General features: G+C 41.3%; 2 protein-coding genes across 2 annotated transcripts; both read left to right on the top strand.

The window, feature by feature from the left end:
• Positions 1 to 22,338: 22,338 nt before the first annotated feature.
• Positions 22,339 to 26,248, top strand: LOC311179444 (beta-defensin 127-like; the record flags this gene model as incomplete). The annotated part of the gene is made up of 3 exons (XM_084246651.1): positions 22,339 to 22,387; positions 24,420 to 24,641; positions 26,238 to 26,248. 3 exons carry the CDS (start codon positions 22,339 to 22,341, stop codon positions 26,246 to 26,248), a joined length of 282 nt encoding a protein of 93 aa, XP_084102777.1.
• Positions 26,249 to 46,220: 19,972 nt separating this feature from the next.
• Positions 46,221 to 49,232, top strand: DEFB129 (defensin beta 129; the record flags this gene model as incomplete). The annotated part of the gene is made up of 2 exons (XM_084246650.1): positions 46,221 to 46,278; positions 48,796 to 49,232. 2 exons carry the CDS (start codon positions 46,221 to 46,223, stop codon positions 49,230 to 49,232), a joined length of 495 nt encoding a protein of 164 aa, XP_084102776.1.
• Positions 49,233 to 72,089: the final 22,857 nt, after the last annotated feature.

Genomic DNA, 72,089 nt, shown 5'->3' with positions numbered 1-72,089 from the left:
ATGGAAAGACACCTCGTGCTTATAGATTGGAAGAACTGACATGGTTAACTTGGGTATTTACCTAAAACAATATACAGAGTAAATGCAATCCCCATCAAAATTCCAATGACATACTTAACAAATAGAATAAAAAAAATCACAAAGTTTATTTGGAACTATGAAAGATCCCAAACAGCAAAAGAAATCCTGAGACAAAAGAAGACAATGGAGGCTTTCTGGCTTTAAACTGTGTTACAACAGTATTAATACAGCATGGTATTGGAACAAAAATGGACACGTAGATCAATGGAACAGAATTGAAAGCTCAAAAATAAATGGAGGCACATATAGATAACTTAAGAACATAAAATGAAGTAAAGAAAATCTCTTCAATAAATGGTATTGGGAATACTGGATAGGCAAGTGTAAAAAACAAAACAAACCAAAAAACTAGACCACTATCTTATACCATACAAAAAATTAAATCAGGGCCTCCCCGGTGGTGCAGTGGTTGAGCGCTGGGTTGCGAAGCTGCCCGCAGCCTCTACAGCGCCAGTTCGATCCCCGGCTGCTCCCCGGCCACCGGAGGAGGGTCCCGCATGGCGCGCAGACCTCTCCTGCCGCTCGCTGCTCCCCTCAGCAGTGTGCTTTGGTCCTTCTGCCTGCTCTGCTCCCAGCGCTGGCTCTGGTGAGTTCTCTCACCCTCCGGTGCTTCTGACTGTACCTAGTGCTTGTATAAATAAATAAATAAATCTTACCAAAAAAAAAATTAAATCAAAACAGATTAACAATTTGTATTTAAGACCTGAAATTATAAAATATTTAGAAGAAAACAATATCCGTCTTAGTGATGTCTTTGTGGATATGCCTCAGGGAAATAAAAGCAAAAGTGAATAAATGGAACTGCACGAGGCTGAAAACTTCCACAGTGAAAAAGAAAATTATTCAAATGTACAGGCAACCTACTAAGTGGGAGAAGATATTTGTAAATTGCACATCAGACAAAAGGTTAATATCCAAAATATATTAAAGCCTCATTAAATTCAACAACAAAAAGCCAAACAACTTGATTTAAAAGAAGAGGCAAAGGGTCTGAATAGACATTTCTCCAGACAGTCAATTGGCACATGAAATGATGGTCATCATTTTTTTATTACTAGGGAAATGCAAATCCAAACAACAAAAAGATATCCCCTCACCCTGGTGAGAATGGATATTATTCAAAGACAACAAGCAACAAGTGTTGAAGAAGAGGTGGAGACTGTAGTCCTGAACCAGCATTAAAAGAACTTTATAGCAATATATTAAATTTTTATATTTATTTATTATAACAGTAAAGCTAGATAACATCCTAAGCCCTTCACATATATTAACTCTTTCAACAATCACAACATCTTTAAGAAGTATTCTCTTTCATTTTATTGCCATTGTACAAATGAGGGCAGTGGAGGGGCTGAGAGCTGGAGATACACGTGCAAAGCACAGGATTTAGTAAATAACAGAGCCTAAGTTTGAATATAGACTATCTTTATTTCGGTTCCTATGCACTTTACATTCTAAGACTTCCAACGGTTTCACAGAGACTAACTGTAGCTCTATCTTTCCCAGGAAGCTTTAAACCACCACCCCAAAAACAGAAGAAAGAGCCACATGTACTTACATGTAAGGATGGTGAAGGAACGTGCAGAGAGAAATGCAAATCAGATGAAACGGAAATCCATTACTGTCTAAATTTCCAAAGGTGCTGTGTGAACTTAGCATCTCCCATCCTTACTACAGTAACGTTCTATTACTGGCAAATTCCATTTCCCACCTCAGGTACACCTGTGTACTAAAGATTCTCAACATTTTTCCCCTTCTGGAAATCTTCCTGCAAAATTTTTTTCACTATAAAGTTATATTCCAGCATCCTGTGTCTGTGTTTTATTCTATGAAGTCCATGATGGGAGGAGGAAGTTGGGTGGGAACCATAGAATTTGGTAAAAGGCTCCAATCAAGAAAGCAAATAAAATTCTGGTATAGTTTGGTAGATGTAAAGGGCCCAGGGAAGGAAGAGTATGTTTTACCTTGCTTGCTTACCACCGAGAAGAAAAGAGGCACAAATTGGTTATCTAAATGGCCAATTAACATAAGGCAAGGGTGTCAGTACTCATTAGCTATTAAGAGAAGCTCAGTTAAAGCCTCAGTAAGATGTAACTCAGCATACGTCAGAATGGTTGGCCACTTGACCATTCTACATGAGGATGTGGAGGAACCAGAACCCTCTGATACTGCTGGTAGATATATAGATTAAAAATTGGACATATACATTCCATATGCTTCACCGTAACTGCTTTAAGGCTATTCTTAACAGAAATGAGTACATATTTTCATGAAAAAGGCATGTACAAGAATGTTTACAGAATGTTAACTCTAAATTACATCAATGAGAAGAAATAGAATACCTTGCAATGAAAATGAAAAGAATGTTTATCAACACAACAGATATCAAGCTCATATTACAATGATGAATGGAAAAGCTATCATTTCCTTATACATTGGGTTTATTTTTCATTATTCATTCTTTGTATCTGTAAGATTTTTTTTTCATTAAAACTGTTTTAAATTGTAATTTTTTTTATTGAGGTATGTAACATGGTATAAGGTTTAGGGGTATAGGCTCACAAATCTGCAGTTGTATGTTACCACACCATGAACACCAATGAAACATCCATAATCCTCAATTATAGCCCAATGGGTGCCCTCCCCCCAACTTTGCTCCCTACCTCACACTCTCCCACTCTGGTAACCTAATTTCTGCAGTCCAATTTTGAGAGTTTATTTTGGCTTAGTTTTATCTTTTCCTTTATTTTATTTCTTTATATTCCACATGAGTGATAAAATTAAGATCTGAAGGTGTGTGCAGATAAGGATAGAACAAAAAAAGAAAACTATAGACTGATATCTCTGATGAACATAGAAGAAAAAATCCTTAACAAAATCTTAGAAAATCATGGGCCTCCCCGGTGGCGCAGCGGTTGAGCGCTGGGTTGCGAAGCTGCCTGCGCCCGAGGAGCCGGTTCGATCCCCGGCTGCTCCCCGGCCACCAGAGGAGGGTCCCACATGGCGCGCAGACCTTTCCTGCCGCCCGCTGCTCCCCTCAGCAGTGTACTTCGGTCCTTCTGCCTGCTCTGCTCCCCGCTCTGGCTCTGGTGAATTCTCTCACCCTCCCGCGCTTCTGACTGTACCCAGTGCATGTATAAACAAAACAAACAAACAAATAAATAAATAAAATAAAACATGCCTCTATAAAAAAAAATGACTTTAAAAAAAAATCTTAGAAAATCAAATCCAACAATATGAAGAGGCTCAAATCATCATGAGCATGTGGGATTCATTCCAAGGATGCAAATTAATGTATTCTACCACATCAACAAAAGAAAAATAAAAAACCATGTGGTCATATTAATAGATGCTGGAAAAGCATTTGACAAGAGTCAACACCCATTTACGATAAAAATTCTCAATTAACTGGGAGTAGAAGGAATATATCTCAACAAAATAATGACCATATATGATAAGCTCACAGCCAACATCATACTCAATAGTAAAAAACAGAAAGCTTTCCCCCCTCAGATCTGGGATAAAGCAAAGATGTTCACTCTCACCAGTGCTATTCAACATAATATTGGAATAGACTAGCAAGAGAAAATAGGCAAGAAAAGGAAATAAAATGAATCCATATTGGAAAAGATGAAACTGCCAGTACTTGCAGATGACATGACTATATAGAAAATCCAAAAAGACTCTAGCAAAATAACTACCAAGTTAGTACAATAAAATGGCAACAGGGCCTCCCTGGTCGCACAAGCACAGCACTGTGAAGCTGTCCACAGCCTCTGCAATGCAAGTTCAGTCCCTAGCCGGCAAGGATGCTGCCCACATGGCACAGCAGACCTCTCCTGGCTTGCCCGCTGCTCCCTTCAGCAGTGTACTTCAGTCTATCTGTCTGTTCTGTTCCCCTCTCTGTCACTGGTGAATCCTCTCACCTCCTGCACCTCTGGCCTGTACCCCAGTTCTTATATGCGTAAACAAATAAATCTTCAAAATAAAATAAAATGACAACATTACACTAATGTTGAAAAAAGATAAAGTCAGCACACACACACACACACACAAAAAAAAACCTTTAAGTATGTCTATCATCTGTGTCTGTTTTTTTCTTCTTCCTTCTCTCTCCTTCATTTCTTTCCTTCTCTGCTTTCCCTCTCTCTCTTTCTCTCTCTCTCATCCTCATTCTATCACTACCAATTTATTTTATGACTCATGTCACAATTTTTAATGTTCATGTTTACATTTCTTTTGTCTTTCTCAACTGCTTGTGTGTTTGTCATTGTGTTATTATATATGTAAGTAGTAGTTGCTGCAAATTTTTTAAATTAATGGTTCTCATGTTGCTGCTAGAGTTAAAAACTTAATCTATTTGTTTATTCCCTACAGATGTTTGGGATGTCAAAAGATGTTCAAAGAATGAAGTAGGACACTGCAGAAGACGTTGTCTACAAACTGAAGAATATAAATTTCTTTGCAAGAACAAATTATCATGCTGCATTCCCATATTAAATAACTACTGGAAGACCACCACCTCCACTTGATATATAAGATAAGGCTGTTGATTTTATTGTCTAGGGTAGAATCCCCAAATTGCCTGTATCTGGGTCCAATGATGTGATATCAGTTAACATACTTAATGATGATGTGTTACAGTAACTGGGATTAGTGTTCCTAGGACAGAATTTTTACCCCCAACCGTGGCACATATTCTTTTTTTTTTTTTAATAGAGGCATGTTATTTATTTATTTATTTATTTGTTTGTTTTGTTTTGTTTTGTTTTTTGTTTATACAAGCACTGGGTACAGTCAGAAGCACGGGAGGGTGAGAGAATTCACCAGAGCCAGAGAGGGAAGCAGAGCAGGCAGAAGGACCGAAGGACACTGCTGAGGGGAGCAGCGGGTGGCAGGAGAGGTCTGTGTGCCATGTGGGACCCTCCTCCAGTGGCCGGGGAGCAGCCGGGGATCAAACCGGCGCCGCAGAGGCCGCGGGTAGCTTCGCAACCCAGCGCTCAACCGCTGCACCACCAGGGAGGCCCATGTGGCACATATTCTTGAGAGCAACAATAATACTGTTAATTGATGCTGCTTCTAGGGTATGCAGCACTAAGGTAAGCACTGGGAATAATATCCAGGGAGCCAATTCTACTGAAATTGTTTCACTGGAGACAATTCTGTTGGGGATTAGATGACATGGAGGTGGACATGATACTAGTAAGAGAAGAGTTGAGAGATTTATCTTACAATTAGAAATGCATAAAGATAAGTACACAGAAGAAACAGAGATTCTACTCATTGGGCTAAAATTCTTTATCTGTCTGTCTTTAATGCACTAAAATATATGGTTTAATATTTGATGTAAAGTGAATACTTGTGTGTCTGTGTATTTTTCCTTTCAAAAAAAAATTAATAAAGACCACAGTTTGAAGTTACATTTAAAGAGAAAAGGCCTTGCTTTTAGTAATGCCTGAACCATTACTACAATATCATATATTAAAGAACCCATGAAGGCACATATAAAATTAAAAGATAAATCTTCCCTTCCTTGTCCCTCACCTTTTATTGTAAGCTCTGATTTTAAGTTCATGGCTGTCCCAAATTTTTTTTGAGGGGATGCCAGAGAGATGAGAGTATCTGTGTGACAGAGGGAGGTGAAGAGGGGGACACAAAAGCAACAGCCTAATGGGTACACGAAAACATGCAAATTAGGGTTTTATTCTTCTCGTGTGATATAAAGTTAATGGGGCACAGGCAACATCTTCCATACTTTTCACACATCCCTAACATGTGCACTAGCCCCATACTTACAAGATGCCATCAGAATTATGTCCATATTTCATGCATAAGTAAGTGGCAGAGCAAAAAGCAAATGGATCCATGCCACTTGAATCAAATTTCTAATTTCTGTCTTTTAGAGCACTGATGTTTTCCCTCTATTAAGTCTACACTAATTCCATAGCTTTCCATACACTTCTGTTTCCTCACTCAAAATATTCTGCTTAATATCATTGGCTCTTATTGTATCACATTTCACCTCTATGTGTGTGAGATGTCTGGAGTTTTTTCCATGGACATATTGTTGCACCTAAACTATCATTCAGATGCAATATGATGTAGTAAGGAGCAAAGAAATTAATATGTCAGAGCATGCTCCCTTTTCAGCACATACCAAATAGCACAATTGAGTTCTCAAAAAAAGGTGGCATACCCTGCAGGGCCAAAATAAATGATCCCTTTCTTGGAACAGCAAGATCTAATTGTATTAGCAGCATAAAGACATGCCTCAAGCTTTGTGGAATATTACACGGGGTCAGGAGAAGAACTGTATGTTCATACCACCATTTATGAAAAGAACAGACTAGAGGGCCTCCCCTGGTGGTGCAAGTGGTTGAGCACAGCGCTGTGAAGCTGTCCGCAGCCTCTGCAGCGCTGGTTCGATCCCAGCCGGCTGGCGAGAGTCCCACATGGCACCTCAGACCTCTCCTCTCTTGCCCGCCCGCTGCTCCCCTCAGCAGTGTATTTCGTCAGTCTGCCTGTTCTGTTCCCTGCTCTTTCTCTGGTGAATCCTCTCACCCTCCCACGAATCTGGTCTGTACCCTGGCTCTTGTATAAATAAATAAATAAATCTTAAAAAGAAAGAAAGAAAGGGCCTCCCCAGTGGCGCAGCAGTTGAGCCCTGGGCTGCGAAGCTGCCCGCAGCCTCTGTAGCGCCGGTTCGATCCCCGGCTGCTGGATGAGGGTCCCACGTGGCACGCAGACCTCTTCTGCTGCTCGCTGCTCCCCTCAGCAGTGTATCATCAGTCTTCCTGTTCTGTTTCCCGCTCTGGCCCTGGTGAATTCTCTCACCCTCCCACGCTTCTGACTGTACCCAGTGCTTGTATAAATAAATAAAATCTTCAAAAAAAAAATTTTTAAAAATTTAAAAAAGAAAGAAAGAAAAGAACAGACTAGAGATGTGACAGATTGAAGAGCTCTGTTGACAAAAGATCAGTTGCCACTACTGACAAAGTGAGTTAGTTGAGGATTTTGACAACTGATATTAACCTACATCGTTTGGAATTTGCAGGGGCTTCTCAAGAAACCTTCCATACTAGGACACAGTATGTGGCCAGGCAAACTGTGTATTGGTGGGAAAGTGTTCAGTGCTAAAATAATTTCATGCAAGTTACCAACGACTTACCAATCCTGGTTACTTTTTTTTTTTTTAACTTTTTAGATTACAGTGATTACAATACTGTAAATTTTCAGGATTACTGCTTCACACTTCCATAAATGTATATACAACACACTCCTCACAAGAAGTAAAGTTTCCATAAGCACGATCTAATTAATCCCATCTACTTGTTCTTCTCTCCACTCATTGCCCTTCCTTCTGGTAACCACTATTCTCTTGTCAGTCTAAGAGTTTGCATCTGTTTTGTTTGTTCATTTAATAGCTTTGTTCTCTGTGCAGAAGCTTTTTCATTTGATATAGTCCAACTGTTTATATTCTCTTTTGTTTTCTTGCTGTTGCAGACAAATCCACAAAGACATCACCGAAGCCTATGTTGTGAAGTGTTTGGCCTATCTATTCTTCTTGTATTTTATGGTTTCTGGTCTTACATCCTGTTCATTTCGAGTTAAATTTTATATATGGTGTCCGTCATTTGTTTCTTTCTTTTTTCTTTTTCTTTTCTTTTCTTTTCTTTCTTTTTTTTTTTTTTTTTTTTTTTTTGCATGTGTGTGTCCAAATATCCGAACAGCATTTATTGAAGAGGCTTTCCTGTCTCTGGTGTATATTCTTGGCTCTCCTTTGGAAGTTAACTTTCCATATAAGTGTGGACTTATTTCTGGGCTCTCAATTCTATTTTACTGGCCTATGTATCTATTTTTGATCCAGTACCATACTGTTTTTATTATTATAGCTTTGTAGTATAGTTTGAAGTCTGGTTGTGTGATACTAACATTCTTCCTCTTTTTTTATCTGGATTGTTATGGCTATTTTGTGTTTCCATATGAACTTCAGTGATATTTGCTTTAGATCTTTAAAGTCTTTATATTGGAGTCTTTATAGAGATATAATTGAATATATATATTGCTTTTGGGTAAGATGGCCATTTAACAATGTTAATTTTTCCAACCCAAAGTCAGGGTTTTATTTGTGTCTTCTGTTGGTGGAATGTAGATTGGTCCAGCCCCAACAGAAAATAGCATGGAGGTTTCTCAAAATATTTAAAAAAGATCTACCACATGATCTAGCAATGCCACCCCATGGCTTCTGCCCAAAAGATACAAAAAAAAAAAAAAACCTAAAATGAAGGAATATATGTACTACTATGTTCCTATGTTCACTGCAATACTATTTATAACAGCCAAGTTATGGAAACAACCAAGTGCTCAAGGACATATATAAATAGTGGAATACTACTCATCTATAAAAAAGATACTCTTGCATTTTGTGGGTCATGTTAAGAGAAATAAGTCAAAAGGAGAAAGATAAATACCTGGTGGGTGTCACTTATCTGTGGAATGTGGAATATATAGAAACAAAACAAATAGAAAAACTAAACCATAACAAACCCTAGAAATCTTATTGTAGAACTGAAGCAACCAAAAGTGGGAAGATGGAGGGAGATCCATTAAGGGGGAGGGAACACAATAGAATATGGTGGAGGAGGATGGGGGTTTGATGAGGGACATTGTATTGTGATATACTTCTGAAGATGTGTAAACCTTTACTCACAAATTATCTATAATGTTGTAAACCACTGCTACCTCAATAAAATAATAAACAAACCAACTGAAAACATTTCCTTGCCTTCCTAGGTACCTGATGGTATTACACACATCTACAAACTCCTCCAGTGAATGAAATGCTGATCATCACTGCTAGGTAATTTTATTAATTTCTCCTATATCTTTTCCCTATGTCAGGCATCACAATTCTACATTGCATCTCACTCTCTACTTTTTAAAAAATGTTTCCTCTCTCCTATATTTTATTCCTTGTTTATAGCTCTGAATAGGGGTAAAGTGTTGATAGGAAAGTAGAATGAAGTATAAAAAAAAACATCAATAGAACTCTTTTCCTAGTTTTAGTTCATTACTTTCTATTCCAAATATTTTCTATTTCATAGTCAATGGAATCTTACAAACATAACTATTTTTTTAGGAGCCTTCCTTCTTAAGCAGGTATTCATATTGCAGCAATCAGTCGGGTAGAAAGGAAGATATAATAAACTATTGATCTGAAGCAAGTGGGATCTTTACATAGCATTCTGTTGTCACTGGTTCCATGCATGGTGCAGCATACAGAGGAGAAGCATAGGTCCTTGCTATGGAGTTGTTTCTTTCCATACTGCCTTAGGACTATAACTTATTTCATAAGGCCTCAGTTTCCTCCAATAATTTCTAGAACACAGCATTATTTTGACATGCACAATCAATGCTACAAGTTAAGGACCTGGTGTTCTGCATAGCATAGCATTCTCCCTCTCTCTGGTTCATCACCCATGATGGGACAGTAAAAGTGACCACTTAAAGTCCTAGCTGTGCAACCTGGTTGGGATTTCTCAACTTACAGAGCTTCTTTTCTCCCAGAAGCCATGCATCTCCTGGTGTTGACCTTCACTATATGTGGGTTACTAACAGTGACAACCAAAGGTAATGGAACCCTAGAATGTAAGGATGATGTACCTAGAATAAGTTGTTAACTTTGAGTTTCCAGATGTCTTGAGGGGGAAAGAAAGTTCCCAGGAAAATCCCTAGGTCAGTAAAGAACAGCACAATGCTCTTCTGTCATCCTCAGCTCTCTACTTTGTATAGGAACCTAAGTTTGAGGTAGAAGTGGAGATAAGTTAAGACAAAGTAACTCTGTTACTTTGAGTACCAGTGGGGAACTTCTGATATCTAATATATTTTAGAGAGAACACATACATGGGGTGTTTTGGCAGGATGGTTTGTGTACTTGAAATAATACAGCTGTTACTCAAGTTTTTTAATCTTACGATGTTGAGATTTTGGTGATTGAGATCACAAACCCTAACATCACAGTAACTCCAGACGGAGGAGCTTTGGAAAAAATACATTGGTCTTCAATTGCCATTGGAATTACACCAAAGTCTTAGAAATATCTTTGATATTTTAAGCTATGTCTATTGGGAAATCCATTACATCTAGATGCAAGTTACTTCCACAATTGACTATTCTCACCACCTCCACTGCTACCGTTCTGGTTCAAGTCATTGTCACCTCTCGCCTGGCATAGGTTCTCGGGTCTCTGTCTTTCTGCCCCTGCTTCCTGCAGTTTACTGTCAAGATAGACTAGAGCATGATCCACTCACACTGGAAATCAGATGATGCACTTTCTTCTGCTTAAAGTGCTACAATGGCCCCTCACTTCACACAGCAAAATAACCCAGGTCCATATAGCGACTCACTTGGCCCCCCATGATCTTGCTCTCTGATTTCCTCTCACCCCATCTCCTACTATTCCAGTCCTTGCTCATGTCCCCAGAGCCAACTGGTCTCTGTGCTTCCTCAAAGGTGCCAGGCTTGCTCAACCCACAGAATTCTGATTGTTTTCTCTACTTAGAACGCACGTACCCCGATATTAATGTGGCTATTTTTTTTACCTCCTTCAAGTCATTGCTTAATTGTCACCTTCTCTTAAGACCTACTAACTGTTATTTAAGAAACTTCGATCTATTCCCATGACACACCAAACAGATTCTGCTTAAATCTTTTCTCTCTTATTTCTGCAAACTACTTACTGCCTTCTCACATACAAGATATTTTGCCTTTTTTATTGAGAATGTGTAAATGGTGCTCTGCCACAAGGCAGCACTCCTGGGAGCCACAGCACTTAGACTTTTTTAATTAGCTAATCTATGACGGAATAAGCATTCAAGAAAAAGCTTTTTTAGAGATTTTTTTAATAGAGGCATGTATTATTTACTTATTTGTTTGTTTGTTTTTTGTTTATACAAGCACTGGGTACAGTCAGAAGCGCGGGAGGGGGAGAGAATTCACCAGAGCCAGAGCGGGGAGCAGAGCAGGCAGAAGGACCAAAGTACACTGCTGAGGGGAGCAGCGGGCGGCAGGAGAGGTCTGCACGCCTTGTGGGACCCTCCTCTGGTGGCCGGGGAGCAGCCGGGGATAGAACCAGCACCGCAGAGGCTCCGGGCAGCTTCGCAACCCAGCGCTCAACCGCTGCACCACCGGGGAGGCCCAAGAAAAAGCTTTTTTAAACTAGCTTTTAGTGGTTGATTTTCCTTAGTTGTCTTCCCCTGGTAAAAAGTAAACTTCATGTGATTTTTGCCTGCTTAGTTCAGAAATGTATCTCAAGGACCTACAGTAGCTTTTATAACAAGTTAAAGTAAATTGGAGCCAGTAAATAATAAAAGAATGAATCAATGAAGAAGTGGGGGAAAGTCAACATGTCCCAGGAGAGGCAATAGCAGCTAAATTATTGTGAACTTCATCTATGCCATCCATTGAATGGTGCTTTTCATACATTTTGTCCTGACCTTTCTTTCTTTTAAATTCTTCTGCTTCTTCCCTACCTTCTCCCAAGCTTATGACCTGACCCTAAATTTCATTGATTTAAAAAATTCAGAATTTTTTTTTTACCACTGCCAACATTCATGCCCATATGCCTCTAGACTCATCTTCTCTTCCCCTCTTGACATAGTTGAGTAATTGTGCCTTCTCGTCTGCTCCATGGGATTTTGATTCTTGTCCTCTTATCAAGGACTATATCCTTTTGTTGTCTGTTCTCCCTACTCCACATTAATCTCTCCCTTGGCACTTGTTTCTTATTTGCAAACATGCTCTATTATTTCCCATTCTTCAAAATGAGTGAAAATTCCTTCCCTGGTCTCTTATTACCTTCCAAAAATTTCCCCATTTTTCTGCTTTTCCTCACATTTAGACTCCCCATTTCCAAAACAATTTGAGGGGAATTATAACAATTCTACTCAAATTGTTTCCCAAGGTTTATTTTTGGGGAAATCTAATCTAATTTCCCAGTGTCTCATTCTTCTGCTTTGCTCTAACTTATATGGCTCTTTTGAGTCTTTTCCTCCTATCTGAGCGCTCAGTACGGACCCCAGAATTTAACTGTGGTCTCCTTTTATTTCCTATTATTCCAACTCATTATATTTTATCCATTGCTGTAGTTTTGAATACTATACATAAGCAATCATTCCAAAGTTTATATCTACAGTCCAAGCTTGACAACTGAATTTCTACAGTAGTCCACTGACATCTTAGACATGTTACATGCCTCAAATCAAATACTTGAGCCCATCTTTTTCTTTCCCTCCATTTCAGTCATTTCTCGTTAACTATTCTATGAGTGCTATCACTCATCTTCCCTATCACAACTCAGAAACATAGTAATGCACGCTGATTTCTCCATCTTCCACTGACCATGTCCAAACAATCCATACCTTAAATCCATCCTCTCTCCCCACACCTCTCACAGACCCATCCATATCCAGTCACCATTTCATCTTACCTGGACAAAGCCTCAAACATGTTCCCCTGATAATATTCTTTCTTTCTATATGAAATCTCAACTCACCATCTAAAACATACAGGAGGGCCTCCCCGGTGGCGCAGTGGTTGAGCGCTGGGTTGCGAAGATCCCCACGGCTTCTGCGGCGCCGGTTCGATCCCCGGCTGCTCCCCGGCCACCGGAGGAGGGTCCCACATGGCGCACAGACCTCTCCTGCTGCCCGCTGCTCCCCTCAGCAGTGTGCTTCGGTCCTTCTGCCTGCTCTGCTCCCCGCTCTGGCTCTGGTGAATTCTCTCCCCCTCCCACGCTTCTGACTGTACCCAGTGCATGTATAAACAAACAAACAAATAAATAAATAATGCATGCCTCTTTAAAAAAAAAATAAAACATACAGGAAATTAGCTCTAATTATGTTTTGAAATTAACTTGTTTAATAATGGCCAAAAGTGACTAGGAGCTGGAATTGTTTCTTCAAAATGTTTCTTCTTCATTTCATCTGATATCCCTTTGCTACATTACACTTCAGACTCATCAACCTTTTCAAAATAACACACTATGCAATTTCTCAACACTAGGCCTAAGTACTTGCTGGTTCTTTTGTGAAACAATCTTTGCCTCCTATGTGCCCTTATTTTTTTTTCCTCCATGGTTTGGTGCTCACGCATGTGAATGCACGATTTCTCTTTCCTCTCTGTCTCCCTTCCTCCCTCCTTCTCTCTCTTCTTCTCCCTCTCCCTCCCTCTCTATCCTTGATGGTGCATGTCACAATTTTTTTGTGCTTTTTTTAAAGATTTATTTATTTATTTATTTATACAAGCACTGGGTACAGTCAGAAGCACAAGAGGATGAGAGAATTTACCAGAGCCAGAGCAGGGAGCAGAACAGGCAGACTGACAAAGTACACTGATGAGGGGAGCAGCAGGTGCAGCAGGAGAGGTCTACGTGCCATGTGGGACCACTGCCAACGGCTGGGGATCCAACCGGGGATCCAACTGGTGCTGCAGAGGCTGCGGGCAGCTTCACAGCCCAGTGCTCAACTGCTGCGCCACTGGGGAGACCCACATGTCACAATTTTTATTATATACATTAGTTTTCTTTTTGTCTCTCTTGATGGCTTGCAGTATTTGTTACCATATTACTCAAGTAGCAGTAATTGTACTAGTCAAATTTTTGAATTAATGTTTATCATATTGTTGCTAGAGTTTGAAAAAAATTGACCTACTTGTTTATTCCCTGCAGCTGCTTGGGGCCCCAGAAGATGCTGGAAGGATGATATAGGACGTTGCAGAAAACGATGTACATATTCTGAAAGATACAAACTTCTTTGTATAAACAAGTTATCATGCTGCATTCCCAGAGAAGGAGATGAGCAAAGTCTAACGCTACCACCTTTTCTATTTACAGAAAGTTCAGAAGATACTTTTACCACAGTCAAGACCAGTACTAACACAACAGTTGATAGACATGAGTCAAATAGGACTTACTTGCCTCAAATATTATGATTTTCCAAGGATTTGGCACATTCTCTTGACAGTGATGATGGTACATGTAACTAATATTTCTTCTGAGATATGGAACACTAGCAATAACCATTGTTAATAACATTTAGGGAGCCAATTCTGATGTTATATCACAGGGGACAATTATATAAGGGATTGAATGATATGGAGATGGATATAATATTACCAAAACAAGAGTCAAGATATTTACCTTACAACTAGAACTATGCATAAAGAGAAGTATATAGAAGATACAGGAATTTTCTTTTGGGACTTAAATTCTCTGTCTTCTTCTGATGTACTGAAATAGATCACAGTTCAAAGCTATCTTTATTGAGAGGAGGATCTTGATTTTAATAAAGTCTGAATCATTACTATCATACGTTGAAGAGCGTTTAAAGGTCATATAAAATTCAAGATAAATCCTGTCTTTCCTGTCCTTGTCTTCTATTGTAAGCTCTGATTTTAAATCCCTATCTGTATCACAAGGTCAAATTTTGTTTGAGATTTCAACTAGAAACCAACCCAGTTATAGTTAGAAACTACCTCATTCAGCATAAACACTAATTTAATTAGAGATGAAAGTGTGATGACTTGAGAGTACATCATATTGAGTTAAAAAATGCCTCCCATTACTGTATATCTCGCCAATGTTTTTCTATTAATAATCTAGCTTCCAACTGTGGTAGTCCTACTGCACACACCTTCAAATACTAATTTTATCATGAATGCTAATTGTGTGTAGGGTGGCTATGCTTGTATGCCTACAGGCACATCCATGCTATCTGTATGCACCTGGTGAGGTAAATCCACTCTCTAATATTACAGAGAAGCAGCTATCAGAACTCTAAGTTGACTGATTATTTATTAATGTGCTTGGTTAAGGCTAGGGTGTTACTCAAAGCCACAGTCACTAATGCCAAAATGTCTCAGAATCAAGAAAATTCATTACTCTAGCTCTGTTTATCTCATCTAGGTCAAACTGCCAGTGACCGAAGGTATAGTCTGAAGATTGGCCACCAGACAACTGATGTGCTTGAATAGATAGCCAACCTTTAGTTAGAGTGACAAGCCATCCTGGTTTGCCTGACACTATGGGTCTTCCTAGAACATGGCTATTAGAGAGTCAAAATTAAGAACATTTTTAGAAAACTGGAGCTGATCACTTTCTCCCCAGTGTACACCTGCCTAAATTGTTCTTATTCATTTCTTTGCATGACTGTCAACTCATCACACAGGTTACAAGTCAACCCTTCACAAAGGTATTCTTTCACCATAAAGATCTCCCTAGGCAAAAAGCCTGCTTCCACACAGAATACTCTTTTCCCCATATCTTTGCCTGAAATGTCATCCCCATGAGACCACATCCACAATATACTTGGTATTATTTTCTTCCTACCATTTACATTCTTTGAAATCATTTTATGTATTTCTTTGTGTACCTTCTGAATTATTGAGCTATTCACTTATTTATGGTCTTTCATCACCATCCTAATATACACATCATCCTAGTATCTTGATCTTTTTCCTAAGTTCAAGACTCAAGCTGCTAGATCTATACCTTATATATGTTGGAGACACAAAACATAATAGAGAACATGTTCACACAATCATCTAAATAAATATTAGAAGGACGGGTCTCCCCTGGTGTTGCAGTGGTTGAGTGCTGGGCTGAGAAGCTGCCTGCAGCCTTTGCAGCGCTGGTTCGATCCCCAGCCACCGGTGAGGGTCCCACATGGTGTGCAGACCTCTCCTGCCGCGTCCACTGCTCCCCTCAGCAGTGTATTATGTCCGTCTGCCTCTTCTGCTCTGGCTCTGGTGAATTCTCTCACCCTCCCATGCTTCTGACTGTACCCAGTGCTTGTATAAATAAATAAAAATAAATCTTAAATAAATAAATAAATATGAGAAGGTCACACATTATGAATCAGTAATATTCAAACTAGGACAGTGGTTACAAAATGTTTTTCCAAAACAACCCAAATGCCCAAAAATAGGTGACTGGATCAAGAAGATGTTGTATGTATACACAATGGAATATTACTCAGCATTCAAAAAAGATAAACACATGCAATTTGCAGCCACATGGATGGCGCTGGAAGGGATCATGCTCAGCGAAATAAGCCAAAAAGAAAAAGAAAAATACCGATGGTCTCACTCATAGCAGGAATCTAGAAAACTTAAACAAGGGATCAGGAAAAAGAATAACTATAAGAAAGTGAAAATCAAAATCAACAAAAAACTCTGAACCAGAGACACTTTTTGGGGGGTGGGGGCCGGGAGGGGAGGGATTGGGGTCAGAATGGGGCATGTGCAGTTGTATGGGGGAATATAAAAATAAAATTTATTATTTAATAAAAAAAAAATGGGCATATTACCTAAAGCAATTAACAGATTCAAAGCAATACTTAACAAAATTTCTATGACTTTTTGCAAAAAAATAAGAACAAGCAATTAGGAAATTCGTATGGAACAACAATGGGCCATAAATAGTGAAAGAAATTCTGAGAGAAAAGAAGAAAGAGGGAAGAATCATGCTCCCTGACTTCAAACTATACAGCATCCCTTATTATCAGAGAAATGCAAATCTAAACCATAATGAGATATCACCTCACCCATGTGACAATGACCCATATCAAAAAGAATGGAAATAATAAATTTTGGTGAGGATGTGGGGAAAAAGGAACTCTATGCCACTGTTGGTGGGAATGCAATTTGCTTCAAACTCTATGGAAAATTGTATGGAGATACCTTGGAAAAAATAAAAATGGAAATCTTGTATAATCAAAAAAAAAAAGAAAAAGAAAAAGAAAAATACCGGATGGTCTCACTCATAGCAGGAATTTAGAAAACCTAACTAAGGGATCAGGAAAAAGACTAATTAATACAAAGTAAAAATCAAAATCAACAAGCAACTATAAACCAGAGACACACTACGGGGACGGGGGAGCGGGGAGAGGAAGGATTAGGGTCAAAATAAGGGGATGTGCAATTGTATGGGGAATATAACCAAAATGAAAATGCATACATTGTGCAAAAATGAAAAATGATGTAAGAATTATATAAAATAAAATATTTTTAAAAAGTTTTTCCAAGATTTGCATATTGATAAGGGATACAAGTTTAGATCATCAACTTCTGATTTTCTTCTGATGTTCAAAGTATTCTTTTTTTTTTTTTTTTTAAAGATTCATTTATTTATTTGTTTATTTATTTATTTATACAAGCACTGGGTACAGTCAGAAGCGCGGGAGGGGGAGAGAATTCACCAGAGCCAGAGCGGGGAGCAGAGCAGGCAGAAGGACCGAAGTACACTGCTGAGGGGAGCAGCGGGCGGCAGGAGAGGTCTGCGCGCCATGTGGGACCCTCCTCCAGTGGCCGGGGAGCAGCCAGGGATTGAACTGGCGCTGCAGAGACTTCGCAACCCAGCGCTCAACCGCTGCGCCACCAGGGAGGCCCTGATGTTCAAAGTATTCTTAACCCATCTCCTATTTCTACCTCCACTTTATTAATTTTCTTCTCATACTCTGAAAATACACTTACGTCTCACCCATCCCTTAACTGACAATCCTGGAATGCCCAGAGTGGTAAAAGTTCCAGGTGTTACTGGATTACTTGCTACTTGGTGTTGGTATTCAGAAAGTGAGTAATCACAGACTTTGTATAACAAACATTTGGAAATTCAAATGATTTTCAATTTTTGTTTACCAAAGCAATGAGCACAGGGAAAATCAAGCTGGTGATCAACAGACTTCAAAAATAAATTTTGGAGCCTCCCTAGTGGCACAAGGGGTTAAGACACAACCGATGAAGCTATCTGCAGCCACTGCTGCACAAGTTCGATCCCTGGCCAGGTTGCTGCCCATATGGTGCAGCAGAACTCTCCTGTCTTGCCCTCTGCTCCCCTCAGCAGTGTATTTCAGTCGATCTGCCTGTTCTGTTCCCCACTGTCTCTGGTGAATCCTCTCACCCCCCACATTTCTGGCCTGTATCCCAGCTCTTGTATGTATAAATAAATAAATAAACAAACAAACAAATAAATAAATAAATAAACAAACTGTAATGATAGCATACCAAGGAATTTTTTCATGTAGCTTGTAAGGAGTTAAAATAACTGTCATTTATCTATCCATTCATCCATCTATTCATCCATCTACCTACCTATCTATCTGTTCCCTAGTCTTCCAACTTTCACATATGCCTGTTGATGGAAGATCTCTCAGTGACTGCACTTTTAAAATAAAAACTGGGTTCAAAGTTGATGTTGACCACATGGATGGCGCTGGAAGGGATCATGCTCAGCGAAATAAGCCAGAAAGAAAAAGATAAATACCGGATGGTCTCACTCATAGCAGGAATCTAGAAAACTTAAATAAGGGGCCAGGAAAATGAATAACTATAAGAAAGTAAAAATCGGGCCTCCCAGGTGGCGCAGCGGTTGAGCGCTGGCTTGCGAAGCTGCCCGCGGCTGCAGCGCCGGTTTGATCCCCGGCTGCTCCCCGGTCACCAGAGGAGGGTCCCACATGGCGCGCAGACCTCTCCTGCCGCCCGCTGCTCCCCTCAGCAGTGTACTTCGGTCCTTCTGCCTGCTCTGCTCCCTGCTCTGGCTCTGGTGAATTCTCTCCCCCTCCCGCGCTTCTGACTGTACCCAGTGCATGTATAAACAAAACAAACAAACAAACAAAATAAATAAATAAATGAAAAACATGCCTCTATTAAAAAAAAAAAAAGAAAAAAAAGAAAGTAAAAATCAAAATCAACAAAAAACTATGAACCAGAGACACTGGGGGGGGGGGCGGGGAGGGGAGGGATTGGGGTCAAAATTAGGTTGTTGCAATTGTATGGGGAATATAAAAATAAAATTTATTTTAAAAAAAAGTTGATGTTGACTATTTCATTCTAGTACAAAGTATTACTCATCTGATTATACATAAATAAATAGAAAGAAAGCACCACTATTTTAAATTGGATGCATTTATATTCAAACCCCCAAAAAAGATTATTTATTGTTCATGTTTGATAATATATTTATGTAGTTTTAACCAATTTTATCCATGTATTGCAATGTCTTTATTGTGAATGTTGTAAAACATTTATAGCTTGATGTCCACAGAGATTTTGCAATAATAATTCTAAAATATCTTCATGTTTTGTTGCAGAAGATTATGACAGAACAACTAACAATAGACTTTGAAACATAAAAATGTATTATATTAAGATCTAATTTTACATAGAGGATGGAATACAAACTTAAACTGGTGGGATAAATTTTAAAGAGGAAAAATGATGGCTATAGAAGAGCTTCTTTGCCTATTTACTAAATGGATTGTCATTAACAAATTTCAATTCAGATTGAATTGAAAAATTAAATTATAAGCTTTTACATGCTCCATGTCAATTTTGATAAACACCAATGTTCATACTTGTTTGTGATATAAATTTAAAATGACATATTTTATTTCTTAATTTTAAATTGTTAGGAAAAATACACCTTGGAACTAACAGAGGTTTGAAGGACCCTAGACTTTCAAAAGTCATGAAATCAGTGAAGGTTTGAGACATCTTTAGTACATCTTTACTATAAGTCAGGAACACTTATAATAATTAGGTTAAATAATAAATCTATTTTCATTCTATTAAAGAAAAATATTTAGAATGGCATACAACATGTTTCCAGATGTTTTCTTAGTAGCAATGCTGCTATTTCCTTTCTTCTCTTTGACTTTCTATTTCCTGGTTTTTGTAAATAATGCACATGCTACACAATAAAACGACTTTTAAATACTGTTTTTAATTGCATAAAAGGAAAAAGAAAATAGAAATCTTTCAAATAAATCCAACTTTCCTGGGTGACCCATTTAAATAAACAATTTGCTCTCCTAACCCTTCAACTTGATCAAATTTAGTGGGTGAATTATACAGAAATTTATTACACTATGTCCTTTTATAAGTAGCACATTAAAGCAATTTGTATTTTTAAAAGCCACAGTAGACTTTGAGGTCCTTAGATTTAACAATAAATGCTGATTAATGATTTCTTCCTCACTTGGAAACATCATGTTCTTTTTTTTTTTAAAGATTTATTTATTTATGCATACAAGGGATGGGGTACAGGTCAGAGATGCCAGGGGTGAGAGGATTCACCAGAGAAGGAGTGGGGAACAGAACAGGCAGACTGACTGAAATACACTGCTGAGGGGAGCAGCAGGCGAGTCAGGAGAGGTCTGCTTTGCCGTGTGGGTTTCTCTCTGGCCGGCCGGGGATCGAACTCATGCTGCAGAGGCTGCGGTGCTTAACCCCTTGCGCCACCAGAGAGGTCCAGAAACATCATATTCTTTATTCATCCTATCTTGCCCATGAGAACACCTAATATTTAGCCCTACAAGGATTTGGGATAAGACTCTTTATAGGGCCAATTTAGGAGATCTTCCAGGCTCATAGACTCTCTGGCAACAGAGGGGAGAAAGACATAGAAATGCACACATGCATGTACTTGCACAAGCACACACACTGATGATGCAGTCTTAATGTTACTTGTAGAAAAAGGAATGTTTTCTAATCAATGAGATGACGAAGAAGACAGTGCAGGTTAGGTATAGAATGCTCCATCCATTGCACAGGCAATACATTATTATTAACCTCTTTTCACTTCAAAATTCAAAGGTCAGTTTGTCAGTCCCAACCTGTTTATATTTCTTGAGTCCATGATTTACTTCAATGACACTCTAGTCAATAACCAGGACTCCTTTGTTACTCTTCTTTCAGTCATTTAATTCTGCAGGTATATCATAGCCCTGGATTAACCTGACTAACTGTCGTGGGCATTTCTGAATTTAGATGGAGGTGTTGCCAGTGGCATTACACAAAAGCACATAGTGATATAACTACACATTCCTGGTAATCAATCTTGATTAGTTTCACTGACATTGTCCAGAGTTTACTGTACTGAATTGCTTATAGGAAAAGGTATAATACCCAAAAGCTTATTTTATATATATATATCTCAGTGCCCCAGTTGTGATATAAAATGAATCTCTGTGATTCAAAAAGGATCTCTGTTTTGGTCTTAGACTTGAAAATGACTGAACGAAATTCAAATGAAAGTCTATTTTTCTTTTAAGAGTTGGCATGGCATAGATATCAAAGCCTGGGTGACAAAATCATTCATAAAGCTTCCTAACCCTATGTTTAATAGAAAATGTGTTGCTAAAGTCGCAGAGCCTCCAGAATAATTCTCCCTTGGCTTTCTCCAAGATATGACTATTGAGATCAATAGTCAAGGAAGCCTTTCCAGAGAACATAACAGAAAGAAAAAAAACTGAATAAAGTCTGTACACTTGCAAGGAGGAAACCCTGCTACTTCTGTCCATCAGATGATTTTTTTAAAAGATTTATTTATTTATTTATACAAGCACTGGGTACAGTCAGAAGCACAGGAGGGTAAGAGAATTCACCAGAGCCAGAGCTGAGAACAGAACAGGGAGACTGATGAAATACACTGCTGAGGGGAGCAGCGGCGGCAGGAGAGGTCTGCACGCCATGTGGGACCCTTGCCGGCGAGCAGGGATCAAACCAGCGCAGCAGAGGCTGCGGGCAACTTCGCAGCCCAGTGCTCAACTGTTGTGCCACCAGGGGAGGCCCCATCAGGTGATATTTTATGCTGTGATTCTATCTTTTCTGCCCTTTTCAGAAATGAAGAGGGCAGAAATGAAATTTTGCTTGTAGTCATCTTATTATAACTCCACCAGTGTACATTGCTTATCTGTGAGTAATTAAATTTATATCGGACATGGAGATTAAAACTGGTTACCATCTGGACTGACTTGAGTGATCGATACAATACCCAGGGATCCCACAACACCCAGGCTTGGCTGAATGCAGTAAATAAAATAAGTTTCGTTATTTATTGCATATATTGCCTTATTCCTTCTTAGAAGGGATTTCATGTCTTCCCTGGTTTAGCTGGGGCAGACAGCCAAAGCAGAGAAATCACAGATTCTTCTCATCAGCAGTTTACAGTGACAGACTGGCACTAGGTATGATGGGAAGGAACATGTTGGTCTCTGAATTACATGTGAGGCTATAGTGGTTAACCTCAAATTTCCTGTGCCTGCCTACATGAGGCAAAACCCACAGTTCAGAAGTTTTGGGGGCACACTTCATATCATGCCCTCTGTTCTGATTTAGTGCATAAGAACCCAGGTTCCTGAGGAAGGTGGCACAGTGTGCAATTCACTGGACGAACAACATTGGCTACCACCTCCTCTGGCCATGAGGCTACTCTTGATCATTGCAGTTCTGCTGCTCCAGAAGGCCACAGGTAATGCCAAGCTGTCCATTCAAATCAACAATGGGTTGAAGTATTTCTAAGAACCCAGAAGAATTTCATAATTCACAGTAGGAGATAGGGCCCTAAGGATGGCCAACATCCATCCAACATAATCAGAAAGTCTTTCACTGAAGCCTTCTGTCATGGTACTGCTCTTTGAAAGGAGAGTCTAAGTTCCCTCTGGGATGTAAGGAGAGTCATAGTTCCCTCCGGGATGGTCTCACTGTAGAAAGGAATAAGCCCAATGTCTAGGGATGCCCCAATTTTCTTTGAGTACGGTTTTACTCTGGCAACTAGTCATATCTTCTTCTACTCCTGTGTGTGTGTGTGTGTGTGTGTGTGTGTGTGTGTGTGTGTAGTAGAAGTACGGATTTCAGAGTCAGGTTTGAGAACTTTGCCAACTTTGAATAAATGAGAAAGATTCTCTGAGCCTCAGTGTCCTCATTTGTGGAGAGTGGCATGGCTCTTGGGGACTTTATTAAATGATAAAATACTTATTAAACATCCAGCAGAGGGCTTGGCACCTACTAAGAACTTAAAAATTAGCTTTCTCTGCCCATTCAAAACCAGGTCTCTTACATTTGTCCCTTACTTTAGGAATAATAACCTGGGGTTGGAGGCAGCATTTTTTTTTTTTATAGAGGCATGTTTTTTATTTATTTATTTATTTGTTTGTTTTGTTTATACATGCACTGGGTACAGTCAGAAACGTGGGAGGGTGAGAGAATTCACCAGAGCCAGAGCGGGGAGCAGAGCAGGCAGAAGGACCGAAGGACACTGCTGAGGGGAGCAGCGGGCGGCAGGAGAGTCTGCGCGCCATGCGGGACCCTCCTCTGGTGACCGGGGAGCAGCCGGGGATTGAACCGGCGCTGCAGAGGCTGCGGGCAGCTTTGCAACCCAGCGCTCAACCGCTGCGCCACTGGGGAGGCCCGGGAGGCAGCATTTTTATTATTAGTTTTTGTCCTCTGGGGTCCATTTCAGGGTATTGAACAAACCTGGAACATCCTCTTAGATCACTGGAATCCTGGATTACTAACTATCAAAGAAGGAAAGGTCTGAGAGTGAACATGGGAGGAAGCCTCACCTCTGGGGATGGAGGGAGAATGAGGGGCCATGAAGGAATAAAGCAATCCAAGACTTACTGGCTTTGGATGAAGTGACTCTGAAATATTTTGACAAGAAGTCAAAGGAAGATCTGCATTAGCAAAAGTGTACAATGCTAATAATTAATAGGGAAGGGAGGGCCTCCCCGGTGGCGCAGCGGGTTGAGCGCAGCGCTGTGAAGCTGTCCTCAGCTTCTGCAGCACGGATTCGATTCCTGGCCGGCCAGGGAGATACCCATATGGTGCGGCACACCTCTCCTGTCTCGCTCACTGCTCCCCTCAGCAGTGTTTTCGGTCAGTCTGCCTGTTCTGTTTCCGGCTCTGTCTCTGGTGAATCCTCTCACCCTCCCATGCCTCTGGGCTGTACCCCATTTCTTGTATAAGTAAATAAATCTTTTAAAAAATAGGGAATGAAGATTATTCAGAGAAAAAATACCTGACTGGAAAAAGTAGAAAGTCACTTTGACCATAGAGATGAGCCTGAAGTCAGGAGCATAGCTCAACCACACATTGATTCATAGAAACAAATTCTTATTCTCTGCACCTTAGAAGTAGGGCAGTGGTAAAGAAGGGGAGCTCTGGGAGTGTTCAATTAGTGGTAAGTTTGCTGAGGTTTCCAGATGGAGCACAGTGCCTCAACCTGGAAAAAAAGTATCCAACTCCTTCATTTTTCCAAAGAAAATCTGATGCTTTTGACAGAGTCCATCATGTGCTGGAGACCCAAAACTTAGAAGAGAAAATATGAGTGATCAGTTAGACATAAACATTGAGGTTTACCTTCTAGGAGAATCCTCGATAAGATATAGAGGTATATGTCCAGTGGCTCCCCCATATGCCTGATCCCTCTGTCTTCTTCCTGACCAAAGCTGCCTTTCAGTTTCAAACACTGATCTTGGCTTATTGTTCTTTTATGTGCACAGTAACTGAACAACTTAAGAAATGCTGGGGTGAATATATACAAGGACACTGCAGGAAAATTTGCAAAGTAACTGAAATACGTAGAGTACTATGTGAAAATGGGAGATATTGTTGCCTCAATATCATGGAATTGGAAGAACGTAAAAAAATTACGAAGCCACCTCGTCCAAAGCCACCGACATTTGCATACACATTTCCTCAAAATGAGTATATGTACACGGAAAGTAAGTTAAACACCATGACAAATTCTACATAAATCAAGTACAATTTTTTGTTCATTTCTTTTCAACCTCCTTCAAGAAACTAAGGTGAAGAGATTTACATCTTCTTCCTGTTGGTTACTCCATCCCCAGAATGACCTTAAAGCAGATTCTAATAAAGCTCATTGCCAGTCTTCTGATTCATTTGTTGTTTCATCAGAAATTGAACATTCCATATGCCAAGTAATAAACTGATAAGGACAATTCAGGCCCGTTGAGAAGGAAATGTAACCACTGCACTAAAAAATCTATAACAAGGAACGAGAAACTCAGAAAAGTAGGGCCTCCCTGGTGGCGCAAGAGGTTAAGCACAGCACTATGAAGCTATCTGCAGCCTCTGCAGCACGAGTTCGATCCCCGAGCTACCCACATGGCACAGCAGACCTCTCCTGTCTTGCCCGCTGCTCCCCTCAGCAGTGTATTTCAGTCAGTCTGCCTGTTCTGCTCCCCACTCTGTCTCTGGTGAATCGTCTTTCTCACACACACCCCCTCACACCTCTGGCCTGTACCCCAGTTCTTGTATGCATAAATAAATAAATATTTTTTAAAAAAAGTGAAGCCTAGTGTTCAGAGAACATTCATGAAGGCCTTTAGGATTAAAGTGGTGCATTGTCAGATGCGTAAGATTTTAACAGGTGAGAGTTAGAAAAGGCAGTCTGTGTGAGCATAGTGAAATCAACAATGAAAGGAAATTGGGAAAGACAGGACTTTTCAGGAGAATCTACAAATACTTTTGTTTAAGAGTAGAGTTTCAGGGGGGGAGAGGTGGCGGGGAAAGGAGAAATTGGGGTCAAAATAAGGGGGTTGCAATTGTACGGGGAATATAAAAATAAAATAAAAAAAAAAGAAATATTAATTTTTCTAGCTGTCACATTAAAAAGTGAAAAACATAAGAAAAAAAAAAGAGTAAAGCTTCCAAAGTTGAACCATGGGGAAGTCCATTTTTTTTAGTACCTTTGTAAAAGCAGTGAGTTGGGAAAATAAAGAGGAAGAGGAGTAGTACTCCAGTACTGTGGAGCTCATTATATAAGGTGAAGGCAAACATTAATACATGACTCTGAGACAGAGGTTTTTAGTTGCTTCTTTGTTGCTTTTGCTGTTGTTTTATGTGTTACCACTAATAATACATCCTTTTGAAGATTGGAGCCCTTTAAAGTCTGGAGAAAATGTAAAGAACCTCAGAATTGGTCTGAATTGCAATGTAAGGTGAGGTTTTGTTGCTGTCTTGATATGCATGACATTAAACATGAAACATTTCTTTCCCAACTACATTCTTTCTTATATCATTTCACCACTGTAACATCTACCACTAACTCGTGGTATGCATTCTCTTAATTATCCTTTTATCTCCTGTTCTAGAACTAGGACAAGGAATATACAAGATAAGCCTGAAGTGTCTTATAATGTCAAGAAGTAAGGAAATGCTTTAAAATTCAGCAGGAGGGGCTTGTTAACAGCATCCAGGAGTCACTTTGAAAGAGTTTCTAATGGCCAAAGGTCATCTACTTCCTCTTCCCAAATCTAGTGACCTTGCTACCTTTGCTCTTTCCCCTCCTCCAGGGCCCTCTTAGAGGAAAAGCAGACTGTGTCTTCTCTGCCTGGGAATATGGTGTGACTGGGACTGAGGTAGCTCTCTGAAGCTGGAAAAATGCCCTGAGAAATACAGGGTTGTTTTTTTCTGGAACTGTAACCTAAGAGAAGTATCTCTTTTTTTTTCCCCTCAAAAAGTGGGAAAAGGTATGGGGAATATAAAAATAAAATTGAAAAAAAAGTAAAGGAATAAAAGAAAAAAAGGAGCAATGATGCAAAAAATAAATAATAATAAAAAAATTTTTAAAAAGGAAAAAAAAGTGGGAAAAGGGCCTCCCTGATGGCGCAAGGGGTTAAGCACTGCACAATGAAGCAATCCACAGCCTCTGCAGCACGAGTTCAATCCCCGGCCGGCCAGGGAGAAACCCACATGGCGCAGCAGACCTCTCCTGTCTCACCCGCTGCTCCCCTCAGCAGTGTGCTTTGGTCAGTCTGCCTGTTCTGTTCCCTGTTCTGTCTCTAGTGAATCCTATCAAACCCCCCCATTTCTGGCCTATACCCCAGCTCTTGTATGCATAAATAAATAAATATTTTTTTAAAAAAATAAATAAATAAAAGTGGGAAAAGAGGGGTGTGTTGCAGTGTCTCCTCACTATAAACCTGTATCACAAAATTCAGAGTTTAATATATCATCCTAACGTGTGGTTCAGAGCAAACCAACCAAGTAAAATACCATCATAAAATGGCTTTAATCGTGGGTTGTCTGAAGTACTTGGTTATCTCTAAACCCAGCTGTTGAAGTGATCTTAATTGTCCTGTCATTATCCTGGTGTTACCAATTAAATATTAGTAAAGAGCAAATCTTCTAGTTGTAACTCTTTGCTTGAGAAGTTGCCCTATGAACAGTTTGTTGTGTCTGGGTCACAGGAAATACAAGTCTGCTCAAACCCACTTCAGAAAAGGAATACCTATTATAAGAACTGTTAGCAATCACAAGAGGCCTATTAGTCAGTTCTCTCTCTCTCTATCTCTCTCTCCATCCCTCCATATTTTCATATTCATGAGTGAACCAAGATCCAGTCTAGATGTCAAAAAGAGTAGTTTCAGCCTCTCCTTCTACATCTGTCACTCACCCTGAGCAATTAACAGTAACCAAGATAACAGGCTATCTGACCCTCAACTCTCTAGCCAGGGCCCATAGAAACAGGCTCCCTGATTAAGGCTATGAGCAAATTTTCTAAGAAGGGGTGAATGTCAATAGGAAATGGCTAAATCTCTGCTACCTGAAATAGCTCAAGCAGGCATATGTTAGCTTCCATGGTGTGAAATCATCAATAAAAACAAGTATAAATTCTGCACTCTAGTCTAGTCCTGGCTTCCTACACACTGCTCCAGAATTCTCTGAAGCAACAAGCACTGAAATAAAGGTCCTTATAGTTTCTTAAAATGTTAACATATCAATTTAAATATTTGTCTCTGTCCTCCCGGTGAAACAGGATGGTGAGTAACTCATAGAAGGGGAATGCCCACTGATTTCCTCAGGCCAGATGAGTAAATCTTAGCTCCACAAAATTTATTTATAACCAATACTTTAACCAAGCAACATCAATGCATGTCACCAAAAAAAGTTTGTGTTCTGTCTGGAAAGCATTTCCTACCACAATGACCTAACTGAAATTTATCTAGTTCATAAGGAGCTTCTACATATGTCCCTCTCATGTATACAGCTTTAAATTTCACACTATTTTTTTTATTTCGGCTTTACTGAGGCAAGGTTGTTTCACAAAATTATAAGATTTAAAATGTACATTGCGAGGCCTCCCCGGGGGCGCAGCGGGTTGAGCGCTGTGATGTGAAGCTCTCCGCAGCCTCTGCAGCATGGGTTCAATCCCGGCCTGCTGGCAAGAATCCCACATGGTGCCACAGACCTCTCCTGCTGCGCCCGCTGCTCCCCTCAGCAGTGCACTTCATCAGTCTGCCTGTTCTGTTCCCTGCTCTGTCTCTGGTGAATCCTCTTATCCTCCCGCAACTCTGGCCTGTGCCCCAGCTCTTGTATAAAAATAAATAAATCTTTAAAAAAAATTAAAAAATTAAAAAATAAAATCTACATTGTGGGCCTCCCCCGTGGCACAGTGGGTTGAGCACAGCACTGTGAAGCTGTCCACAGCCTCTGCAGTGCAGATCCCTGACCTCTCCTGTCGCGCCTGCTGCTCCCCTCAGCAGTGCTTTTGGTCTGTCTGCCTGTTCTGCTCCCCGCTCTGTCTCTGGTGAATTCTCTCACCCTCCCGCACCTCTGGCCTATACCCCAGCTATTGTATAAATAAAAAAAAAATCTTTAAAAAAAATAAAATCTACATTGTGATGATTTCATATACATATATATGCATTGTGAGAAGAGGCCTGCCATCTAATTAATTAGCATATCCATCACCTCACATACTTATTCATTATTTGTGATTTTTCATTAAGGTAACATTGGTTTACAACACTGTATGTGATTCAGAAATATGCACTTCCACCTGTTCAGATGTATGTCAGCCACACCACACCCACCACTAAGGCACCCACAGTCCTTCAGCATAGTTCATTAGGAAGTCTCCCGCCTTTGCTCTCCATTCTCCCCCTTTCCCCACTCAGTGTTACAGTCAGATTTCTAGGGTTGGCTTTTGGTTTGGCTTTTGTCTGACCTTTTGTTTTGTTTCTCTATTCCACATATGAGTGAAACCATCCAGTATTTGTCTTTTTCCTTTTGGTTTATTTCACTAAGCATAACCCCTCCAGTTACATTTATGTTGTTATAAATGGCAAGAGGTCATCATTTTTTATAGCTGAGTAGTACTCCAGAGTGTGTGTGTGTGTGTGTGTGTGTGTGTGTGTGTGTACCACATCCTAACCCATGCATCTGTCCTTGGGTACTTAAGTTGCTTTCATAACTTGACTATTGTAAATAGTGTTACAATGAACACAGGTGTGCATATATGCTTTTGAAATTGTGTTTTTGCATTCTTCAGGTAGATACCTAGGAGTGGGATTACTGGATCATATGGTAGATCTATTTTTAATATTTTGAAAAACCTCAATACTGTTTACCATCAGGCTATGCTCCTCCTCCTAACCTTTTTTTCTTTTTGGCTTTTTTTTAAATTTAAGATTTATTTATTTATGTATACAAGAGCTGGGGTACAGGCCAGAGATGCAGGGGGTGTGAGAGGATTCAACAGAGACAAAACTGGGAGCAGAACAGGCAGAAAGACTGAAATACACTGCTAAGGGGAGCAGCAGGCGAGACAGGAGAGGTCTGCTTTGCGATGTGTGTTTCTCTCTGGCCGGCCGGGGATCGAACTTGTGTTGCAGAGGCTGCGGATTGCTTCATAGTGCAGTGCTTAACCCCTTGCACCACCAGGGAGGCCCCTCCTCCTCACCTTTATGGACTGGAATTGACTTAGTAGAACTCACTGACATTGCAGTCTACGGGGACTTAAAACCTCAGAGAAGAGGGATATCAGCAGTGACACAAGCACACACCAGCCTTCTGCCCCCACTCCCACTAGAGTCTGGACCCCCCCAGATCCTTCCCTATCCCCTAATTTATCCACTTCAAGGTCAGGTCTTCAGACCTACAGAAGCTCAGCAAGGCTGGACATATAAAATGATAGAGGAGTTGGGAAAAGCTTTAGAACACCTGTTGGACTAGTAGAGGTCCTGCAGTTCTCTAAGTTACTGGTACAGTCACTTAAAAAAAAAATAGGGAAATTATAAGCAGCAAAATGGGCAGATGGAAAAATAGGACACATGGCACTTCAGACCTCAAAGGAATATGTCATCACAAGAAGAGGAGAACCTTCCAGAATCGAACCACATAGACGGGAAGATTTTATCCTTCTATCAGATTCAGAGTTCAAAATCACCATTATATTTTTAAGGAAACATTTAAGTTCTACTTTCTTAGCAAATTGCAATTGTATGATACAGTTCTGCCAACTATAGTCACCATGTCTTACATCAGATTTTATTCATCTTATAGCTGAACGTTTGTAAATTTCACACTAAATATGCAATGCCTCAACTTTCCTTACAGTAATATTTGTTCAAAAATTGTGTCAACTGGATGTTCAAATTGTTACCAAAAAAAAAAAAAGAGAGATTGAGCATGCACCTTAAATGAGTTTCAAATGATGTACTAGAATCATCACTAGCTGTCATTGCCACTTATTAGAACTGCCCCAATAAATGCTATGAAAATGTTCAACTACCTTACCTTTTTCTAATGAATCTGTAGCTGTTAGCAAAACCCTTTGTATTCATACATACAAAGCTGGGACAAGCCTCCCTGGAGGTGCAGTAGTTAAAGACACAGAGCTATCAAGCTATCGTCAACCACTATAGCACAAGTTTGATGCCCGGCCAGGTAGACCTCTCCTGTCTCACCCGCTACTCCCCTCAACAGTGTATTTCAGTCAATCCGCCTGTTTTGTTCCCCACTCTGTCTCTGGTGAATCCTCTCACCCCCTGCACCTCTGGCCTGTATCCCAGTTCTTGTAAGCATAAATAAATAAATCTTTAAAAAATAATACATAAATCCGGGGAAAAGCATAGGACTTTATTGTATAGAAAAACAAGTTTACGGAAAGAAGTAGATAAATCTCTTGCTCTAACCTTCTGATTAGGTGACACCTTTGATTTGAGAAGAGTGGAGACCAGTGGAGCAAGCACTCGCTTTATATCTGGATTGTAAAAATTGTAATGGTGGGCAAAACAATATAGTCCGCCTTCGTATCAAGTGGTACTGAAGCTTCAGACAACTCTGGAGATTCCGGGTATTTTTGGTTTTCTCTTTCATTAACACAACATAGTTTTCCATTTTGACAAGCTACTTCATATATTTCCCCCATTCCACATTTCTTCCTACAGTAGCCGCTTACTTTATTAAAGCATTTGCTGGGACGTGCCACATCTGTGCACAAAAAAACAACATTGAACCCATGTTAGTTCCTGAGGTAGATGAGAAGAAATCTATGATTCCTCACAAGCTATGGCCTCCTGTAGTTCCAAAGTGAATCTTATGCTGAACACAAATTTAGACAAGCACATGGAACACAGAGATGAGAGAGACAAAGATATGTACTCTCAATCTTAAATTTCAGAACCAGGGAGCATCTCTGAGGATCAGAGATTATTTTTAGGGCCACAGAAAAGTACTATGCTATTCTACAGGAGCAAAAGAGAATGGAACTCTCAGTGACAGAACTCTGACCATGAACTTGGTGTATTTGTAAGCTCATATAATCCTCACATGAAATCATTATGAAATTAAGTCATTATACTTACTAAGATAAGAATATTTCTATTTAAAAATATTCTCAATTCATACAACTAATCAGTGATAGACACATATTTTAACCTCATATCTATAAGACCCCAAAGCTTGCGCTGTTCTAATTACTATTGTAGCATAGACTGAACATGAATTTGAATGGAAAAAGAGGTGCCAGACACCTGGGTGTAAACTACATTCAACATAGTTTTGATGGGTTCATTCCTAACTTTGGAAAGAAGTTATAAGAGTATAACCTTGATCTCTTCTTAACTCCCTGGATGCTCTCTTCTAAGATACAGACAAAAGTTAGGCACCCAGGGAGTAGGTACTTTTGATGACATTGACAAGATATCAATAATCTTGGAGACCCTGACTCCACTCCTATGAACAGCATTATCTCCCAGGGTTTCATGGTACATGGGGACAAGTTACCTGTGTGTATCTCAAACAGCAGAAAAATGAGAACCAGAAACAGCTTCATATTTATGGACTTTCCAAGAGCAATAGTCAACAGAATTTCTTTGTCCAGTGATCTGTCTCACACAGAGTTTCCCAAGATTAGTCAGAGTTTTGGGTGCTATTAACATGCTGAGCCTTATTTTAACCCACATGAATGGACAGGAAATTCAACTCCACCCCCACATACATCCCCAAATATAGAGTTCACAGTCATAGAGCATTCCATCACATCACACCTACACAGTCATAAAACATTCTACCACATCACACCCACTCATCCTTCATCTGGAGAGAGTAGGAACAGTTGCTTCTCTACTGGTGTTATCAACCCCTTTGAGTCAAAGTTGATCATATGTCCTGCTTTGCAGAGGACAGATCATATACAACAAACCCACAGCTTACATCATACTCAATAGTGTGTTACTACTGCTCCAATGTCCCATCCAATCAGTGCCACCTTTATTACAAAAGTAACCTAGTGTAGAAGATTAATTAAATAATTAATCATGGTAAACACATAAGCACATGCAATATTTTTTTTTAATTTATGAAACTTCCAGAAAATCATCTAGGAATGGCATTGCTTAGGTTTGTCTAGATAAACTTATTTCAGAATTTCCTATTAAGTCTTACCATACACTATGGCCCAATTCTATAATTGAAATCTTTCGAAATATCAATTTTCTTAGAACCTTATATATAAACCAAATAGTAACCTCAGAATGTAAAAAAAAAAAGAAAAACCCACTGGAAAAAAAAAGGAAGATGAAACAAATGGAATCCAAACACAATAGAAAAGGTAGTAATCAAAATATTCAGGAAAGAAAAAGAACAAAAGAACAGAGACAAAGTACACCAAAAATTAAGAAAACAAATGGAAATAAATATTTTTGTATCAATAATTTCCCTAAACATCACCATCTTTTTTTTTTTAGAATTCTCTATGACCTTTTTTATTTTTTTATTTAAATTTTATTTTTATATTCCCCATACAATTACAACCCCCTTATTTTGACCCCAATCCCTCCTTTACCCGCCCCCCACCCCCCATAGAGTGTCTCTGGTTCATAGTTGTTTGTTGATTTTGATACTTTCTTTCTTATAGTTATTCTTTTTCCTGGTCCCTTATTTAAGTTTTCTAGATTCCTGCTATGAGTGAGACCATCCGGTATTTTTCTTTTTCTTTCTGGCTTATTTCCCTGAGCATGATCCCTTCCAGCTCCATCCATGTTGCTGCAAATTGCATGGGTTTATCTTTTTTGAATGCTGAGTAATATTCCATGGTGTATATGTACCACATCTTCTTGATCCAGTCATCTATTTTTGGGCATTTGGGTTGTTTCCAAAGCTTAGCTATTGTAAATAGTGCTGCTATAAACATAGGGGTGCAGGTGCTCTTTGGAATTGATGTTTCTGTGTCCTTTGGATAAATACCTAGGAGTAGAATTGCTGGATTATATGGAAGCTCTATGTTTAGTAGATCAAGAAATCTCCACACAGCTCTCCAGAGTGGTTGGACCAGTTTGCACTTCCACCAACAGTACAGGAGAGTTCCTTTTTCTCCACAACCTCGCCAACATTTGTTGTTGCTAGTTTTTGGGTTTTTTAATTAATTAATTTTATTTATACAAGCACTGGGTACAGTCAGAAGTGCAGGAGGGTGAGAGAATTCACCAGAGCCAGTGCGGGGAGCAGAGCAGGCAGAAGGACTGAAGTACACTGCTGAGGGGAGCAGCAGGCGGCAGGAGAGGTCTGCGCGCCATGCGGGACCCTCCTCCAGTGGCCGGGGAGCAGCCGGGGATCGAACCAGCGCCGCAGAGGCTGCAGGCAGCTTCGCAACCCAGCACTTAACCGCTGTGCCACAGGGGAGGCCCAGTTTTTTTAATATGTGCCATTCTCACTGGTGTAAGATGGTATCTCATTGTGGTTTGGATTTGCATTTGCCTGATTACAAGTGATGTTGAACATTTTTTCATATGCCTGTTGGCCATTTGCATTTCCTCTTCAGAGAAGTTTCTTTTTAACTCTTCTGACCATTTTTTGACTGGATTATTTTCTTTGTTTTTGTTGGGTCTCATCAGCTCTTTGTAGATTTTTGTGATCAGTCCTTTATCATTAGTGTTGTGTGCAAAAATGTTCCCCCAGTCGGTACGGTTTCTCTTTGTTTTGGTTATTGTCTCTTTTGCTGTGCAGAAGCTCTTTAATTTGAACATCACCATCTTGAATTCACCAATCAAAAAGCACTAAGTGACTGGTGGGATGATAAAATAAAACCAAAATTTCTGTTGTTTCCAGGAGACCCAGCTGACCTCCAAAGATAAACATAAGCTCAAAGTTAAAGGTTAAAAAGTAATCCCACAGGCAGGGCCTCCCCGGTGGCGCAGCAATTGAGCGCTGGCTTGCGAAGCTGCCTGCGGCCTCTGCGGCACTGGTTCGATCCCCAGCTGCTCCCCGGCCACTGGAGGAGGGTCCCACATGGCGCGCAGACCTCTCCTGCCGCCTGCTGCTCCCCTCAGCAGTGTACTTCGGTCCTTCTGCCTGCTCTGCTCCCCGCTCTGGCTCTGGTGAATTCTCTCACCCTCCAGCGCTTCTGACTGTACCCAGTGCATGTATAAAAAAACAAAAACAAACAAACAAATAAATAAAAAACATGCCTCTATAAAAAAAAATAATCCCACAAGCAAATAGTACCCTAAAAAGGGCCGACATAACCATACCTATATCTGACAAAATGGATTTCCAGCTAAGAATGGTAACAAAGGATAGAACCATTATTAAATGATTAAGGGATCAATACATCAGAAAGATAACTCTCATAAATGTGTATGCACCAAACAAAGGAGGATCAATATATTAATCAACTGTTAACAAACCTAGAAAGACACATCAACAGCAACACAATAGTAGTAAGAGACTTCAATACCCTCTTAAAACCTTGAGGCCAACCAGACAGAAAATCAATAAAGAAACAATAACCTTAAGTGAGGAATTAGACCATGTGGGCTTAGTAGGAATTTATAAGGCGCTCCTCACCAAAAAAAAAAAAAATGAGTATACATTCTTCTCAAGTGTACATGGAACAGTTTCAAGGATAAACTACACATTGAGTCACAAAACAAGTGTCAATAAATTAAGATGGAAATCACATCAAATATCTTCTATGATTACAATGGTATAAAAGTAGAGCCCAAACACAAAAAGAAAGTGGGAAAAAAATCTCAATTATGTGGAGAAAAACACCTAAAATGTGTTACAAATATGCAGAGATTAAACAACATGCTACTGCATGATTGTTAAGTTAATGAAGAAATCAAAGAGAAATTCAAAAATAATTGGAGGAAAAAAAACAAAAAATAGAGGATATATTTTGATGCAACAATAGCAGTAACAAGAGGGAAATTTATAGCAATGCAGGTCTATATAAAGAAACCAAAAAATCTAACTTTATACCTCCAACAACTAGAAATAGACAAACAAATGAAACCAAAAGGGACTAAAACAACAAAAATTACAGTAGAACTAAATGAGATACCACAACATGGTAAAGACCATATATGACATACCTACAACTTATTTTATACTCAATAACAGAAAACTAAAAATGTTTCCTTTAGGATCAGGTACAAGGCAAGATGTCCACTCTCACCACTACTATTTAATGTGATCCTGGAATTCCTATCTAGAACAATTAGACAAGAGAAAGAAATAAAAGAAGTCCAAGATAGAAAAGACGTAAGGCATCACTATTTGTAGATGACATATTTCTCAAAATTTTAAAAATAGCATCTACCATATGATCTAATAATCCTACTCCTAGATATCTACCCAAAGAACACAAAAACACTAATCCAAAGGGATGTATGCATTCATGTTCTCTGCATCCCTGGTTATAACAGCTGAGCTATGGAAACAATCTAAGTGTCCAAGGGCCGATGGGTAGATCAAGAAGTTTTGCTATGTTTACACAATGGAAAACTACTCAGTTATAAGAAAAGATTAAATCTTGTCATTTACAACATTTATAGAACTTAAGGAAACTGTGCTAAACACAAGATGACATTCTTACATCCTGAAAGTAATATTGCCTGCCTGCTTCTAAAGATTCCAAGGTCTATTTGTTAATTTGTGTCAACTCTGTAATAGCAGAGACCTTAATGCAATCCTTGGGTTGTGTACATGAAGTACACAATCTCCACATTTTCAAAGCCCTTTGGAAACATGCAATAGATTTCCCATTGAGCAGGCTGGGATGGATAATGAAATGTTGCTTTTAAATCATAGTCTGTTAAAAAAAAAAAAAAGTCATCCAATAACATTTGTTATTGTACCTCCCTCTGTGATTCAAAGTTGTACAAACTGTTTTCTTTTTTTTAATTTTTAAAAAGATTTTATTTTTATTTATATAAGAACTGGAGTACAGGCCAGAGGCATGGGAGGGTGAAAGAATTCACCAGAGCCTGAGCAGGGAACAGAACAGGCAGATGGACTGAAAACACTGCTGAGGGGAGCAGCAGGTAAGATAGGAGAGGTCTGCTACATCATGTGGGTATCTCCCTGGCCGGCCAGGAATCGAACCTGCACTGTAGAGGCTGCGACAGCTTCACAGTGCTACGCTCAACCTGCTACACCACCAGGGAGGCCCAAACTGTTTTCAATACAATATTTATAAATGAACTAGAAATAATTTCTGAATTCTACTTAAGAGGTTATCTTTCCAGGCCTTCCTGGTGGCGCAAGGGGTTAAGACACAGCCTATGAAGCTATCCGCAGCCACTGTAGCACGAGTTCGATCACCAGTCAGGGAGCTACCCACATGGCACAGCAGACCTCTCCTGTCTTGCCCACTTCTCCCCTCAGCAGTGTATTTCAGTCACTCTGCCTGTTCTATTCCCTACTCTGTCTCTGAGTATGGTGACTCCTTTCACCATCACCACCCCCCACCTCTGGCCTATACCCCAGCTCTTGCATGCATGCATAAACCTCTAAAAAAAAAAAAAGATGCTATCTTTCCAAACTGTTACAGTTTCAGATCATTTTATAAAGTCATAATGAAGCTGAAGTCTCATTTGCTTTTCTTATTTTTGATAGTTAAATAATACAATGATTGGTGGCTCTAAAAGAGAAGATGTAACACCTGTGGTCTTTGTACAGAACTTTGTATTATGTCCAAATGAGAATTTCTTCCAGATGAGGGGTGTGTGTGTGTGTAGGGCTGACCATCTCTACATCGTACTTCTAGTCTTATGTTCATGAAAATCACCAACAGCCAATAGTATACAAGACAAAAGAGAAAGGTTATATACTATGTTGACTTAAATAAATTAAGCCAAGCAAAAGTGAGTTTGTTAAAGAATCAAGACTGAGAACAACTTTCAGAAATTCTGGGAAAGATATCCAAATCCTGGCCCTCACAATGTCCAGAAAGTAAACCCTGTGATTGTCATAAATTGTGAGAGTACCCCAAGGTTTTGAAATCTAAGCTAGAAATATATTTCATCCTTTCATAAGGCACCCCACAGATATCAGTGGTCAACTTATACCTAGTTACCTAGTGATGAAAACTTTTGTTTCCAGAACTTCACATATACCTCCAAATTTCAGACAAATGAGGAGAAAAGTTTTTTCTATCAAAATAATTTTGGTGTAAAAATCTTATTTTGAAAACTGTATGTGTAGGTAACAATATATCTACCTTATCTAGAAGTCTAAAGTAATAGTTACAGAAAATTATAAGATTTTTGAAGCAATAACATTGATATAACTCATTAGGTATGACCAGACTTTCAAGTTAACCAGAGTTGTGAGCTTGAATACCTCCTTATCAAACCAAGAAGCAATAGAAATTCTGAGGCATATCTTCTCAGTCGAAATGCCCCACTTAGTCAACACTCCTATAGCCCTTGCAAAGTCAGTACAGCCAGCCTTCCTTCTTCCTTTTCTTCAGTCATAAACTAAAGTGTCTTGCCCCAGTTTTCATTGTCCATTCGAGTGTCACATGCAGGTATTCTGCCTTCAAATCCCACCTGGTGGCCAAAGCAAATCTTACCAGACGTCTAAACACTGCAAAGACTTCAAGCTAGTTCTCTGGAAATGCTTTGTAATTGTTCTGTGTAGGGTTCATGGGCATTTCGAGACCTCAAAATCCTAACAAAGGAATTCTGTACTATTAGAGAAAACCATAAAGATTCTAAAGAAACTAGAGGCGTTTACTATTTTTACCCTGTGTGGGCCACTCTCGACAAATTTATGTACATAATAATATCTCCTAAAATTAAAAATCCCTTCAGTGGAGATGTAAGTTGTGCCAACCACATCCCTAGCACACCCATGTCAAGCAGATGCTGCATTAAAAGGAAGCTCTAAATTGACTGGTCCTGGAGTGAATCTTAGTTTAAACAAACCAGTTATTTAAAAAAATACTTTGGGACAACTGGAAATGATGGAGTAGTAGAAGTCATTAAGGAAATTTTGTTTATTTTGCTAATTGTGATGATATATTGGCATGTTGGAAAATACTTTTATTTTTCAAAAATGTTTACTGGACTATAAGAATGAAATAGTATGATGATTGTAATTTATCTTAAAATATTTCAGCAAAAAATAATGTTTCAAATTCCCAAAAGAATAGGGAAGAAGGGCCTCCCCATAGGCGCAGCAGGTTGAGCACAGCGCTGCGAAGCTATCCACAGCCTCTGCAGCGCATGTTCAATTTCCGGCCGGCCAGGGAGAAACCCACATGGCACTGCGGACCTCTCCTGTTGCGCTTGCTGCTCCCCTCAGCAGTGTATTTCAGTCCTTCTGCCTGTTTTGCTCCCCACTCTGTCTCTGGTGAGTCTTCTCACCCTCCCATGCCTCTGGCCTGTACCCCAGTTCTTGTATAAAAATAAATAAATCTTTAAAAAAAATAGGGAAGAAAAAGAAACAAATATTCCAAACATGTGAACCCTTTTTGAAATATTGGTGCACAATTAATAAAGAATGCTGATCTTATCTCACAAAGTCCTAGAAGTGCTATAAATAATGGAATATTTATTGGGTACCATGTATGTACCACAAACTATATTAGAAACATTTTACTTGAGAATAAGAAATACATATCTGAGATCAAATAAACAAATCACAACAACAAAAAGAATATACTCTAAAAGTAGTGGTTAGGAAAAATTTAATACATGAAACAAAATAAAGGAGAAAACTGGCAGGATTACACACAAATGTAAATCTTTTAGAAACCAGATTGGGTATTTATCCACAGAAAATGAAACACTACTTTGAAAAACACATTCAGCCCCATATTCACTGCAGCATCACAGTTGCACGCTGCATAGCAACAATGAAGCACACATGTCAGTCCACACACGGCCCAGGTGCAAGGCAGGCTACAGCAGCTACCTGTCTCTATGATGTTCAGACAACAAAATCACCAAACCACACAGTTCTCAGAATGTACCCCCATCATTAAACAGCCCATGGCAGTATTGACCTATCACTTGTGACAACAAGGATGAGCCCTGCGGGCATTATTCTCAGTGAGATAAGTCAGAGAAAGACAAACTTCATATGATATCGCTTACGTGTGAAATCTAAAAAAGCCAAACTCATAAAAACAGAAAGCAGAATGGTGCTAACCAGAGACTGGGTATAGAGGAATTGGGGAGATGTGGTTTAAGGGCACAAAATTGCAAGCAGCAATTTTACAACTAGGCAAGTAAAGGCCAAGCACACAGTTAATTGCACTCAGGAAAATTAGATCTCCATGAAAGAAAAGACTGGGACTTATCCTGCAAGAAACAGGATAGACATGGGACTGAGACAGGGTAAACCTGTATACTATCCTGTGACTCCTCTGGAGGGCACCCTAGGACATATGCATGCTCCTGCTGTGTGGTAGATGGTTGCAAAACATGATGTTTTATAGAGTGCTTTATGCCATTCTATGACCACGTACAAGAGCCTCTACCGACCTGTCCCAACAGGGAGTATTATGATGTACAGCAATAAGGGAGTTGGGTTCATATCCACTATACTGCAAAGAGAGATTGCCAGAATCACATTTGCAAAGGCTACCACCATACCTAGCAGCAGCCTTCCTACCAGATCTCCCACAGCAAGGAGACCTTGATTCTGATCAATTAACTACTTGATAGACTTGCTTTCTGTTTCTCTCATAAACAGATCAATGATATCAATGATATCAATGACTGTTGGTGCAAATGTATGATAACACAAGCAAGTCAGTTTGGTCTTAAAAGCCTATTCCCAGCATGACCCCAAGCACTTCACCTCACATTTCATTCATAAGAACAAGTCACATGACCACATTTAGAGCAAGAAGAAGGGGACATTGGCTTCTTCCCAGTGACATCTATTATGGAAAGAAAGCATGTGGTTGGGGGGGGTGGAACTTAGTCATAGGTGCCATGGGTGTAGAATTCTGAAAGAGGGAGTCGAAAGATGCCAGCTATTGAAAGATGTCAAACATCTATGACACAGGGCATAGGACCAAAGGATATACCAAAGGATATACTCTTTTTTTGGTATTTCACAAATAGCAATCACCAAGAAAGAAAGGACAACATTTTCTGCAAGATAGATCCAAACACTCAACCAAAAAAAAGACACTTTTTTAGTAAAATAATTCAGGAGTCTTAGATGAAAAGAACAAGGAATTGTGTGATCAAGTAATCAGTACTCCAACTGGTTTTGGATTGCACAATTAAAGTGCCAATGGCTATTGTACTAAAATTTTATATTTGCTATTTCAGCGTAAAAACCCATCATGCAAAACAAATAGAACAGTTCCTTGTTTTCAACTGTTTGTGCTAGTGCATGTTTTTTTATAAATTTACCTTACTTCTGACACTTATACACAGGTTTCTCCTCTAGGGAATTTCAAGAGCATGGACTTTGCATCCACCCCATCATTACCTCTGCATATTCTCAGAAAGAAGTCATGCTGAATTGCCATCACTGGAGGCACTGGGGTGATCTCTCCTAATGCTTTGCTCTCTGAACCACAACAGGGTATGGACATGAGTTTCTGCAGATCATTCTGCCTGGGGTGAGGACCCATTAGCAGGACTAGGAGAAATAAGTCACAGGTACAAGGAGTTTGGAATCTGTTTGCCCAGCCAGAGGGGTAATTAGAGGTTCCTTGAAGAGTTCGTTATAGAACTAGAAAACTGAAATCACTCATCTAATCTAGAGATGAAGGGACTGATCTTGACGCTAAGCCCTTCTGCTTTTGTTACTAATTTTTTGTCCTTGCTGTTTTACCATTGGTTTAAGCCCTCCTTCTTAAGGTTTTCTATTTTCTAGTTCCTTGACCTCCTTTCTGAGAATATCTTTGTTTCTTATTTTGTTTGATGGGACAACAACCCTGTTTTATCTTTTGTTTAAATTTTTTTTTAAAGATTTATTTATTTATGCGTACGAGAGCTGGGGTACAGACCAGAGATGCAGGGTGGTGAGAGGATTCACCAGAGACACAGTGGGGAACAGAACAGGCAGACTGACCAAAATACGCTAGTGAGGGTAGCAGCGGGCGAGACAGGAGAGGTCTGCCATGCCATGTGGGTTGCTCCCTGGCTAGCCAGGGATCGAACTCGTGCTGCAGAGGCCAAAGATTGCTTCATAGTGCGGTGCTTAAGCCCTCAACCCTGCTTTATCTTTAGCAATGGAGACAGGAGAAAGGGAGGAAATCAAAGAAGGAGGCAAGCAGATGTGAACTAATATTCTTTGGGCACCCACCACCTGCTGAGTGTTTTCACTTAAGTTATCATGCTTAAAACTTGCAACACTTTGGGTCTGGTGACACTGCCAGCATTTTAAAAATTAAGAAACTGGAACTCAGAGGTATGAAATGACTTTTCCACTAATGCATCAGAAGTGTAAGTTACCTCCACCTTCTCTGATCGTACCCACATACACTTTCAGTCTCTCTCATTTTATTATTTTGGAACAACTCTTTAAATTCATCATGAATTCATCATCCCCCCCTTGTCTCAAATTCCCCTTCCTTCTTCACTTTTCTTTATCAGCCTCAAGAGCATGATTCACCACTACCACCACTCTTGTCAACATCTTAAAAACCCGAATGCTATTCTTTTCTATATTCATCTTTATGAAAAAGTTCAGCCCCAGACACTTGTGTTGGAAGGAAGGAAGGAAGGAAGGAAGGAAGGAAGGAAGGAAGGAAGGAAGGAAGGAAGGAAGGAAGGAAGGAAGGAAGGAAGGAAGGAAGGAAGGAAGGAAGGAAGGAAAGGAGGGAGGGAGGCAGGGAGGAAGGAAGGAAGGAAGGAAGGAAGGAAGGAAAAGATGATGATTGTGCTGGAGAATATCACACAACTGTGAAGATTAGTGGCATCTGAATTTGTTATTTCCAGTCTGCAAAGCCCTCAGCAGTGACCATTTGATTCCCTATATGCCTCATTCAACAGAAATCTCAATGAGGGGCGGAACACCAGCTAGTTTTGCTTGTTGTTTTTTTTTTTAATTTTTTTTTAATAGAGGCATGTTTTATTTATTTGTTTGTTTGTTTGTTTTGTTTATACATGCACTGGGTACAGTCAGAAGCACGGGAGGGTGAGAGAATTCACCAGAGCCAGAGCAGGGAGCAGAGCAGGCAGAAGGACCGAAGTACACTGCTGAGGGGAGCAGCGGGCGGCAGGAGAGGTCTGCGCGCCATGCGGGACCCTCCTCCGGTGGCCGGGGAGCAGCCGGGGATCGAACCGGCGCCGCAGAGGTCGCCGGCAGCTTCGAAACCCAGCGCTCAACCACTGCGCCACCAGGGAGGTCCTGCTTGCTGTTTTAAATCACTTAACTATAAGCTCCACAATGGAGGGCACTGCCTGTGGTATATACTACCATATTTCCAGTACCTAAGACAGTTTCTAAAATGTAAGACATGGGCCTCCCTGGTGGTGCAAGGGGTTAAGCACCACACTATGAAGCAATCCACAGCCTCTGCAGCACGAGTTCAATCCCCCGGCCAGCCAGGGAGCAACCCACATGGCGCAGCAGACCTCTCCTGACTTGCCCGCTGCTTCCCTCAGCAGTGTATTTCAGTTGGTCCCCCTGTTCTGTTCTCCACTCTGTCTCTGGTGAATACTCTCACCCCACACACTTCTGGCCCGTACCCTAGTTATTATATGCATAAATAAATAATTTTTAAAAAATAAACAGGGTAGGGCCTCTCCTGGTGGCGCAGCGGTTGAGCACTGGGCTGCGAAGCTGCCCGCAGCCTCTATAGCACCGGTTCCATCCCCAGCCACTGGCAAGGGTCCCACATGGTGCGCAGACCTCTCCTGCCGCCCACTGCTCCCCTCAGCAGTGTATTTCGTCACTCTGCCTGTTCTGTTCCCCGCTCTGGCTCTGGTGAATTCTCTCACCCTCCCGCACTTCTGACTGTACCCAGTGCTTGTGGGTACAAATAAATAAATAAATCTTTTTTAAAAATAAAATAAAATAAACAGGGTATTGGGGAAAATGGGACAGTTAGACATAAGAATAAGACTGAACCACTGGGCCTCCCCGGTGGCGCAGCGGTTGAGCCCTGGGTTGCGAAGCTGCCCGCAGCCTCTGCAGCGCCGGTTCCATCCCCAGCTGCTCCCCGGCCACCGGAGGAGGGTCCCACATGGCGCGCAGACCTCTCCTGCCGCCCGCTGCTCCCCTCAGCAGTGTACTTCGGTCCTTCTGCCTGCTCTGCTCCCCGCTCTGGCTCTGGTGAATTCTCTCACCCTCCCGTGCTTCTGACTGTACCCAGTGCATGTATAAACAAAACAAACAAATAAATGAAAGAAGACATGCCTCTATAAAAAAAAAGAAAAAAAAAGAAAAAAAAAGAATTTAAAAGACTGAACCACTACCTTACATCATACACAAAAATTAACTCAAAATGAGTTAAATGGAAATATAAGACCTGAAACCATAAAATGCTAGATTATGGAGATAACTTCCTTTTTTCATAAATTTTATTTTTTTATTTTTTTTAAAGATTTATTTATTTATATAAGAACTGGGGTACAGGTCAGAGGTGTGGGAGGGTGAGAGAATTCACCAGAGACAGAGTGGGGAGCAGGACAGGCAGACGGACCAAAGACACTGCTGAGGGGAGCAGCGGGCGAGGCAGGAGAAGTCTGCCGTGCCATATGGGTTTTTCCCTGGCCAGCGGCAATCAAACCCACACTACAGAGGTGCGGACAGCTTCACAGTGCAGTGCTCAACCCGCTGCACCACCAGGGAGGCCCCAGAGAGAACTTCTTTAACTTTAGTCTTCGCAATGATTTTACACCACAAGCAAATGCAAAAAAAAATGAAACAAGTGGGACTGTATTAAACTAAAAGCTTCTGCACAGCAAAGGAAGCCATCAACAAAATGAAAGGTAACCTACCAAATGAAAGAAAACATTTGCAAGTCATAACATTTGCAAGGGATTCACATCTAAAATATATAAAGAGTTTCTATAACTTAGTAGCAAAAACAAACAATCTGAACAAATGTTCTGGCCAGAACATCTGAAGAGACATTTTTTCGAAAACATACAGATGACCAACAGGTACATGAAGAGGTGTTACACATCACTAATTAGCAGGGAAATGCAAATTAAAACCACAGTGAGGTATCACTGCACACCTATTAGAACAGCTATTTCACCAAGATAAGACATAAAAAATGGTGAGGAAACTGTGGGAAAAGTGAACTTTTGTGCACTACTGAGAGGAATATAAGTTGGTTTAGCCACTGTACAAAACAGCATGGAGTTGCCACAAAAAGAACTGAAAATAAAACCTACCATATGATGCAGCAACACTTCTGGGTATTTATCTGAAAAAAAAAAAAAAAACACTAACTGCAAAAGATATATGTGTGCCTGTGTTCATTTTAGCATGATTTACAATAACCAAGATATTACAAAGATAACCTAAATATCCATCAATAGATGAACAGACTAAGAGTGACAGCAAAGGGAATAGCATATTATTCTATAAAAAAAAAAGAATAAAATCTTGTCATCTGCAAAAAAGGATGAGCCTTGAGGCCATATTAAATGAAATAGACCAAGAGAGAAGAACATTGCATGATCTCACTGAAATGTGGAATTAAAAAAAAAAAAACAGATAAAAGAGAACAGACTGGCAGTTGCCAGAGGCAGGGGTTGGTGTTGAAATGGCTAAAGGTGGTCAAAAAGTATAAATACCCAGCTATAATATAAATAAGTCTTGGGGATATTATGTGCAACATAATAATACTATATTATATATTTGAAAGTTGCGAAGAGAATACATCTTAAAAGTCCTCATCACAAAAAAGTGGTAGCTGTGTGATGAGGGATGTCCACTAGACTTAGTGTGGCCATGTCACAATATATACATTGTTGTCACGCTATGTACCTGCAACTAATATAATGTTATGTATAATGATATCCCAATTTAAAAATAAAAAGGAGTTAAAGTTTTGTCAAGCTGCCTCCCCCAAGCTCATTCAACATACATGTCCTGAATTCTTACATTGATCCAGACCTGCTGTTGGCTCCTGGAGCCCCTAGTACAATCTCTAGCCTCCTGGAGCCCGTTAGAGTAGCTTCTACTCTTCTGATTCTCACATACTAAGGGCCTTACGCATAGTAGATTGAAAAATAGCAGAGCAGGGCCTCCCTGGTGGCGCAAGGGGTTAAGCACCGCACTATGAAGCAACCCGCAGCCTCTGCAGCATGAGTTCAATCCCCGGCCCGCCAGGGAGCAACCCACATGGCGCAGCAGACCTCTCCTGTCTCGCCCGCTGCTCCCCTCAGCAGTGTGTTTCAGTCAGTCTGCCTGTTCTGTTCCCCACTCTGTCTCTGGTGAACCCTCTCACCCCCCGCATCTCTGGCCTGTACCTCAGCTCCTATATTCATAAATAAATAAATCTTTAAAAAAAAAAAAGAAAAAAAAATAGCAGAGCAAACATATCATTCTTGCCTTGCTCAAACATTAAGAAGGAGAGATGCAAAGGGTTTGTGTTTCTTTAGTATCTGATGTCTTCTATTACCCCCCTCCCCCCCAAGGATTGCGAGAGGGGGGATTTGTTGCATAAGGGTGTTCAGGGCGGTCTGTTATCAAACAGAATCAGAAAACACATCTGCTGTGAGCTTTGGCTGCACTTCACTGCTCATGGCCTAAAGCCATGAAGAGGGCCAATAAAGGCCACAGCTCAAGCATGCTTAACCAGATGCGAGGCTTCCTCCCTGGCACCCAGCATGAAGCTTCTTTTTCCTATCTTTGCCAGCCTCATGCTACAGTACCGCGTGAACACAGGTAATGTGGAATTCTAGGTTGAAGAGGGGTGGGTGTGAGCAAGTGGGGATTTGGCTGTTTATGACAATGGGAACCCAAAGAGATGCCGAACGATGAGATGGCTGAAGAGTTGCATCCATCACGCACCTTCCCCCCATGCACCCCATAAACCCAAGCCCAGACCTGGGTCTGAAGGGGACACACAGGAGCCGCAGAGAAAGCAGAGTGTTTCCTGTGTACTTTCATGGAGCTACAACTATCCCGTGCAACTGCTTCCTGACCTCCTTCCTGTGCACAGCTATAGTCTGGGGCTCAGCCAAGCTCTACCTCTTTTTTGCTGTTTCTAATTCAAACTATCTCTTGAAGCAAGATTTCTATCAATTCACACACTCGTGATAAGGTTCCTCCTCTGAGGAACCAGTAAACGGGTTCTCCATCTCAACTTTTTCACATTTTTCATACTTGCATGCCCTCTCTTTGTCTTCATGGGAACCCCGAAATTACCCTTAAGAGCATCTAGGAGCACATTGTGGCAAAGGACTGAACCAATGGATTGATCATTGTTTTTTTGAGGAGAAGCATTAAAACTTGCTTCAGATTGAAAGGATCACCCTGATATTTTGAATAACTGATAATGGGTCAAGAATGGGAAAGAGTCTGGGCCTCCCCGGTGGCACAGCGGGTTGAGCACAGCGCTGTGAAGCCATCTGCAGCCTCTGCAGTGCGGGTTTGATTCCCAGCCGGCCAGGGAGCTACCTACATGGTGCAGCAGGCCTCTCCTGACTCACCCGCTGCTCCCCTCAGTAGTGGTCCGTCTGCCTGTTCTGCTCCCCACTGTCTCTGGTGAATCTTCTCACCCTCCTGCACCTCTGGCCTGTTCCCCAGCTCTTGTAAAATAAAATAAATCTTCAAAATAAAAAGAAAGAAAGAAAGGGAAAGAGTCTAAGAAGTCTCTAAGGAAAGGGTGATATAATCGGGTGTGACTGTTTTCTTGGGTAGAGGTACTTTGAGCCTCAAATTTCACAGGAGCATAGCAGGATTAATCAAGTAGCTTCTTGAAATACAAGAATGCTACTGCTTTTTGTCTTTAGTGAGAAACAATGTCAAAATGTGTGTGAGCATTAGGTGCTACATAAAGCTCTTGTTATTTATGGAAAATCAGTTGATAAGATAAGCACAAGAAGACTTTCTTGATTCAAAAAAAAAGGTGGGGGGAGGAAGTAGGGGTGGGCCATGAGGCATTGGAACAGAAAAACCCTCCTGCAGATGAAGACATTAAGGCACTAAGCTGAGCAGGGAATTTAGAGACTAGTTAACAATGTAGGAGTTATCGTGATAGAGATGAAGTTACAGCTATGATGGTGAATAAGGCTGCAGAGGGACACAGTGTCCAGAAAGGCTGAAAATGACAGAACACTGAGCCTCGGGAACCACATGCCGCATGTCTCAGTGACTGTCAAGATCATGAACCACTGGGTTTGTCGAGAAGCCAGCATTCCTGAAAGCCTTATGGATTCTCTTTTGAAATTCTTTTTTCAGTTAGTTTTATGACAGATTTCACACCTGTTCGTATTTTCTAGGGTCATGGGAAGGACAGTGATATTCTAAGAGTGACTAAGTTGCTATATTGAAGGTCTAAGATCCTATCCTGAAGCAAATAACTGGGTTCCCCTTACTTTTTTCTTCGATCTGCCCTAGACTTTTTAAGTCACTCAAGGAGAGCACATCTAGAATGGAGATTTTTTTGGGGGTTTTTTTTGTTTTTTTTTTTAAAGATTGATTGATTGATTGATTGATTGATTGATACATACAAGCATTGGGTACAGTCAGAAGCGTGGGAGGGTGAGAGAATTCACCAGAGCCAGAGCGGGGAGCAGAGCAGGCAGAAGGACCGAAGTACACTGCTGAGGGGAGCAGCGGGCAGCAGGAGAGGTCTGCGCACCATGTGGGACCCTCCTCCGGTGGCAGGGGAGCAGCCGGGGATCGAACTGGCACTGCAGAGGCTGCAGGCAGCTTCGCAACCCAGCGCTCAACCGCTGTGCCACCGGGGAGGCCCAATGGAGATTTATTTTGAATTTCAAGGGTGGACAGAGACTCTTAGCCTGCCAGATGCCCCCATCAACATGTCTAAACACTGAACTCAAAATTTAACAGACTGGGGTCTCTCCTTGTGGTGCAGGCAGTTGAGCAAAGCGCTGTGAAGCTGTTCGCAGCCTCTGCAGCATGGGTTCGATACCGGCCAGCCGGTGAGAATCCCACGTGGCTCGGCAAACCTCTCCTGTCTCAACCGCTGCTCCCCTCAACAGTGTATTTCAGTCAGTCTGCCTGTTCTGCTCCCTGCTCTGTCTCTGGTGAATCCTCTCACCCTCCTGTGCATCTGGCCTGTACCCTGGTTCTTGTATGCATAAATAAATCTTTAAAAAAATATTTAACAGACTCCCTCTGACTCTACTTCTCTTCCTTCTCTTCCCCCAGCAGTTTTAACATCATTTCTAGTTACTAACCTTAGCCCAATGGTTTTATCTTTTCTTTGCACAGAATTCGTTGTCTTGAGAAGATGTTTAATGGGTTTTGGGAAATGCAAAAACCATTGCAGCATGGATGAAAAAGAAGTACAGAAATGCGGCACGAAGAAAAAATGTTGTATTGGACCAAAAGTGATTCAAATGTTTAAAAACTACATTCAGAATGAAATGTCCCATGCATTTGAAGATTACTCCCAAGGACTGCCAAAATCTGCCTTGAATTCTAGGGCTACACAAAAAAAACACCAGAGTTTATCTCTTCTCACCCAAAGCAAAAGTGCCTGGCCTTTTGAAAACATCAGCATCACCAGCACCCCAAACTCCACCACTGGGAACTCTGCTACCAACAACCCCATGTTCTCAAGAAAGTTTATACTCACTGGCATCAATGGAGACACCAACAGCAGAACTTCAGCTGCTGCCTCCCCACCACCAGCACCACCACCATAGGCCTTGCCCACACACTACTCGGTTGGAGGACACAGAGCAGCAGGGATGTGGGTCTTTCCATTAAAACACCAAGTTCCCCTCTCTCTTTGCTATCTAAAAAATGGGACACAGGACTATTTACTTCTGTCATCAGTCACTCAATAAATATCATTTAAGCACCAACAGTTTACTTACTGTTATCATTCTCACTGGAGCCTCAGAGAGGAGATAGAGCTGGAAAGGGATGGAATTTTATTTTTTCATGCCCAGGAGAAAGCAAGCACAAAGCATGGGGATCACAACGCTCACCTTGGCCCATGAGTGGCCCAGGTTAGGCCTCTCTAACAAGGATGTGTGGTTCTCATATGCTGTGCTTTTCTTGGAGCAACAGGAAAACATCAGGAAACATGTTTTCTCTTCTCATAGATTTAGGGCCCAGACACAATGTCACCTTCTCTACAGAAGAACACAGTCTAATTCCTGGACCCCTTTAAGATAATGTGGGGGAAAGAGGGAGGGGTGAGGAAATTGGGGAGCAGGTATAGGATTTGACCTCTGGGCCAAGGAGATTTCTTTTTTTTTTTTAAACTTTAATTATTTATGCATACAAGAACTGGGGTGTAAGCCAGAGGTGGAGGAGGGGTGGGTGAGAGGATTCACTAGATAGAGTGGGGAGCAGAACAGGCAGGTCTACTGAAATACATTGTGGAGGGGAGCAGCGGGAGAGACAGGAGAGGTCTGCTGCACCATGTGGGTACAGCTCCCTGGCCAGGGATCAAACTCATGCTACAGTGGCTGGTGATAGCTCGATAGTGCTGTCTTTAACCCCTGTGCCATCAGAGATGGGCCAAGGAGTTTTCAACAAAATTCTCAGTGAAACACAGACAACGGGTAGAGTGTTGCTCTCACTAGATAAAGAATGCAGGCTACAAATGCAAGCCATGAAAGTAATTTTGAATTTTATAATCAGCAAAATTTTGGAAGTTAAAAGGAACAGGTCAAATTACTGGTAACTCTACTCCTTATTTAATGCAATAAATTCAAAACACTATCCATTCGATGTATGATCAACATAAAAATTATTTAAGATATTTTGCATTCCTTTTATTGTCTTTGAAATCTCACATGTTGGGCCTTCCCTGGTGGCGCAGACAGTTGATTGCCACGCTGTGAAGCTGTCCGCAGCCTCTGCAGTGCCAGTTCGATCCCAGCCTGCCGGTGAGGGTCCCACATGGCGCCGCAGACCTCTCCTGTCACTCCTGCTGCTCCCCTCAGCAGTGTATTTTGTCAGTCTGCCTGTTCTGTTCCCCGCTCTATCTCTGGTGAATCCTCTCACCCTCCCACACATCTGGCCTGTACCCCGGCTCTTGTGTAAATGAATAAATAAATCTTTAAAAATAAAATAAAATGAAATGAAATCTCACATATTTTACTGTTAGAGCACTTTTCAGTTTGTACCAGCCACATTTCAAGTGCTCAGCTGGTTAAAGATTTGTGAAGGCACAAAAAGGACTGTTAGGATACTGCTAATCCAGGGAAGACAGTCATATTTCTGCAACTGTGGTATAAAATTTAAGAGAATCGAAAGTCAGATCTGATGCTCCTGGCCTTGCCCTCTGCTCCTGAAATTTGTTAGCTGAGTGGCCTTTGACAAACCTCATATTTGTATGAGAGCAACTGCCCATTCATTCATAAAACAAAGATGTAAACATTATGTTCCAGATTCTACTTTCTTAAATTCCAGGAAATACTACCTTTTATGGCCCACATCACAATGGTATGGACCCCTATTCTAGTTTTTCTTTTTTCTTTCTTTTTCCTTTTTTCTTTTTCTTTTTTATTTATGCAAGCACTGGGTATAGTCAGAAGCGCGGGAGGGTGAGAGAATTCACCAGAGGCAGAGCAGGGAGCAGAGCAGGCAGACTGATGAAATACACTGCTGAGGGGAGCAGCGGGCTCGGCAGGAAAGGTCTGTGCGCCATATGGGACCCTCGCTGGTGGCCGGAGATAGAACTGGCGCTGCAGAGGCTGCGGGCAGCTTTGCAATCCAGCGCTCAACTGCTGCGCCACCAGGGAGGCCCTCTAGTTTTTCTTTTTTTAAGATTTATTTTATGTATGCATACAAGACCAGAGGTGCGGGAGGTGAGAGGGTTCAGCAAAGGCAGAGCGGGGAACAGAACAGGCAGACTGACGAAATACACTGCTGAGGGGAGCAGTGGGTGAGACAGGAGAGGTCTGCTGTGCCCTGTGGGTCAGCATCCTGGCCAGGGATCGAACTCATGCTGCAGAGGCTACAGACAGCTTCACAGTGCTGTGCTAAACCCCTTGGCCACCAGGGAGGCCCTATTCTAGTTTTTAAACACATTCTTCTCTGCTACAGACATCATCTCCTTCAGCTTAAAGATCACTTTTCTGGTTACCAAGAGGAAAGAAGGAGGAGGGATGGGTGAAAAGGAGATGTGGATCAATTGTATGGTGAAGGCAGAAACAAGACTTATGGTTGTGGACAAAATACATGTACAGATGTGGATTTTTTTTTAATTGAGGAAATACTGTCTTACAACACCATATATGATTTAGGGGAATAGGTTCATACTTGCTCAGATGTATGTCACCACACCACACCCACCACCGAAGCACACATTTATAATGCCAAACCCCTAAAACCTATCTTATAAACCAATGTTACTCCAATAATTTTTTTAATTAATAAAGACCACCTTTCCTTAACCTCCTGATTCTTTATTATAATGTCTCTGTAAAGAAGGCAAAGGATTTCCTTAAATGCTACATAGTGATACAAGAATGAAACCTTTTCAAATATGTTTCTGAAAGTGATTATACCACAGAAAGAGCTGCCACACAAAGAATAAGTTCAACTCCTGTGTTTCCTGAAGAGCCCCAAATATATCTTATGGACATTAGATTATCCCTCCAGAGCTATAGCATTTGCCAAACCCTTCAAAGTTCCTGACCTTCTCACGCTGGGGGTGCTGTCTTCACTGCTCACAGGATGAAGACAGAGTTTCCTTCTCACCTAAGTTTCAGGCCTTCTGTTGAGTCCCTATTTCCTATCATAGAGCTCACCTGTCTCTTCTCAGGTGAGTGCTCCTGGCAAAGGCCCTCTACCTGCAGGGAAATCCCACACCCATTGTAACAAACATGATAAGTCTCCAATATCTGATCTCCCTTTCCCTAACTACAGGAATAGAATCTTCCTAATGTCAGCTTGGCCCAAGGCCAGCAAGAGTAGAGACAATATTTGCCAGGCAGAACTGGCCATTCTTCAGTGACTGTTCAATCTGCTTTTCCCCATCTGCAAACTTTGCCAAAATAAAATGTTTCACAAGCCACGCTTCCTAACTGTTTAGTTTTAATTCCAGTAAGTACCAAATTCTTGGGTCTCTTAAGTGAACACAATAGGGTCTTGTTCCCTTGGGGATAATATTCTAATGGCAGAGGACAGATATAAAAGATAAATTTATTGGGCCTCCCTGGTGGCACAGGCAGTTGAGCACCGCACTGTAAAGCTGTCCACAGCCTCTGCAGCGCGGGTTCGATCCCGGCAGACCGGCGAGAACCCCACGTGGCGTGGCAGACCTCTCCTGTCTAGCCTGCTGCTCCACTCAGCCTGCCTGTTCTGTTCCCTGCTCTGTCTCTGGTGAATCCTCTCACACTCCTGCGCATCAGGCCTGTACCCTGGTTCTTGTATAAAAATAAATAAATCTTTTAAAAAAAAAAAAAGATAAATTTATTTATTATGATGTAAGACAAAGTATGTCTTTTAACTGGTCCCGTGGCTCTGGCCTACTGCAGACCCAAGTTCACACAAGTTGCTCTCGAGTACTGCCTGGGACACTCTGGAGGGTGGTGCTGAATTTCCTTCCATCCCTGGGTGTCTGAGCCTTATTCATGCAGCAGTAACTTTCCTCCCCACAGGAAGGAGCTGTTCTCTTCCATCCACTCTTGTGTGTGACTTTGTCCCCCAGTGGAGTGTATCTGTCCCTTCAGCAAATATAAATCCCTGATGGCCATTAGGAGTCATGAAAGAACCTGGAACCCCTACTCAGCTCCTCACTGCTTTCCCCATCCCCAGGGTTGAGTGTGCCTACCTCTTCCCCAACTGGGCTGACAGCCAAGGTAGAGAAATGACTCTTCAGGAATCCTCAGTCCAGAGACACATGAGGCCTTGTCTCCAGGAAGCTGTGAGGGGCCACATCACATGGGACTCAGAGCTGAATGCTCCAGATGGCAAAAGAAATCAGTACCTCCATCAAGCATGGATCCCCCAAACTCTAAAGGGAAACAAATGCTGGAGTGAGGATCTAAATGCCCTTGAGTCCAGCCTCTCTGAGCACTGTTCTATCACAGAACTTCCTGTCCTAGTCTTAGCTTCCTATCTGGACGTGACCCCTCAGGAAGCTAGGGTAAGAAAAAGATCTGAGGAAGAAAAGCAAAGCATAGGAAAGGGGCTGGGCCATGTTGGGGCTCTTGGGCTCTAACTTTCAATGGAAACAACGGGGTCCAAGAGGAATTTGTTGCTGCCCAACATCAAAAATGTTTCTTTTAAGAAGATCTGTGGCCCCAAACCCAAAACTACATCTCTGATGAAGCACCCAAAGGTGCCATTAGGCCCTCCAAACTTAGCAACCACCTGTAGCACCTGGAGTGGCCCTCACTGATCCAGCCAGACTTTTCTTAATTTTCACATGTCACTGCTTTTTCCAGTAAGCAGTTATTTCCTTCTTGGCAGCGATGGGCCTCTATGTTTAGAGAAAAGGGAGCTTTGACTTCATTTAGTTTTGTTTTGCTTTAATTTGGGAGGAGGGAGCGTAAGTTGGTGAGTGGTCCTTGAAGGGCTTCCTCCAAGCCTTGAAAGTGCTCCCTGGAGTCTTGGAATCTGGGCCTGTGGTTCATGTCATCATCAACTTCGGGATTTCTCAAATTGGAGTGACTACCTCCTGCCTATCTTTGTCTTTCTGGATAACTTATAGATGTCCACATGGGTGACTTTTAATAACCAGAGAAAAGCTAAAGAAGTGAATTGAAAGAAAAGGACAGGCAAATCATATTTTAAGGGAAGAATCTTCAGGAATGGTTTACTTGGAGAAGCTTTACTTACTAACTCAGTGATCTCTGTTGGATAAAGGGGGTTGTATTCTATTCCTAATGTACTAAAAATATCTTGTATTTGCTTTTTTATAATAAGTTTTAAATCAGAAAGTGAAAATCCTCCCACTTTGTTCTTTCTTCAAAATTGTTTTTGTTATTTTTTTATCTTGTTATATAAATTATGAGATCAGCTTGCCAGTTTCTGCAAAAGCATCCTGCTCAAATTCTGATAGGGATTGTGTTAACTCTGTAATCAACAAAGCATATAAAGAGATACTTAAATTCATTTAATCAGAGAAAAGCAAATCAAACCAAACTTAGAAAGCTGGATAAAAACACATGGTAGGGTAGATGTAGGGATATAGGAACCCTCAAAAACTGTCTGTAAAAGTGTGGACACTTCATCTTTTTAGGGGATAATCTGCTACTACTTGATCAAATTCATTGTATATTATCTTATGACCCAAGAATTCTGCCCCTCCATATATCACAAAGATATTCTGACCCAGGTCCTAAGAGGATGTATTTACATTGTTATGTTGTTTTTGGGATTTCAGGCATCCTAAGGCAATCTGGTAGCAGAACAATAAATTATGCAGATGAAGCCTTCAAAACACACACCTAAGTAAGGAGCAACAGATTCAACATACAGAAATGTGGAAGGATTTTCACATTCTCAGTGGGAAAAAAATGAGACAGACATATAATACCATTTATGTAAACTAAAAATATCTGCACTTAACACATTTAAAAGAATATATAAAAGATATTCATGAAACTCATTAGAACAAAGAGGAGGGAAAATAGACTAGGTATACAGTTTAAAAGAAATGAATGAGTAAAATAAAAGCTGGACCTAGTATAGACCAATACGATTATGCACCATGATAGAGGAGAGAAATTCATTCAAAAGCTGAGAATCCAGGGGCCTCCTTGGTGGCGCAAGAGGTTAAGCATCACACCATGAAGCAATCCGCAGCCTCTGCAACATGAGTTCGATCCCCAGCCAGCCAGGGAGCTACCCACATGGCACAGTAGACCTCTTCTGTCTCACCTGCCCACTGCTCCCCTCAGCAGTGTATTTCAGTCAATCCGCCTGTTCTGCTCCCTACTCTGTCTCTGGCGAATCCTCTCAAATCATCTCTGGCCTGTACCCCAGCTCTTGTATGCATAAATAAATAAATCTTTAAAAAAAAAAAAAGAAAAATCAGGAGTGATATGATAAATACCAGGCTGTCAGGGTGTCCAGTGACGGCACCACGTGTGCCTCTTCCTCTAGAACACACATTGCAAAACACGCTGAGCACTGGGTGGATTTTTTCCTTCTGTCACAAAAGCGGAAATGCCCTTTGGTTTACAAAAATAGTCACAAGTGTAGGTCTCATAAAAGCGAAGGGGTATAAGGCAAACTTTCAAGAAGGATCATCCCTGTATAGACCTTAGACCTTCATAAACCTCTCCGTTTATTCTATGTGTGTTAATTCTACATGTGGATCAAAAGACAATCATACCTTTGTTTAATGCATTGTGTGTACATATTAACAGACTGCTCTGTAAAGTGTATTATATCAACTGAAATTCAAAGGAACTGTAGACCAATGGTCTTACTTGCCTCACCCTTGCCAACAGTGGCTAGTTAGTGTTTTTTCTAAGACGTGGTGCTAGTCTTCTAGATATTCAGTAAATCGATGCAATGGCCAAATAGCCTGGCTGGAGCTATTTGCCATGATGGCAGAGATTTCTGCTCTATCACTGGCTCACTGCCAGATTTTTCTTTTTTTTATTCTCACTTGAGGTCTGATAAAGATTGTGCTTCAGGCAAGTGACACATATCACCCCACTGCATTCTCCCCAGGCATGTCCCCATTCTTCAAGCATGAAGTTCTTGCCTCTGGCTTTTGCAGCTCTCATGTTTCTGGCTTCAGTGCCCTTCAGTGAGCTGGAATGCTCCTTAATAAGAAGAGCATAACGGGGAAGGACAGTGGAACAAAAGCCTTAGCTATATCTATTTTAAAAGGGAAGGGAAATGTTTAAATGAACATCGATAGGAGGAAGAAAAAACAAGGCAGAGGAGACAAGTAAAAAGTTATACTTCTGTGAATATAATCTGCTTTGAAGATTTGACTTTGAGTCAAACTTTAGTTTACTTAATACAAAAATATGGAAATTGAGAAAGCAATCTCTAAAAATTAAAAGCTGAAGAAAACAAACGATCCTGTATTGAATTGGTGGCATTGGCACAAGAAGAACTATTTAAAAGTGATGTTAAAAGAGTAACTTGAGGCCTCCCTAGTGGCACAGGGGTTAAAGTCTCTTTGCTATCAAGCTATCACCAATCATTGCTGCATGAGGTGAATCCCCAATCAGGGAGCTAGCCCACATGGCGCAGCAGACCTCTCCTATCTCCCCTGTTGCTCCCCTCAGCAGTGTATTTCAGTAGATCTACCTGTGCCGCTCGCCAGTCTGTCTCTGGTGAATCCTTTCACACCCCGCATCTCTGGCCTGTACCCCAGTTCTTGTATGCATAAATTTAAAAAAAACAAAGCTAGCAATTGGTCAAATTTTGATCCCTGCTGTCTTTGGCTGGCTGTTACAGTTTGATTTTCTTCCCACTGGTGGGGCTTCTGGGCCTTCCGGAACATGCCACTGGACCTGGACAAGCCTGGAACCTGATCCTCACTAGCCTCCAGACCCTGCATCTTCCCCAGACTCCAAATGACTCTGCATCTCTTTTTCTCTTTTTAATATTATTTATCACATATATGTAAAGTTATGCAAAAATAGAAAATAATGGAGACCTACATTTCTAGATATGATAAGAGCTCTTGGACATATTAATTTTTTTTTTAAGATTTATTCATACAAGCACTGGGTACAGTCAGAAGCGCGGGAGGGTGAGAGAATTCACCAGAGCCAGAGCGGGGAGCAGAACAGGCAGAAGGACGAAAGTACACTGCTGAGGGGAGCAGCAGGAGGCAGGAGAGGTCTGCGCGCCATGTGGGACCCTTGCCCGGCGGCCGGGGATCAAACTGGCTCTGCAGAGGCTGCGGGCAGCTTCGCAACCCAGCGCTCAACTGCTGTGCCACCAGGGAGGCCCTTGGACATATTAAATTTTAAAAAAGAAGCAGAACACAATTATTTATTTTTTGTAATGTCTTTAATAAGATAAATCTGTCTTTTTTTTTCTTTTGTTGTATGCTTCTATAAATTTTAATACATATACTTGCCTGTAACCACCATCACCACAAACATACTATAGTTTCATCACACTCACAACCACTTCTATGTATTCAGGTTTTCATCTCACCACATCTCAACCCCTTGCTATCACTGATCTATTTTCCGTTGCTATATTTTTAACTTCTCTGAAAATGTCATATGAATAAAATAAAATAGCATTTCACTTCTGAGACTGACTTTCTCACTCAGCATGTCTTTGAGAGTCATCCAATTAATAACTCATTCCTTTTTACTCTTGAGTAATATTGAGTTCTAGAGGTAGAGTACAGGTTTTTTTATCCTTTGACTCAATGAAAGACATTTTCATTGTTTCCTCTTGAAGGATAGACCTCCCAAAATGTCAGAACAGACTTTTCCCAATATGTGTCACCTTGGCATATGGAGCTAAGGTCAGTCAGACCCTGTGAAATTCAAGGGAAACTGTTACCATTACCTTAAAGAGTGAGGGTTACCCAGATTTAGGTCATCTCCAGAAATAACCTTTCTATTAAGAAACTGATGGCAGAACAAACACCTAGAGCATCTCCCCATCATATGAGAATGCCTCCTTTCTCCTTGAGGACGTCAACTCAGGAATAAAAACCTTCAGACTGTCTCATTTACTCTAGAATGTAGAGGCCTGTAAATTCTCCACATATATGTAACTAAATTTGTTCTTTGTCTTCTGCTTATCTGCATGGTGGTAATTGGTTTGTTTGGCCCTACAGTTTTTGGCTATCACAAATAAAGTTTCTATGAACATCTGTTTACATATTTTTGTGTGATCAAAATTTTGGTTTCACTAGGATAACTAGTGAAACCATTTTCCAGAATGACTGTGATATTTTGCATTCCCACCAGTAATGCATGAGATTTCTATTTACTCCAAATCCTCTACAGCACTTGGTATTGACTGAAAATATTTTAGCAATTCCTATCAGTGTTCAGTGATAAATTTTTTTAATGAATAAAAGGAAAGTATATTTATCTGTGCAGTTAAAACAGTTATAGAAATGTGTAAAAAGGAAGATAAAAATACACGACCAATTCAAGAAGCTACACAAAAAACAATAAAATTAAGATAAGAGAGAGTCAAAGGGAAATTCCTGCTTTGACTGTTTCTCTAACAACTTTACTTCAGAAGAATCAATATATCACTTGGACACATTGGAGAACCCTGCCCCGAGCCCTTAGAGTGCTGGACCTGTTTGTCTACCCCAGGGCTTCCCAAATTCTAACATGCATCAGAATCACAGGAATACTTGTTAAAATAAGGTTGCTGGGCCCCCATTCCAGGGTTGCTGATTCAGTGAATCTTGTGTGGCCCTGAGAATCTACATCTCTAAAAAATCCCTAGGTGACATTGATACTGCTAGTTTGGAATTCTCCTTGTTGGGGCACTTGTGTTTTGTTGGGTTTTTTTTAAAGATTTATTTATTCATGCATACAAGAGCTGGGGTACAGACCAGATGTGTGGGAGGGTGAGAGGATTCACCAGAGACAGAGCGGGGAACAGAACAGGCAGACTGATGAAATACACTGCTGAGGGGAGCAGCGAGCAAGACAGGAGAGGTCTGCTACGCCATGTGGGATTCTCGTTGGCAGGCCAGGATCAAACCTACACAGCAGAGGCTGCGGGGCCGGAGAGCATCACAGCGCTGTGCTCAACCACCTGAACCACCATGGGAGGCCCATTTGTGTTTTGATTGTTGCGCAAATGTCCTCTTTTTTATTTTTTAAAGATTTATTTATTTATTTATACAAGCACTGGGTATAGTCAGAAGTGTGGGAGGGTGAGAGAATTCACCAGAGCCAGAGCAGGGAACAGAACAGGCAGACTGATGAAGTATACTGCTGAGGGGCGCAGCGGGCATCGCAAGAGAGGTCTGCGCGCCATGTGGGACCCTCGCAGGTGGCCAGGGATTGAACCGGCGCTGCAGAGGCTGTGGGCAGCTTCGCAGCCCAGTGCTCAACCGCTGCGCCACCGGGGAGGCCCTGCAAATGTCCTCTTTTACACTTTTCTAGTCTTCTCTCTGGTGGTCATGGGAATTTCCACCCACTGGTTTTATTAGATGATGGGGGGGATGTGTGTGTGTGCTTGCGCACGCGTGTGCATATGTGCGTGCATGTGTGTGCATGCACACACATGCGCACACACATGCTTGCTATTGTTGGGGAAAATATAATTTTTAAAAATCTCATCTCAACCCAGAAAACCTTCCGACAAGGTAAAAGAGAAAGAAAACAGTTTTGTCATTGAATAAGCATTAAACCAGAATGTGAAGCCTGTCAGGGCAATCTGCTTAGAGGTTGGAAAATCAGGAAGAAACCTTATCCACTTTTCGTAGCCAAGCAGATACAGCCCCTCACCTACATAGTCTCAAAATTATCAATAACAAGCCCTCAAGTAAGGGCACCTTTTGTTACACATAGTTCATTCTACATTCACCTGGTAATTGGAGTGGCCATCTGTTTGCTGATTGGCTTCAAACAAAATTCCCCTGTTAAAAAACAAAATTCATCTGGACAAACTTAAAGGCCTAATTGACTTTGACAATTCATTAATCAGACAGCATCCCTATTCTCTGAAGAGCTCCAAAGAGCTGTACAAATGGAAGGCTTGTATAGACAAAAGAGAGAGAGATAAGGGAGAGAATAATTATTGCAGCCAAAGTCAGGGGTCTATCAGGCAGATTACCTGTCCAGGAAATTTCAACTGACTGGTTGAGATCACATTCCTAGAAGGGAAAACCTGAAATTAAATTAGGTGTTAAATCTTGAGTTAGCGATGTAGACTTAGCAAGAGTGACTCCATTTGGGACCTAGTCTCTCTGTCCTCTCGCTCTTTTTTCTTTAAACACTTGTAACAGGAGATACTTTTGCAACTTGGAGTTACAAGAACCCGCTGAGGGGCTCCCCTGGTGGCGCAGCGATTGAGCGCTGGGCTGCAAAGCTGCCCGAAGCCTCTGCAGCACCGATCCCCTGCCGCCTGACGAGGGTCCCACATGGCGCACAGACCTCTCCTGCTGCGCCCGCTGCTCCCCTCAGCAGTGTATTTCGGTCCTTCTGCCTGTTCTGCTCCCCGCTCTGGCTCTGGTGAATTCTCTCACCCTTCTGCGCTTCTGACTGTACCCAGTGCTTGTATACATAAATAAATAAATCTTTAAAAAAAAAAAAAAAACTTGCTGAGGTTTCTGTGTCCCCACCAAAGCTGGGAAACAGGAGTGCTATCTTCCATGATGATTACAGTTCAAAGATATGTTTCCCAGGTCTTTGAGAAAGACATTCTGTTACAGGGCAGGGAGAGGGGCACCCCAGACTCTGCAAACCTACCTGCTTTAAATAGGTTCTGTCATCCCCCGCATCAACACAACGGCTCTCCATCCTGCTTCCTTCCTCCTCAATCTCCACTGCAGCTTCTTGTTTACCCTGTTCAGCTCCACCCTCCCTTGGGTGGGGCAGGAAACCTGGAACCTCCCCCTTCCCTGGGGACCACCCTGTTACAATTCTTGGGTTGTAAAGTTATCAAAAGGCCGATTTACATTTTAAAAGATTTCCATACTTTAAGAGAGAGAAAGAACTTACAAATCTTCAAAAGTAAATGCTCAGGGGCCTTAAAGATTTATTTATTTATGCATACAAGAGCCCTGGTGGCTTCTTGTATGCATAAATAAATAAATCTTTAAAAAAAAAAAAAAGTAAATGCTCAAAATCTTCAAAATTAAATGCTCAAAGAAAAGGAAAGTGGTTAAGCACTGCACTGTGAAGCAATCCAAAACCTCTGCAGCACGATTTCAATCCCCAGCAGGCCAGGGAACAACCCACATGGCGCAGCAGACCTCTCCTGTCTCGCCTGCTGCTCCCCTCAGCAGTGTATTTCAGTCAGTCTGCCTGTTCTGCTCCCCACTCTGTCTCTGGTGAATTCTCTCACCCTCCTTCATCTCTGGCCTGGCCTGTACCCAGGTCTTGTATGCATAAATAAATAAAAATTAAAAAAAAAAAAAAGGAAAAAGGAGGATCTTTTCCCTAATTTTCAACAGGGAGATTTAAGGCTCTTAGTTTTCATGTGTATTTGCCCTTGCACTATTCTGCTTGCTGTTTGCTTTAGGGATGCGAAAAAGGAAAAGAGTATGGAAGGAAGAAAGCAAGGAAGGGAGGGCGGGAGGGAGCCAGGATTCCTTCGCACCAAGGCCCACCTGTCATTAGCAGAATTAATATTCCACACATGACTGTCTTTCCACAATGTCAATTTATTTGCAGTTTATCCAATGAGCAAATGGGTGATGACCATGGCAAGTAAAAACCGCCAACCTGATCATCAGAGTGAGCTGGGGGCACAAGGAATTCAAACAATAAGCAATCTATCCATGAGCAACGACCTCGCTGCATTTGTAATAGAAAATTCTCAAACTTCGTCCCACACAGTTGATTATTAATGAACCAAAGTCCTAGCAGATGAGGGTGCTGGCCTGGTCCTGACAGAGGCTATTTCAGGCTCCAGACACTTGTGTTCAGGTGAGAAGAGTGTGGGAGCTTATTAAGTTCCAGTCTGTGGGTGCCAGCAGCGGTGTGAGAGGCAGAGGGCTTCTCAGCTGTCTGGATGAAGGGCAGCACCTCAGGGAACAGATTCATGTAGAACTTAGCCTTCCACTTGCTTGGCGTTGGCTGCCATTGTTATACCTTTCTCAGAGTCTCTCTGGCCAGGGTCTGCTTGTTCAGCTAAGGTTCCCCGAGGTGCTACTCTTATCACTGTGTCGTCAGTCCATGTGGGTGCTGTCTGATTTACATCCACGAAGTGGGCTTGGGCTTTGACATTGTGACTCCATTTTATATTTGACATAAGTTACTTCAGTCACAGTTTATTAAATAGGATAACTAATTGAACAATAAAATGTTCTCACAGTCACCAAGACTTAATACCTAACCTGATAGCAATTTCGGCATCTCCCGAAGTGGGAAAAAAATTTTAACAACCTTGTTTATTTTTTTTTATTTTTTTTTAATATTTTATTTTATATAATTCTTTTTTTTTTTTTTTTTGTGGGACCCTCGCCAGCTGCCGGGGAACGAACTGGCACTGCAGAGGCTGTGGGCAGCCTCACAGCCCAGCACTCAACCACTGCGCCACCAGGGGAGGCCCAATATTTTATTTTATATACGTCTTACATCATTTTTCATCTTTGTACAATGTATGCATTTTCATTTTGGTTATATTCCCCACACAATTGCATCCCCCCCTTATTTTGACTCTAGTTCTTCTGTAACAGGGTGGTCCCCAGGAAAGGGGGAGGTTCCCTGCCCCACCCAAGGGAGGGTGGAGCTGAGCAGGAAGAGGAGAAGCTGAAGAAGAGACTGAGGAAGGAAGCAGGATGGAGCCAGGAGACCTGGAGGAGGCGCATGGAGCCTAGAGACACGTGAAGAAACTGCACTTGTCTTTTGGTCGTGGACTGGGTGACACAGATGTGGGTGAGACCCGTGGGGAGGTGACCATGGCAGCTTTTATCTGGATGTTGATTTTGCTCTTTTCCTTCCGGGCTTGTCTGGTTGTTTGTGACCCTTTTCTGTGGGTCCCCACTGGAAGATGCTTTAGACTTGTGGCAGGCTTTGGGGCCTTGCTCTGGGCCGATCCCATTTGGATGGAGTTTTACCCACGAGGGGACGGGTAACTTTGGGTGCTTCATTTAGAAACTAGACTCTTTGCCTTACCTGGATTGTTTCCTAGTTTTATTAAAGTTCCTTCCCCTTAAAGTCTCCTATGTTTTGTGTTGATGCGGCGGATGGCAGAACCCATTTAGAATAGGCAGGTTTGCGGGGTTTGGGCTGCCCCTCTCCCTGTCCTATAACAGATTTGGCGCCCAACGTGATTTAGGACAGAGCCATCCGTGGTTAGTCAGCCCCATGGGGAAATTGGGCTTCCCTATGGCACTGGCTACCATAAGCGCAAATGTGATTTTTGGTTTCTCCGGTGTGTTTGTTTCATATGTCGATTTGCTGTTGAAAAACTGGCTTGGGCTTTGTGAAGATCTGTGTGTCTGTGTCTAATTTGTTTGTAGTGACTTGCTAAGAGATTTTAATTTGTGGAAATTGTTCTGTGCCAGTTTTACTCAAAAGATTAGGCAGTACATTGGACCATGTGGCCAGATCAAAGATGGCGTCTGAGGCCACATGGCTGGCTCTTGTAAAATTCAGAGGTTCTTGTTGCTAGGACTTTGGGACTTTTTTTTGGTAATCTCTGCTGTCTCATTAGCATTTCTAAAGGCAATAATGGTTCTTCATTAATATGTTGCTTTGTCTTTGACTACTTCCTGCCCTGTGTCCAATGGGTTTTGCAAGCCAACTGTGGAGCAGTGGTGTTTTAATTAGCAAATGTATGCCTGGGTGTTAAGGAAAGAGTAGCCTTAAGCAGTAACTGGTAATCGCTGGTATCCTTGATGGATTCTTGGAGATAACTTGAATTTTTGCAAAGTCTGGATCAGAAAAATTAACAAGATTTTGTCTGAGTCTGAAAGGATTTGCTGCTGTGAATTTTGTCTACACAATTTGTTTTGGGCATGTTTGCCATTTTGAATACTGGATTTGTTCAATTGCTGGTGTAAGACAAGATTCTAAGTTTCTGCTTCCTACTGAGGAAGGTCTGTTATGGAAAGCACTCTTTAGGGTGCATCATGTAACTGTACCAGGTTTTCATACCTGTGTTGTTGTTGTCCCTCCCTAGTGTGGGGGAGGTGTAATCTATGCTTAAATGTTTAATCTGCTCTTTCAGCTTCTGTCCCAGAGAGGCTAACAAAAGTAAGGAGATGACTCCTTTTAATTGAAAGTTAATTACTGATATTTTGATTTTGCTTTTTCAGGTTGTATTCCAGGAAACCCAAGGAGTGCCTGCTTGGTGGCTAACAAGAGATGACTCCTTTTGCTTCAAAGTTAACTTTTATTCTTTCAGTTGCTGTACAGAATACCCCAGGATTGACTTCTAATAAAAAGTCTTCAACACTGAAAACCCTAAGGTGATAAACAAGGTCATGTAATCTTGTGATAAATAAAACTTTTCCTTCCTATTTCCAAAGTCTTAGGTTTGTAGGATGACAACTGGAAATTTTTCTGCCAGCAACACTCCACTTTTTTTTTGGACTTTGACATTTTTTTTTTCTGAGCCTATGGAGTAAAACTGCAGTTACATAACATATTCTACGTGGCATAACTAAAAAAAAAAAAAAAACTGTCTTTGTCTATATGTTGTATGTCTGTATGTCCTTCTGTCTGTCTTGACCTCCAGTGATTGACAAATTGGTATACATGGTGCCCATAGACGTTGAAAAAAAAAAAAGTCTCCAGTTATGAGAAAAACTAAAGGTTATGGTTTGATTGTCAACATTGTGCTACTGAACTAAGCCGGTGCCTTCATAGAGATTGAATATTGTTGTTTCTGCTAATTTTCTGATATTTATGGCAAAGCTTCCCAGAAATCTAAATTCAAGTACAAATTTGGTAGCCTGTCATTTGACTGATGCAAGGAAATTTTGTGGAACCTCAGTAGAGCTCCTGAGACACTCCACGAAGTTTCTCCTTTTCCTCCTGGAAAGGCATTACATGAATTTGTTCTATTTGGCTTTTACCTAATGAAGTAAAACTGGAAGGGAAGCATTGTCACTTGGGAAAATGGTAAAACTTTGGTATGTACAAAATGTTAACAGTAGTATCTGGTATGTATGTAAATTGTCAATGGTGATTGTCACCTTGTAATATTATATAATTCAATTGTTTCACATCTACAGAAATTGTTTCTGAAAATATAGGGAGAAAAGGTCTCAACAGATTCCTATTGATGGAACTGTTGAGAGTAAAACTTTTCTACTAAGGACTGAATAGACTTGGAAATACACCTCATATTTACTAAGTTTTCCTTGACATAATAATACTGATGATTTTTTTGCATTTTGCTCTAAATCCACAAAGTTTTGTTTTGTTTTGAGTAACCAGGATCTGCAGAAAGGTTGTAATTTTTTTTCCAACAAAGCTAACTTGTGTTTGCATTTTCTCTCCCCTTGATACCAACACAGCATAAAAATAGTGGTAGTAATCTTTTACTACTTATCTCAGAGTCTGTTTTTGTATAACTTCCATAGGGATTTTGTTTAAACTGAAAAAAATTGGACATTAAGTTTCATTGTGTGGCTTTGTGTGGAGTTCTTCCAGAAAGTTGAAACAGAGCTGAACCAAGAAGAGGAGAACCTGTTTGCCTTGTTTGTAGGGTTCCAGAGACCTCCAAAGAAGGTGAGGAAGCTTGCCTCCATTGGCAGGACTGGACAACCCGGCCAACGAAAATGCCCTGGTACCCTCGAGAAGAGGAAAGCCCAGGTGGAGTCTGATGAGACCAACTTTATACCTGAAGCCTACATCGACTGGATGCCACCGGTTCGCTCTGATCCTGTATGGAATATTTCAACAAAGCCAGCTAAAAAATTGCTGTTAGTTATTTCTACCCTGTGATTTTATGCAAAAATAGGAAAAATGATTTAAAAGTAGATTTAGTTTGCAAACTTTTGCTATGCTGTTAAAAGTTTGGGATCAAGGTTGAGAAAATTTGTGTTTTACATCAGTCGAACCATCTTAAGATTTTTTTTCCTGTGATTTTTACATATTTGCTGTCTTGTTTTAGCTAACGCACCAACTTTTTTTCTTTTGGCTTGGATAATGGACTATTTTTAAGTAATGAAACTGTCATACTGGACATTCATGGACAATGCTGCTGACTAATTGTTGCTTCTCTTATACACATTGTAACCCTGAAAAAAAGACTGTCTCCTAAGACTACACCCTGAGATTGTGCCACCATAGATATGGTGGAATAAAAATTAAAAGGGGGGATTGTAACAGGGTGGTCCCCAGGAAAGGGGGAGGTTCCCTGCCCCACCCAAGGGAGGGTGGAGCTGAGCAGGAAGAGGAGAAGCTGAAGAAGAGACTGAGGAAGGAAGCAGGATGGAGCCAGGAGACCTGGAGGAGGCGCATGGAGCCTAGAGACACGTGAAGAAACTGCACTTGTCTTTTGGTCGTGGACTGGGTGACACAGATGTGGGTGAGACCCGTGGGGAGGTGACCATGGCAGCTTTTATCTGGATGTTGATTTTGCTCTTTTCCTTCCGGGCTTGTCTGGTTGTTTGTGACCCTTTTCTGTGGGTCCCCACTGGAAGATGCTTTAGACTTGTGGCAGGCTTTGGGGCCTTGCTCTGGGCCGATCCCATTTGGATGGAGTTTTACCCACGAGGGGACGGGTAACTTTGGGTGCTTCATTTAGAAACTAGACTCTTTGCCTTACCTGGATTGTTTCCTAGTTTTATTAAAGTTCCTTCCCCTTAAAGTCTCCTATGTTTTGTGTTGATGCGGCGGATGGCAGAACCCATTTAGAATAGGCAGGTTTGCGGGGTTTGGGCTGCCCCTCTCCCTGTCCTATAACACTTCCTCTCCCCACCCCTTCCTAATCTCCCCCCCAGTGTGTCTTTGGTTTATAGTTGCTTTTTGATTTTGATTATTACTTTGCATAGATTAGTCTTTTTCCTGGTCTCTTATTTAGGTTTTCTAGATTCCTGCTATGAGTGAGACCATCCGGTATTTTTCTTTTTCTTTCTGACTTATTTCGCTGAGCATGATCCCTTCTAGCTCCATCCATGTTGCTGCAAACTGCATGTGTTTATCTTTTTTGAATGCTGAGTAATATTCCATGGTGTATATGTACCACATTTTCTTGATCCAGTCATCTATTTTTGGGCATTTGGGTTGTTTCCAAAGCTTAGCTATTGTAAATAGTGCTGCTATAAACATAGGGGTGCAGGTGCCCTGTGGAATTACTGTTTCTGTGTCATTTGGATAAATACCTAGGAGTGGAATTGCTCTATGTTTCAACCTTGTTTATTTTTTAACAGCATAGGATTTCTCGCCTCAGGGGCAGCCTGAGGTTTTCCCACCACCAAAGCGCCCATGGCCGTCCATTACCCTCCACCTTGCTTCCCTTCTCTACTCTTCTCTCCCTCCACCTCCACCCAAAACTGCAAATTTAAAGTAACCAATCTAGAGTTTCCTGGTCAATGCAAAAGTAATCCATGGAGGGAGAAGTCAACCCTCTACCCCTCCTCCTAAGGAGACAATCTTTCTTTTTTTTGATAATAACCTTGTCCCACTGTAAAGTATCAGGCTTTTCTGCCCTCCCACCATTAGGATTGATGATGGATCCTTGCGGTCCTGAATGCATGCTTGATGGCGGGCACCTGGAATAGGATGTGGGCATATGTAGATGGGATTCACCTGGGCTAAGACTGGGCTTATAAGGGCGGCGTCACAGAGACGCCAGCAGAAGCAGAGAAGCAGAACTACATACGAGAGAAGCTGAATGAATGGAAGAGATAACTAATTGAACAATAACCGCGAGAGAAGCAGAGAGAATGCGAGAGAACGCCGGAGAGCCTAGACAAAGTGAAGACTTGCTGGGGGCTGGGAGGCCTGCCAGCCTCCCAGCACCCCGGCCCCACAGCACCTGCTGTGTACCTGATAAATCCCAATAAGAGTCTGCAAAAGCCACTGAGGTCTCAAGGACTCTCTCTCCTCCTTCACCCATCTGCTCGGGTCATAGAAAACCTGCACTGTGCCCATTCCTGCCACTACACCGACCTTCTCTCTGGCTATAAAATCCCTCCATTTTAGAACTTCTTGCAGTCATTCTAGATGGGATGCTGCCCAATTCATGACTCATTTGATCAAGTGAATTGGATCTTTAAATTTAACTCAGTTGGATCTTCGTTATTTAACAACCTTGACCAGGTGATCAAATTTAACATCACCTAGGAGGGCCAGATGGACCTCACGTGCCTCCAGATGTGACTCTTGAGGACACAGTATCACCTCAGCCGAATTTTGGCTGAGAACACATAACTTTAATCACATTAGACAAAAACAAAACATTTTGTTAAAACAAAAATAGAAAGGCTGTGTTTTTCCAAAAATAACAATATCATAAAAGATAAACAAAAGCTGTAGAAATAGTTCCAATTAAAAGAAGCTAAAGAGACAAGCAAACTGAACTGGGTCTTACTACATGCCACAGCCCCCAAAGTTCGTATGTTAGAGTCCTAACCCCTAGTATGACTATATTTGGAAATGGACCTTTAAAGAAGTAACTGAACTTGGGGCCTCCCTGGTGGTACAAGAGGTTAAGCATCAGCACTATGAAGCAATCCGCAGCCTCTGCAGCAGGAGTTCAATTCCCCGGCAGGCCAGGAAGCTGACCCACATGGATATAGCAAAGGCGGAAGGCTTATCAATGACCTTGAGCTGAGCTCCAAGGTCTGCTGGGGACTGGTAAACCCAGGGGCTACCCAGCAGAGAAGGATGCATTACCAGAAATTCAAAATTCCAGTCCTCTGAGGAAAAGCCTCTTACTTCATGCATGAAGTGCCCTATCACTAGCCAATGAACTTTAGACAAGTCACATTTCTTTATCACAACAGGATGTTCATCCAATAAAATGTAACTCTTTTGCTCTCAATACTGGCCCCAAACTGTGTATAACCTCATTCCCTTTCTTAATTAGGGTGATAGACTTGAGGATATTGCCTATCTTCTTGCCACTTGATTTGCAAAGAAAGCTGATTTCTCAAATACCTGATATTGCTACTGATCTGTGCATGTTGGGCAAAGGACCCCACAGCTCAGCTGTGTTTCTATACAAAAATCATGTGTTATTTGAATTTCAATATTAATACTCTGGTCCCCCAATTTTTTCTGTTAGAGTTTATGTTTTCTGGAGGATAGCGTGTCATCTCCACATTCCTCTCATGAAATATTTTGTTTCGTTTTCTTTCTTTTTTGAATAGAATGCTTTTTCAATCCAGTTTCTTTCCTTGTGTCCAAGCTCTTGTTTTCCTAGATCCTTTATCTAATGTGGTACCTGCAATTTTTTAAAAGATTTATTTATTTATGCATACAAGAACTGGGGTGTAGGCCAGAGGTGCGGGGTAGGGGGTGAGAGGATCCACCAGAGACAGAGTGGGGAGCAGAACAGTGAATCTACTGAAATACACTGCTGAGGAGAACAGTGGGTGAGACAGTAGAGGTCTGCTGTGCCATATGTGGGTTAGCTTCCTGGCCGGGGATCGAACCTATGCCACCGTGCTGGCAATAGCTTGATAGCACTGAGATTACCCCTGCACCACCAAGGAGGCCCCTTCTTCGTATTTTAAATCATGCTATATGTATATCTTATAGCCTACATTTTTACATTTCATGATCATTTTTAATGGTTGTGTAGTGTTCTATTATTTCCACCTTCAACTGCATCCATGTATTACCATAATTAAGGTTGCTTTTGGTTTTCTGCTATTGTAAACAATATTAGGATAAGTACTTTATGTACTTGTTCAGTTTTTTTCCATTAAACGAGTTCAAGGAATAGTTTCTGAGTAAAATGTAGGCATGTATATTTCCAAATTACCCTACAAAAGCAAAATTGTACCAATTAACTCTCCCAACAACAGTGTAAAGGAGCACAGTTGCTCCATTCCTTCACCAACGCGGCCTAGAAAGCATATTTTCAAAGAGGGGGTACTGTCCTTGATGTTCTTTGTTCTACCTTTCTCCTTCCTGATAGCTCTGAATACATCAAATGCTCAATTAATAAATCAATCCTGCTATAATCCAGTAGACATGCTGATCTAATCTGACCGTTCTGGATGAAGAGAACTCTCCCTCTGGTTCACTGCCCAATATTCTGGCATTTGTGGATCCTATAAAGCAGTGGCTCCATGCACATGACACACAGGGCCCTGAATCCACTAAACCACTGCCTGCTTCCCATCCTTCAGCCATGAAGCTCTTGCCACAGGTCTTTGCAGCCCTGGAGTTCCTGGCCCTGGTGACCCCAGGTAAATTGGTTGGAGGAGGGAAAGAAGAGTTGCTGGCCAGGAACACTACCAGATCTGGCTGCTCCAGTGACAGACAAGCCAGACTGGGAGAAGGCAGGGCTCCACCCACTGAATTCCAACCAAGGGTGGGTTACCCCCCACATCCACCCTGTCCCCGCGATCCCATATCCAGCCACGGCCCTATATAGCCTTGTATAAAGCCCTGGTTCAATAACTCTTTCCTGTTCTAAAATGAATCACCTTCCAACTGAAAATAGCTCTCAATTTCTGTGACTTCCCTTCATCTCTCATTTTCTGTGAGCTTTTAAGACACTGAGAAGTCATTTCTCGCCACATTTTCACTGCAGGAAGCCAGACCCATGTTAATATAGAGAAGAGAGAATGAGCCTGGGAGGAAGAGTTGAGAAAGAGTCCAATCCCCAAGTCCAGCAAAGGGACAGCAGGAGCGGCAAGCAGATTCATACCTGATGCCAACAATTACTAAGTCTGAACCCCTCGGCCACCAGGCAGGCCCAGAAAGAAAACATTAACAACAAAACTAACAATCTACCTATGATCTGCAATCCCACTCCTAGGTACCTACCTAAAGAGCAGAAAAACACTATTTTGGACCTCCCTTGTGGCGTAGGGGTTAAGACTCTGCACTATCACCTGGATGGCCTGAGTTCAATCCCCGGCCAGGGAGCTGACCCACATGGCACAGCAGACCTCTCCTGTCTCTCCCGCTGCTCCCCTCAGCAGTGTATTTCAGTAGATCTGCCTATTCTGCTCCCCACTCTGTCTCTGGTGAATCCTCTCACCCCCCATACCTCTGGCCTGTACCCCAGTTCTTCTATGCATAAATAAAGTAAATATTTTTTAAAAAATAAAAGCAGAAGAAATCTTGCCATTTGCAACAACATAGATGGAACTGGAGACAATTATGTTACACAAGAGAATTTAGAAGGAAAAAGACAAATAGTGGATGATTTCACTCATATGAAATATAAAGAAACAAAGCAAAGGAACAGATCAAAAAAAAAAAAAAACAGAAATATGACTGCAGAACTGAGACTACTAGAAGGGGGAGGCAGAGACGGGGAAGAAACAGGAAAGGAAGCCCAGGGGGCTATGGAGGAGGATACTGGTGCTTGGGTGGTAAGTGTCATGTGGTAACATAATCTAAAGAGGTATAAATCTGGGGTCTCCCTGCTGGCACAAGGGGTTAAGCACCACACTATGAAGCAATGGCAGCCTCTGCAGCACAAGTTCGATCCCCAGCCAGCCAGGGAGCAACCCACATGGCGCAGCAGACCTCTCCTGTCTCGCCTGCTGCTCCCCTCAGCAGTCTACTTTGGTCAATCTGCCTGTTCTGTTCCCTGCTCTGTCTCTGGTGAATCCTCTCACCCCCCACATCTCTGGCCTGTACCCCAGCTCTTGTATGCATAAATAAATAAATCTTTAAAAATAAAACAAAAGAGGTGTAAATCTGTACCCCAAACATATAGTGTTGCAAATTAATATTACCTCAGTGAAAAATAATTTAATTTAAAAAATATTTTGGGGCCTCCCAGGTGTTTCAGTAAATCTGCCTGTTCTGCTCCCCACTCTGTCTCTGGTGAATCTTCTCACCCCCCCACACCTCTAGACTACACCCCAG

The sequence above is a fragment of the Talpa europaea genome (genome assembly GCF_964194135.1).
Source record: "Talpa europaea genome assembly, chromosome: 11".
Taxonomy (NCBI): Eukaryota; Metazoa; Chordata; class Mammalia; order Eulipotyphla; family Talpidae; genus Talpa; species Talpa europaea.
Note: the sequence above shows the minus strand (reverse complement) of the source record. Positions and strands in the feature narration are given on the sequence as shown.